This window comes from Malus domestica, chromosome 09, assembly GCF_042453785.1.
Source record: "Malus domestica chromosome 09, GDT2T_hap1".
NCBI lineage: Eukaryota > Viridiplantae > Streptophyta > Magnoliopsida > Rosales > Rosaceae > Malus > Malus domestica.
The window spans coordinates 25,284,481-25,356,569 of NC_091669.1; the positions used below are offsets into that span (position 1 = coordinate 25,284,481).

Here is a 72,089-nt window from a genome sequence, read left to right on the forward strand (position 1 = left end):
AGAGCTGACGAGCACGAAGCAATGAAGGGATGAGCCAGTTATGGACTATATCAACTGATGGCGCAATCTAAGCCTCGACTGCAAAGACAGGCTCTCGGAGATCTCTTAAATCGAGATATGCGTCCAAGGCATGCAATGGGGGTTACACTATATCCTTTAAGGCATCAAACCACTGAGTTTTGAAGAGTTAGCCACTCGTGCCCATGACATGGAGCTAAGCATTGCTCACCATGAAAAAAAAGAGCCAATCACCAACTTCAAGAATGACAAAGTGTTTGCCTCAAATGTAGATAAAATTGGGAATAAGCCCGCCAATGAAACTTTTAATGTCAACGTTGCGCCCGTCAAGACTTTCTCCGCGCCTATCAAGATCTCCTCCAAAACCAAAGAAAATGAGATAAAGATAAGTGAGCCTCATTGCACCCAAGACAGGTACAAAAGTACCTTAAGGGAATTGGAGCAGAAGGCGAACCCTTTTCCTGACTCAAACATGGATGCAATGTTAGACGACTTGCTGGAAAAGAAGGTGATTGACTTACCTAAATGCCAGCACCCTGAAGAAATCAATCGCGTGAACGATCCTAGGTACTGCAAGTACCATCCTATCGTGAGCCATCCTGTTGGCAAGTGCTTCGTCCTCAAAGAACTTATCATGAAGCTAACGTAACAAGGGCAAATCGAGCTCGACCTTGAAGACATGGCAGCAATACATACTACTACAATTGCGTTTGGATCCTTCAATCCCGTACCTTTCCAAGCGACACCTGACCATTCCTATCAATGCTCAAGTTGCACAATACCTTCTGCTAGCCATCGCCGGAGGCAAACAACCAGGATGCACTTACCGATGATGAAGAAGGGTGGACATTAGTGACCTATAAAGAAACAAGGAAACCAAAAAGCACAAGCCACAAGACCAAAGGTGGAACAAGTGAGAAAGCACCGTTGCCGCAACAGTATGAAGCACAAAAGAAACGTAAAAGCTGCTAAGCCAACGTATGCTGGGGAACCTATAGAGCAAGAGCCACGCATTCCTATCTCCTTGCACGAATACTTCCCGAATGACTTCTTCCAACAGTGCAATATCGCTGCATGTCACATGGTCGAAGTAGAAATGGAAGAACCTTCAAAAGGCAAATCCATCGCCATCGAGGGAGAAATTGCCCTCACACCCAAAGAAGGCCTACCGATACACTTTAGAATCGAGGAAGCACCACAATTGCCAAAGAAGATGCAAAGAGCACTAATAGCGGCCTTGGCGAGTCCTAATGACCAAGAAGTGCAAGAAAGCAAGGACGAAGGCATGAAACTTCAACCACATGAGTATGCCACTTGTTATGCTACCCAGGATGCAATCAACTTCATTGACGAAGACTTACTGCTGGGATCAAAGCCTCACAACTGTCCTCTCTTCGTCTCTGGGTATGTAAGGGAGCACAAAGTCAATCGCATGCTTGTGGATGGTGGATCGTCCATAAACATCATGCCAAAGTCAACAATAACCACAATTGGCATCAACGTAGATGAATTGTCCCTAAGCCGTCTGCTAATCCAGGGTTTTAACCAGGGAAGACAAAGGGCGATGGGCATAATCCGAGTGGAAATGACCATTGGTGAACTCAAGTCAAGCACAATATTCCACGTGATTGATGCAAGAACCTCCTACAGCTTGCTCCTAGGAAGGCCTTGGATCCACGAGAATGGAATAGTGCCATCCACCATCCACCAATGCTTAAAATTCTATCGAGAAAGAGTGAAGGTAATCTATGGCAACACCAAACCATTCACCGAAGCCGAATCACATTTCGCAGACGCCAAGTTCTACATGGATGAAAACATGGTGCCCAAAGCTCTTCCAAAAGAGATCAAATCCACGGGCAAAGCAACACCTAAAAAGCAGGAGTGGCAAGCCATGCCCAAGAAGCAAGAAGGAGAAGCTATGACGTCTTCAAACAAGAACGATGATGAGCTTGCTAAACCTGCAATAACCAAAGGGAGCAGGACGCCTTCAAATGGACCAAACACACCCGTCTTCCGATACATCCCAATGTCAAGAAGAAAGAATGGTCAATCTCCATTCAAAACTGGAGCAAGCAAAGCTGATGCATAGCGGCACAGGGATAATGTATAGTTGCTCAAGATGAACGTAGTTTTGCCTCTAACACGGCTAGGCGACGCTAAGGTTGCAAGATTGCCACAAGGCTTCGTAAAAGCTCTACCAAAGGGGGTGGAACCAAGCTTTGTCCCAACCAAGAGGATCGAAAAAGGTTTTGATCCAAACGCCTACAAACTCATGTCGAAAACTGGGTACGACTTCGCTTCTTCTTCGAATCCTGGAAAGAAGGTTTCAAACACTATCAACAATAAAGAGCGTGACCTCACCGAGACTCAAAAGAAGTTGAAGAAGCATGGTTACGGAGCTAACAACAACAAAGCTGGACTTGGCTTCCCACCAAATGCACCTGTGAAGATTTCAGGCGAAGCGAAAAATGCTAGCACTCAACACATCAGCGTGAGCATTGAACAAGATCAAAATAAGCCTAAATCCACCCCTCGAACGTCAGTCTTCGATAGGATGAATCGTTCAAGACCCAGAACGTCAGCACTTGATCGCATTGGCGGTCAAAACCGAACCTCCATCTTCAAGAGGCTTAACAGGCTAACATCCCAAAGCTCTATTTTTCAAAGGTTGTCAAAACCTAAGAAGCAAACCAACATGGCTAGCTCTCCTCCTCGTTGGTCATCTTTGGAAAGACTTGAAGAAACTAAGAAGCCTTCTAGAAAGAGGAAGACAACGCCAAAGGAAGAAAAGCTCGATAGTCTAGCAGGAAAAAATTATGTTCAAAGCTTGATTCCTTCAAGGATGAAGCGCCAAGCAACTTTGGAGGTTGACACAAAAGGACCACTGAAGGTAAGGAGGCATACCATCATCAACACTGGCCAATCTTCACGCCAACAAACCCAAAAGGACGACATTGAAGAGAAGGCCCAAGAAGATAAAGAAAACAAAATCCCGGAAGAAGACGTCCTTTCCGGCTCTATCAACTCAAAATCTTCACCTCAATTACTAAGGGCATGCTCCAAAACCATGGCAGTCAAGCTGAGTAAAGTTGAAAGATGGACTCATGTCACTCCGAAGAAACTGCACAAGAAGCATATGTCTTTTCCACAAGTGCACCAATCGGAAATGAGGCAAAACAGCTTTTGCCAACCTCCAAAGCAATGTGAAAGTGTTGAAGATAAGGAAATTTTGGCACAAAAATCGTTCATGCGCGATCTCTTCTTCCTCGAAGACTTATTTAAATACTCGACCAAGGCTCCTTGCTATGAAGATTGCGAGGAACGCCTCTCCAAGATCACTTCAAAGAAATTGGACAAGCAGCAACCATCTTGTTCACAAGTTCATCAGTCGGAAAGAGGGCAAAGCAGTTCTTGTCAACCTCCAGAACAATGTGGAAATGTTGGAGATAATGAAATTTCGACACAAAGATCGTCCATCCCCATCACAAAGTGTGATTTCTTTCCAGAATACTTCTTCAATTACTCAGTTAAGGCTCCTTACTATGAGGATTGTGAAGAATGCCTCTCCCAAGTCGCTTGACAAATCCACAACAATCAAGCTCCTTGTTCACACGAGCCTAAACTGCACGGCACAAAGCTCCCCGTCCTCATGAGCCTAAAAGGCGACACCAAATGCTCCTTGTTCGCACGCGCCTAAACTGCACGAACCAACGCTCCTGGCCCGCAAGAGCAAAAAAAAACTGTGTAGAGCAAAATCATCATTAAAATAAAAAAATAAAAAAATCCATCATTCATTTGAACTACGTCATGACTTGATCCTTCCTCAACCGAAGGTACATAGGCAACTTGAAACTTCAAAAACTTCAAGTATAGTCACATCATCAACAAAACACAAACACTTTGAAGAATAAAAAGCAAATTCAAAATATGAATACTTTATTTCTTTAAAGGAATGATTTGGTTACAAAGCCGTATTACAAAGGTGATACACTGGAACAAGCTCCAAGCAGCAGCGATAAAGAGCCCATGGCAAGCAGCAAGGTCAATGTGCATGCCAACGTCACCACCGAGGAAAGTTGTGACCAAAAAGCACTACTCGCTACAGTCTTTTGCACAACCCCACAAGGTAAAGGTGATGCACTAGAACAGGCTCCAAACAGCAGCGGCAAAGAGCCCATGGCAAGCAGCAAGGTCAATATGCACGGCAACGTCCCCACCGAGGAAAGTTGTGACCAAAAGGCCCTACACAACACAAACTCGCTGCAGTCTTTTGCACAACCCCACAAGGTAAAGGTGACACGCCGAAACAAGCTCAAAGCAGCACGGAAAATAGGGCAGCTACAAGACGGTCCTTTAAATCACGTTACAGTAGCAAAGAAACCAAAATTCCACGCAATCGCACTACGTAAACCCGCAGCGATTACGCAAGCAGTTTCTTACACCGCACGGCGACGTCACCACCATAGGAAAACTGTGACCAAAAGGCATTACACAGCGAAGCCCCGCTGCATTTTCTTGCATAGCACCACACGGCAGCGCACCACCAAGGGAAAACTGTGATCAAAAGGCACTACACAGCGAAACCTCGTTGTAGTCTCTTGCACAAACCCTAGGCAGCAGAAAGCATAGATATGCCCACGTCCTGTTCACTCCGAATACCACATCTCTGAAAGCTTCATGAGGGTTCCAGCATCATGCTCTGCCTTCTCCAAAATTAAAGATTCCTAGCATCACATCAAAATAAAAAAATAAATGCTCCATTAAAGAAAGTCAATTTTACACCAAAATAAAAAAATAAAAAAAATTGTTTCGTAGAAAAACATAAGTAAACAATAAAAATAATAAATAAATAATAAAACATAAAAAAAAAAGAAAAAATCAGGCCTGTCTCCATTTCTCCTCGGCCTACAGCGTGACCCAGCAGCTCATGCTCTCCCCTAACTCTGCCCTTTCTCCTCCTGACCCGAGCCTGTCATTAGCAAACCCAAGAATATGGGCCCATCATCTTCCTTACTCGGCTCCAAGCCTTCTTTCTCCGTCTCTCTTAGACGCATAACAGTGGCGTCGCTCACTCCAGGACCAACTACTCTCGCACCTCCCGCGGTAGCACCGTCAGCCGCAATACTTAATCTTCCTCCACCATAGTCGCTGTACCTCTCTCAGCTTGCCTCCGAGAAGCCAAAGAGTTGGGTCGCTTATGGTTTTCCCTAGTCAACACTCTACGTAGTGGTTGCGGTTGTGGACAGAGCTCGAGCCATGGAAGCCCAAACACTCAGTCGCTGTTGGCCATCTGGGATCTGTTGCAAGCAGCAAGCAAGCCATCTTCCTTCCTGGTCATGTGCGTTTCCTCTCTAACATCTCTCTTCACAAACAACGACAGCAGCAGCAGTTGCACAGAAGTCCACAATCATCATCATATGCAGTTGAAGTTGATTTCGAGAGTTTTGGTTGACTCTTTAAACCGATGCTGTTTTCGAACAACTTCATAGGTAGCCTCTTCACTACTCTGTCAAAACATTTGTCTCTGACCAACAAGATAGCAGCTTGCTTTAGATTATGTACGCCATGGAAGCTGTGTTGGAAGTATGCCCACAAAGCCACTCATTTGATGTAATAGCTTTTGGAATACTTATTGTATTTAACTATTATATGTTTAATAAAGGGCAAAGCTTATTGTTAATCACTATTTATTGTATCATGTGTTTAAGCAATAAGAGAATCCAAGGAATGTATTTGATCTAAGAGATAAGTAATTTAAGTAAGTTAGATTAACGAGACTTTTCTCTTATGTTCATTCCTAAAACGTTCCTAGCCTTAGGATTGCCGATTGGGCATTAACAATCCGCTAAGGTTAGTATGTGTTATGTCAACTCAAGCGTGAGTATGACTAGTCTCAAGTTATTTAGTGTTGGGCACTAAGACAAACACATAGGTGCTCGAAAAAGTAATCGAGTACACTGAACAACGATCAAAAGAGAGTTCGAACATACATGTCATGTAAGAACTTGTTAGTTGCAATATGCAAAGTAGTCCTTTGACCTGAGACATCATAGATGTCTAATGGTTAGGTCCTTGATCTTTGATCATGTCAAAGGCATTCCATCGAGAGTGTCCACGGCATTGTTGGGGTCAAGCTATCTAGTCATGTAGGCATATGAATGCACAACAAGGGATCTCTAACCTTCCATGGTGGAAGGAGAATACTCTAAGATATCATTCGGGAGTCTTTGGCCAAAGCATACAACTATGACTTAGGAAGTATGTTCCAAATCATATTCAATTGAATCATATAAAGAAGTATCACATTGGATAGTAGACATGAAACAATCACTCAAACAATGTGATTAAGAGTATTGTATTAGAAAATGACCGTATTGCATTGTAATTGTAACTGGATAGGTTCTCCAACCACTTCTACTTAGCTTGGGTAGCCATGACATACTACTAGGTGTTACTCATGGTTTGTGGAAGCCCTAAGGATTAGCAAACACTAATCTTCAACAAAGGGAGAATTGAAATGTTGTTTCAATTCACAATCGATCGTTAAGAGTAACAATCGCCCACTGCCTCGCTAATTAGAACCTAATGGATCGTACACCGAGTAAGGATGAAAGTGAAGAAATATAAATGAGATGGATAAGCAATTAAATGGTTTAATTGAGAATGATCAAGATTAATTAATTAGTTAATTAATTTTACGAAAGGTTCGTATTGGGCTTTTGAGTTAGTTTTGGGCTTCGGGGTCCAAAAGGGTTTGGTCCACTAGGCCCATTATGTTTAAGTTGTATGATAACTAAAACAAAATATGGGCAAATAGCCTAATCACTTAAGATGGCCGGCCATATCAAGGGTAGTGGGAAGTTTTGCTTAATTGCAAGTTTGCCACTCACCTAAGAAAAGAGATATAAAAGCATCTTGAGACAAAGATGAGAAACACTTTCTCTCTTTTTCTTTAAAGGAGGCCGGCCAGTTAGAGAAGATATAGCTAGCAATCTTTTCTTCTCTAAGTCATCCATTTCATCTTCACACCTCATCCTTGGTGTGGAGACTTAGAGACACCAAATCTTTGGTGTTTTTGGAGAAACTTTCCTCACATCCCCAAAAAGCAAAGGAGCATCAAAAGGAAGAAAATCACAAGGAAGATCCAAGGAGCTAGGAGGTAACTTGAAGGCCCTCCACTTGGGTGAATCCCTTGTGTAAACAAGGTTGAGCTTCAGGGGTAATGAAACTCTAAATCCTTCCTTCTCTTTAATGTTGTTGAAGAGTCTCATGGTTCACCATTCACTAGGCTTTGAAAGTCATGGGTTTTTTTTTTAATGCATGCCTACTTTAATATGTTAATAGTTTGCCTATTTGTTCAAATATTCTCACATGTTCTTAGCTAGGACAAAAAATTTTCCTTCAAGTGGTATCAAGAGCCTAGGTCTAGTTTATGGTGAATCCTTTTGGGTTTTGTGTTTTTCATGGTTTGTGATTTAAATGTTGTAAATGTTACAAGCTTTGTTCTTGCTTTTGAATATAAATTTTGCTTGAAAATTTAGCATCTCAAATGTTGTAGATGTAGTTCATATAAGCATGAATATTGGAACTAAAATTTGATGCCATGTATGTGGGGAGATTCGGCCAAATCCAAAGGGTGGATTTTTGGGTTCATGTTTGTCTTGTTAAAAGAGTTTTAAAGTGACTTTTGGAACCCCTAAGTACCCTAGGATATTAACCCTCTTTTGTGTAGTGAAAATTTGAGTTTTATTGAGTGAAAACACTCATGGAGCTCTTATGAGTTTTCATGTGTGTTCTTCAATGTTCTTGATGTTCTTACCAAGAACAAAAAGTTTTGGTGTTTTGATTCAATATGTTTGTTGCTTTGAATAAAGTTTTGGTTTATTATTGATAGATGATGGATGATTGGTGATGGATGATTTATGCTTTTATTGTTTGACAAAACATTTTTCTTACAACCCATCCAAATCAACTTTTCCTCACCTACCTATCCACTTGCACAAAACACTTTCAAATTTTGAATTTTTCACCAAAAACCTTTCCCCCCCCCTCCTTTTTCACTACCAAAACCGGCCACCCCTTAGTGGGGGTACTTTTGGGGCTTTCATGCAATTACATAAAGTTTTGATACTTTTGTGTATTTGCACTTTTACCCAATTTGTGTATTTGCACTTTTACCCAAAAGTTTGCGTTTTTACGTTAAGGCCCAAAAACGCTAAAGGACAAATTGTTTTGCTCCTTTAATGAAGTTTTTATTATTGTTGAAATTTTTTGGGTTCTAGTTGTAATTACATGAAGTTGTGGACTCTTGTGTTTTTACAAAGTGACCTCAAAAGTTTATGTTTTAAATTTATGGCCCAATAGTTGTGGTCATTGTTTTTCGGCCCAAAAGATTATGAGAACAAAATGGTTTTGTCTCTTGAATGAGAATTGGATTTTCATTTCATTTAGTCCCATTTAAATCAATTCTATGAATCCGAAAACCATGTTTAAGTTGCTTTCTTAGTTAATTTGATTGATTAAGAAAAGGGTGATTATGAACCAAAGGCCTCGATAATTGAGCTATGTGATCGACCACTTTACATTATGAATGCTTGGGTTAAGTAGTTTAGATTTGAATGTAATTTGATTAGTTCAAATTTGTTGTAAATGGACATAAGTCCATCTAATGTGTTGTAAAAGGGCATAAGCCCTTCTCTTTATTTCAAGTATTCCTATTTGTTCATTTGTATGCAAATTGGAATAGTTGGGTCCAACGCCCAATAGGAAATAACGGTTTAATTAGATTAAACGCGTAACTAAAATCAACAACTACCTACCTTAGACCCAAGGTCCAACACAAGGCTCGTGTTGGATCAAATCAAACGGTTCATAATCATCCTAAGACCTAATATGACTATATAGTCCATATGAGGATGCAATGCATTCGTTAGTAGTTCCATATAGTCTTGCTTGTTTCATCGAAATAGTGGGAGTATTATATACTACTAATTCATATTAACTTGGACCAATGGTTGTGATAGGCCCAAGTTCTTTTAATAAGATAAAAATAAAATTGATGTAGCCCAACACTACTCCCTCAACAAAACGAATATTAAGTTGATAAGCGAGAGATGCTCTGAACATCTCTTCGTAGGCCTTCCACCATGGTGGGCTCCAATCGTTTGTGACTCCTACACCGGCTTCACCCTATCATGGGGAAGTTCAAAGTATGTGCTTACATTCAGGAGGAGTCCATATGTACATACATGATGTGGTGAGGTCGGCAACGAGGATGGCCGACATCATATCATTGTGAGGCTATTCTTGAACCCTTACACGAACTAGCATGGTGGGAATAACTTAACTAAGTGCAATGGTGCCAACATCATATCATTGTGACGCATCATTCTCTAGAGGCCAAATTAGATAGGTAATTACAAGAGTTGTAAATGATTAAAGCATTATTCTCTCATCATTATTTTTGCTAACCAACATCGTATCATCGTGAGGTGGGCTTGGTAATGGTGAGCCTCCCATACCCCACTAAGAGTTCAACATAACTCTCGAATTCCATTGAGGGATGTGGAATTTGCCAAAAATAGTGGGCGGTACTATTTGATTTAAGACCCAATCAAGTAGTTTTTTAAAATCAACAATCTAATACGATTTATGTTATGTTATGTAGTTAACAACATGCCTAAAATTACACCCACCATTATACTTGACAAAAGGGGCCTTAGGGGCCAACGTTTCCTTGCTTGGTATCGCCACATTGAGAATGTCTCAAAGGTGAAAGACATATTGTATGTGCTTAAGCAATCCCCTCCTCATGTCCCTCCTACGAAACTAGCTTCAAATGAGGAGTATCAAAATTATGATAGACACTATGAGGATAACTTACAAGCCAAATGCTTAATCCTCACTTCACTTAGTGAGGAGCTTATGAAGCTACATAAGCACATGGACATTCTTGTGCCATGGTTGAAAGTTTGCATAAGATGCATGACATTGGGACTAGTAATGTACGATTCTCAAATGTTTGTAGTCTATTGAATGCCAAAATGGAAAAGAGGACATCGGTTCATAAACATGGACAAAAGATGGAAAGGATCTTTCAAGATCTTGGGAGTTTAGGAACTTCCATCGATGGGAAAATGGCCCAAGACTTTTTCCTTGCGTCTCTCTCGGATGATTTCAGTAAGTTTATTGTAAACTATAAAGTGAATAGATTCGATTATACTTTTACTGAGATGATTGACATGTGCTGTAAGTTTGAACAAGGTTTCAAAAAGGACAGTGGGAGTGAGAATGCAATCACAAGGAAAAGGTTACATAAGAAGAAGGCAACAAAATCCAAAGGAACATGCTTTCATTGTGGAAAGGATGAACGTTGGAAGAAGAAATACAGGGTGCGCATTGCGAGCCTTATGACACGAACTTTAGAAGGGACTATTTCTGTCATAAAGAGTGCTTTTACAGTGAGCTCCAATTCCTGGATATTTGATTCAGGCGCTAGTCAACATATCTGCAATTCGTTGCAGGGACTAACAGGGAGCAAGACACTGCGCAATGGGGAGATGATTATGCGAGTTGGGACCGGCACTAAGATCTCTGCAAAAGAAATAGGCACCTACATGCTTAAACTACCATCTGGGGAAGTCCTGGAACTTAAAAATTGTTTATATTTTCCTTCATGTATAAAGAATTTGATTTCTATCTCTAAGCTTTTACGAGATGGGCACTTAATATTGTTTGACAAAATGAGTTGCACTTTATACTTGAACGGTCGTATTATCTCTCATGGTAATATGATAGAGGGACTTTTTCACCTAGAAACAAGTAGTGGGATGCACTGTATTGAAAGCGGGAATACCTCAAAACCCAAAAGGGCTAGAGAAGAAGTTAACCAAGAAAAGATGTGGCATCTTAAACTTGGACATGTGAACCTTGATAAGATTCACAAGATGTCGAAAGACGGATATTTCCGCCCATTAGGTAATGACCAAATGGGTACTTGTGAATGTTGCTTAAAAGGGAAGATGACCAAATCTCCATTCATTGGGAAAGGAGAGTGTGCCACTGAAATTCTAGGGTTAATCCACACTGACGTATGTGGACCTATGTCTACTACGTCGAGAGGAGGCTTCTCCTACTATATCACATTCACCGACGATCACTCTCGGTTTGGTTATGTGTATCTTATGAAGTACAAGTCAGAATCCTTTGAAAGGTTCAAAGAATTCAAGAATGAAGTTGAGAAGCAGATTAGGAAACAGATAAAGATCCTAAGATCAGATCAAGGGGAAGAGTATATAAGTAGCGAGTTCCTAGATTATCTCAAAGAGTGTGGAATAATATCACAGTGGACTCCACTGGGAACTCCACAACTTAATGGAGTTTTTGAAAGGAGAAATTGAACCTTGATGAACATGGTTCGTTCTATGATGAGTTCTGCCGATCTACCAGTAACATTCTGGGGATACGCTCTATATATAGCAGCTTACTTGCTTAATAGAGTACCTTCCAAGTCAGCTTCACAGACGCCTTATGAGATATGGCATGGAAGAAAGCCAAGTCTTAATCACATTAAGATTTGGGGTTGTGAAGCATATGTCAAGAAGCTTGAAGCTACTAAGCTTGAAGCGAGATCAGTTAGGTGCTATTTTGTGGGATATCCTAGAGAAACTATGGGATATGAGTTCTACTATCCTGACGATCAAAAACTCTTTGTCGCCAGAACTACTAAGTTTCTAGAGGACGAATTTGTTCTCAAAGGAACTATAAGTAAAACGATGGAAATTAATGAGATTAATGATGAACCACAAACAAGCACTCGACAAGTTGACAACCCTGTTCCTGAACCCCTAGCTCCACGTAGATCTGAAAGGGTTAGCAAGCCACCTAAGAGGTATGGCTTAGATAATGACTTTGGGAAATTGCACCTTCTAGGTGACAATGACACAAAGGAGGACTCTAGCGACTGCACTGAAGCAATGTCCGACATTGACTCAAAGAGATGGCAAGAGGCCATGAAATCTGAGATGGATTCCATGTATCAAAATCAGGTATGGACTTTTGTAGGCCCTCCAGAAGGTATAGTACCTGTTGGAAACAAATAGGCCTTCAAGAGGAAGCTAGGCGTTGATGGGAACGTGGAGACTTATAAGGCTAAACTAGTAGCCAAGGGTTATAGGCAACGAAAAGGGATTGACTATGAAGAAACCTTCTCTCCTGTAGCCATGATTAAGTCCATTCGGATTTTGCTTGCTATAGCTACGTACCATGATTATGAGATATGGCAAATGGACGTGAAGACGGCCTTTCTGAACGACTACCTAGAGGAAGAGCTCTATATGACTCAACCCGAAGGTTTTGTGTCCAAGTCTGAAAGGACTAAGGTATGCAAGCTTCAAATTAAGCAAGCCTCCAGGAGCTGGAACATTCATTTTGATACTAAAATCAAATCGTTCGGTTTTTCTCAAAACGAAGACGATAGTTGTGTTTATCAAAAGGTCGTTGGGGATGCAGTTGTATTCCTAGTGTTATATGTAAATGACATATTACTATTCGGGAATGACACTGTAGTACTTTCTTCTGTAAAAGTGTGGTTGTCCAAAACCTTCCACATGAAAGATTTGGGAGATGCATCTTATGTACTTGGGATAAAACTCTATCGTGATAGATCCAGAAAATTAATTGGATTATCCCAATCTATGTACATAGATAAGGTGCTAAGTAGGTTCCAGATGGAATAATCTAAGAAAGGTTTTCTTCCTGTAAGACATGGAATTCATCTTTCTAAGTCCATGGGACTTAAGACTCCTGAAGAGATACGGCAGATGAGTGCTATTCCTTATGCTTCAATCATAGGAAGTCTCATGTATGCCATGATATGCACAAGGCCTGATATCGCATATGCTATGAACATTACTAGTCGATATCAATCTAACTCAGGATCAGAACACTGGGCAGTTGTCAAGACGATCCTTAAGTACTGAAGAAGGACTAAGGGCATGTTCCTCGTTTATGGAGGAGCAACAGAGTTGCGAGTGGAAGCCTATACAGACGCAGATTTCCAATCTGACGTTGATGATAGAAGTTCCAACTCCGGATATGTATTCACTCTAAATGGTGGGGCTGTTAGCTGGAAAAGCAAGAAACAAGATGTAATTGCTGATTCCACGACGGAAGCAGAATATGTCGCTGCAGCTGAAGCCGGCAAAAAAACGTTCTGGATGAAGAAGTTCATTACTGAACTTGGAGTGGTTCCAACCATTACATCACCAGTAACTTTGTACTGTGATAATAGTGGGGCAATAGCTCAAGACAAAGAACCTAGGGCTCATCAAAAGAACAAGCATTTTGACAGGCGCTTAATATTATTAGAAGATATGCTGCCAAGGGGAAAGTCAACATCCTCAAGGTTTCCTCAGCCGATAACGTAGCAGATCCATTAACAAAGCCAATGTCTCAAATCCAAGTTGACCGCCATATGGAAAAGATGGGTATTAGATACATGGGAAGGTGGCTTTAAGTGCAAGTGGGAGATTGCTGGAAGTATGCCCACAAAGCCACTCATTCGATGTAATAGCTTTTGGAATACTTATTGTATTAAACTATTATATGTTTAATAAAGGGCAAAGCTTATTGTTAATCACTATTTATTGTATCATGTGTTTAAGCAATAAGGGAATCCAACGAATGTATTTGATCTAAGAGATAAGTGATTTAAGTAAGTTAGATTAACGAGACTTTTCTCTTATGTTCATTCCTAAAACGTTCCTAGCCATAGGATTGCCAATTGCGCATTGACAATCCGCTAAGGTTAGTATGTGTTATGTCAACTCAAGCGTGAGTATGACTAGTCTCAAGTCATTTAGTGTTGGACACTAAGACAAACATATAGGTGCTCAAAATAGTAATCGAGTACACTAAACAACGATCAAAAGAGAGTTCGAACATACATGTCATGTAAGAACTCGTTAGTTGCAATATGAAAAGTAGTCCTTTAACCTGAGACATCATAGATGTCTAATGGTTAGGTCCTTGATCTTTGATCATGTCAAAGGCATTCCATCGAGAGTGTCCACGGCATTGTTGGGGTCAAGCTATCTAGTCATGTAGGCATATGAATGCACAACAAGGGATCTCTAACCTTCCATGGTGGAAGGAGAATACTCTAAGATATCATTCGGGAGTCTTTGGCCAAAGCATACGAATATGACTTAGGAAGTATGTTCCAAATCATATTCAATTGAATCATATAAAGAAGTATCACATTGGATAGTAGACATGAAACAAACTATCACTCAAACAATGTGATTAAGAGTATTATATTAGAGAAGGACCGTATTGCATTGTAATTGTAACTGGATAGGTTCTCCAACCACTTCTACTTAGCTTGGGTAGCCATGACATACTGCTAGGTGTCACTCATGGTTTGTGGAAGCCCTAAAGATTAGCAAACACTAATCTTCAACAAAGGGAGAATTGAAATGTTGTTTCAATTAACAATCGATCGTTAAGAGTAACAATCGCCCACTACCTCGCTAATTGGAACCTAATTGATCGTACACCTAGTAAGGATGAAAGTGAAGAAATATAAATGGTTTAATTGAGAATGATCAAGATTAATTAATTAATTAATTAATTTTACGAAAGGTTCGTATTGGGCTTTTAAGTTAGTTTTGGGCTTTGGGGTCCAAAAGGGTTTGGTCCACTAGGCCAATATGGGCAAATAGCCCAATCACTTAAGATGGCCGGCCATAGCAAGGGTAGTGGGAAGTTTTTCTTAAATGCAAGTTTGCCACTCACCTAAGAAAAGAGATATAAAAGCATCTTTATAGCTTTTACCTCATTAGGGTTTTCTTGAGACAAAGATGAGAAACACTTTCTCTCTTTTTCTCTAAAGGAGGCCGGCCACTTAAAGAGGATATAGCTAGCAATCTTTTCTTCTCTAAGTCATCCATTTCATCTTCACACCTCATCCTTGGTGTGAAGACTTAGAGACACCAAATCTTTGGTGTTCTTGGAGAAACTTTCCTCACATCCCCAAGGAGCAAAGGAGCATCAAAAGGAAGAAAATCACAAGGAAGATCCAAGGAGCTAGGAGGTGACTTGAAGGCCCTCCACTTGGGTGAATCCCTTGTGGAAACAAGGATGAGCTTCAAGGGTAATGAATCTCTAAATCCTTCCTTCTCTTTAATGTTGTTGAAGAGTCTCATGGTTCACCATTCACTAGGCTTTGAAAGTCATGGGTTTTAGAATTGTTTTTTAATGCATGCCTACTTTAATATGTTAATAGTTTGCCTATGTGTTCAAATACTCTCACATGTTCTTAGCGAGGAAAAAAATTTTCCTTCAAGCTGCACAGGTACAAGCTCCAGTACACTCCGACCAAGACTGTGTCAACTGGTCAACTGGGTGAAGGCAGTTGTGTCCCACAGATGGCTAATGCAATGAAGAATTTGGAAGCTCTCAAGAGCCTTGTGACCTAAGCTAATCATCTCTAGTGGTAAAATTGTGTCGTCGTCACTGGTTCTTCATGCCTGTCAGTCGACCACTCTGCCTCCTCTTCGCCTTTCATCCCATGCAGCACAAATATATATATATATATATATATATTAAAAAAAATTAAAAAAAAAAAAAAACCTTATTAGTGCAATGACTATGCGATGACTGTATGAATAATGGTCTCCAAGCAAATGAATGAAGGGCAGTGCACATCAGAGGGGAATAAAAAACAAAGCATTAAAATCACTGATGGTGCGATAGTACAGTGACGGTAACAGTACGAAGGGTATGCGGCTGATAGTGTAGTGGGCTAACGGCGACAACAATCCGTTCAAAGACAAAGCACGATGCTGCGATACATAGTGATTCAGCTTTTGCAGAAAGGAAAGTAGGAGCTGCACTTTTCCACTCTCCCAAGCAAAGAAAAGAAGTGATTGACAGGCACCATCCAAAGGAAATGATAATAAGCAAGAAAGACATGTCATGGTGCAAGCTACTGTTAGCAAGTCAAGAAAGAAAAAGGATAAGGGTGGTGGAGACAAAATGATTGAAAGGAAGAAAGTAGGGGGAGGATGACAAATTTTCGTCTAAAAAAAAGGGTGATGGAATAGTGCACGGCACCATCTTGGAAAAGGGTGATTAAAAAAATAATAAATAAATAAATAAAACAAAGAACATGGTGGAATCTTGGTGCATCTGCACCATGCAAAAAAATAAAGGGAAGTAACACATCTTAGTGAGATACATGTTTTGTTTGTATTTAACACAACATACCGAATAAAATAAAGCAGGTCCATTGATATCTCTAAGAAATTACAAGTGCGTTAAAAAAAAAAAAAAAAAAAAAAAAAAGGGAAAAGAAAAGCAAAAGAAAAAAAAAGAGGGAGCCTTCACAAATGTCACTTATGTGAAGCCTTAGTACTCGGCGGAACCCTTGAAGATGGAGGCACTGAAGATAGATTATTTGGAGCCTCAATACTTGGTCGAACTCCAAATGACGAAGGCAAAAAATGCCTCTGGAATACATCCACAAATCTCCGATGGTCACTTTGAATCCGACCTTCGGAGTCCAGCAGCTGATCAAGCTTCCTCTTCATGCTCATCGAATAACTATTTGCAAGCACATGCAACTCTCTATTCTCGCTCTTAAGCTATCTGATCTTTTGACTAAGAGTTGCCACCTCGGCTGTCAATGATTCAACTTGGCGAGTCGAACAAGTAAGCGTTGGCCCATGTTGGAAACAGAGTTCGCACACTGGACACTGAGAGCCTGGGAATCTTGAACAGCTAACTCATCGAACCGTTGTGAAAGTATCCTATTATCTCTAGGAGTGATGAGGTTCCTAGCTACAACCGTAGCCATTGTTGCATCCCTCATCACAAAGTTTTCAACTGTAAGAGTGCCATTAGAAGATAAGAAAGATGGGCGCCATATATTACCCTGACGCGGTGCACCTGTGTCACTGCTAAGACTCAAATCTAAGCAAATGTTAGACGGGTTAGCCATTTTCAAAAAGATGGTAAAAGAAAAGGGTTGGAGTGAGTAAAATCTCAGAAATACAACAAAGACAATTTTCAAGGGCGGACAATCTTCAAAGTGTGCATGTTGAAAATGATTGACACCTCTTTAAAAGGAAAGGCAACACAACCACTTGTTCAAAAAATCGAAGAGACACCACTTTTCGAATTTCAAAACCCAGATTTTCCTACATAAAGTCCGTTAACACTTTTCAGACGCAATCTCAGCTTTCAGCTATCACGTGCAACTTTGTCAGAGATCACTGACAAAGTTTAAAATGTGTGAAGTCTATTATTCCAACTACCACACTTTTGGCCAACAAGCGTGGGTGACAAGGCCACATCCACCCTACCACTTGCTATTGGAAAATCACCATATAATTCGACCTCCATCCTCTATAGCAAGGTACACATCCAAAACGCCCGACTCTTCTTCCTTGCCAAGAATACATCTGCAACTAAAACCTCTCAACATACCCCGTTTTCTTCCTCCCTAGAAACACCTCTTCAACCAAGTTACACCAGAGCAAAGGTATCTCATATCACCAGGGTTGAGAGCAAGAGTATCTCATAGCATGCTTTCTCCCTCTTCACTGCAGGGCAAGAAGAAAAAGAGCAATCAACCGGCACTTGGAATCAACCTTCCAATTTGGAACCGACTGCCTGGAATCCTTACCCTGATTGCTCACCTAGCACTACTCTCGAAGTACCCATTGTTTCAACATCGTATGTTTCCAGAGAAGATATCACATCTGCTTGGAGAACAGAAGAGGTAAGTGAAAATGATGCATCCAAGCATGTGGAGACAAGCGCAATAAATACATGTGCTGATCATCCGCTACTTCTTCAAAAGCAAAAGTATATCATATCATCAGGGTAGAAAGCAAGAGTATCTGATATCATGCAATCTCCCTGTCCTTTGCTTTGTCCTTGTTCTTACCTGCAAAGACAAGGATAAAGAAAGCAATATGTCGGAACCTCCACTTAAACTCCTGAGAAGATACCACATATGCCTAGAGAACAGAAGAGGCAAGTGAAAATGATGCATCGAAGCATGTGGAGACAAGCGTAACAAATACATGTGATGATCATCCGCTACTTCTTCAAAAGAAAAAGTATCTCATATCATCAAGGTCGAAAGTAAAGGTATCTCATATCATGCTTTTCCCCTATCCTTTCCTTTGCCTTTGCTCTTACCTGCAGAACAAGGAGAAAGGAAGCAATTAGTCATAACCTGAAATTAAAAGTCCGATCAGGAACTGATTGCCCAGAACCTTTGCCTAGTTACATACCTAGCATTGCTCTCGAGTGCTCATTTTCAACTATTGACGGGTCTCAAATTTCGTCAGCAAATACTTCAAGACAGTTGATATGATGTTGGCTCTTTACACTAAAGCTGCCAAGCATGGATGAGTGGCTGAAAAGTGATGCTCTGAAGAACCATTTAAAGGCAAACGGTTGCGCACCACTTCGGCTAGGCGAAAAAAACAAGCAGAGAAGAATGCAGCATGATGAGCTGGAACAAATCATTATGGCAAGACACCCTTCTTGACAAAACTGCATAATCCAGACGGAGAAGTCTAAGTCGAATCCAAGCCCGCCGTCGCTGCTATAATCGAAGAGCTCGAAAAGCTTCAACAGCCTTTCGTTGGTACTGTCGCTGAAGAGCAAAGTCTCGACAACCTTTGAAGATCATACTGTTAACCAAATTGCTCAAGGTTCATATGAAAATGCTGCGAACTTCCTTGATCTTTCAAAGCAAATTCTTTGCAGCATCTGACCTTATCCCCTGACCTTCTTGAATATGAATGGGAAAGATTGAACAAGGAAATAGGCCATCACCTCCATCTCGTGCCTACTTGCCAGGTGTTCCAAACCCTGAAAACTACTCAAGATCAAGCCCCAACGGCCTTTGAAGAAATCACAAGTCCGATTCAAGATCAAGTGTCCACCAACCTTGAATCAAATCCAGTTCAAGATTAAGTCTGTGGAAAGTCCTTTAGAGGAAACCAGAAAACCCTCCAACCTAGTTCAAGATCAAAGTTGTGGAAAGTCAACAAGCGCAACAAAATACGTGCCGATTCATCCATTATCAAAGCCAAAGATCATCTACCACATAAAGCTCCTTGTGGTCCAAATTTCATCCAAGATCAAGCCTCAATGGCCCTTGAAGAAATTTCAAACAAAATTCAAGAACAAGCCTCAACGGCACTTGAAGAAACTCCCAGCCCAATTCAAGATTAAGCCTCAATGGCCCTTGGATCGACATCTACATTAAGGGACTTCAAAACACATCTTCTACATGTGACAAACACATGTATACAACGCGCCTTGAAGTGGGGGCATTTGTAGACATTGAAATTTTGGTGAAATAAGTATTGACAATTGTATTAAAATTACAACCCCCATTCATTTCACTTACATCATACACTCACTTCACATACATCATACACTCACCTCACCTACAACACACACTCATCCCACCTACAACATCCACTTATTTCACCAAACAAATGGATGGTGGTGATTCATTCTCAAAGCTTATAAATAGGCTTCTCCATCAAGCAATAGGGAGAATTTGAAGGATTATTTTGTGAGAACATGTTCATTTGAATAACATCATATAGCATGCAATTAACTATTAAAGGCGGAATCATGCTTGCATGCATTCAAAAACAAAACATCAACCATGAAATTCAAAGCCTAGTAGATTGGTGAACCAAGACTCAACTCAAAATCAAAGTGAGTTGAAATTTACCTTTGTAGATTCCTCTTTGCATAAGCAAAGGCTAATCACCCAAAGAGAGGGCCTTCATTCCTTGCATCTAAAATCTATGGATTTGGATGGATGAAAAGGTTTCTCCAAGTTCCCAAAATTGAGAACCTCTAAGTCTCCACACCAAGGAGAGATTGGAGAAGAAATGAGTGACCTTGGAGTAATAGTATGGCTAGATACCCCCTCCAAGGGGCCGGCCTCTTTAGAGAGAAAAGGAGAGACAAGTTCTCACCAATTTTCTCCAAAAGAAACCCTAATGAATTTTGGCTATAAAGTCATATTTATACCTTTATTCATTTGAGTGGCCAACTTGTAATTAAAGCAAGTTCACTACCCTTCCTCTAAATGGCCGGCCATGGGGTTTTGTTTGGGCTTTTAGGCCTTTGTGAATTAAGTTGTCATACAACTTAAGTCAATGGACTTGACGTTCGAAGCCCATTGGGCCTTGAGGCCCAAAACTATCCCGAGGTCTTTAACGAACTTATTCGTTTGATTAATTAACATATTAATTAATCCTTGCCATAAATAATTAAACCATTTAATTATTCTTACTCATCTCCATTGTTTCTTCAATCTCCACCTTACACGGTGTACGATCCATTAGGTTCCTTTTAGCGATGCAGTGGGCGATTAAAACCATTTTACATCGATTGTGAATTGAAACTTACTTTCAATTCTCCCTTTAGTGATTACACACGTTTAGGGCTTCCACAAACCATGAGTGACACCTAGGAGCATATCATGGTTACCCAAGCTAATCAAAAGAGGTGGAGAACCTATTCAGTTTAGGATTACAAATGCAATACGGTCTTTCTCTAATCTAATACTCTTGACCACATTGTTTGGTTTGATAGTTTATTTATTCATGTCTACTATCCAATGTGATTCGTGTGCTTATATGATTACCTTGAATGTGATTTGGAACGCTTTCCTAAATCTCATTCATACTCTTGCCAGAGGTTCTAAATCATATCATAGAGTATTCTCCCTCAAACGATTTGAAGGTTAGAGATCCCTTGTTGCGCATTCACTTGTCTCCATGACTAAGTGGCTTAACCCTAACGATGTCGTGGACACCCCGATGGGGTGACTTTGACATAATCAAAGATCAAGGACTTAACCACAAGACAACTGTGATGCCTCAGGTCAAAGGACTACTTTGCATTATCCCAACCATGAGTTCTCATGTGACATGAATATGAGAACTCTTCGTTGATCGTGTTCAGTGAACTCATTCTCTATTGAGCACCTACGTACTTGTCTTGATGTCACACACACCAATGACTCGAGACTAGTCACTCTCCCTGAGAGAAGACACAGCACGTACTGATCTTAACGGACTGTCAATGCCCAATTGGCAATCCTATGATCAGGAACGTTTAGGATGTGTCTACGAAAGAATGGTCTCATGAATCTAACTTCTTTAGATTGCATTCTCCCAATCACATATTCCTTGGACTTATCGTTTAAGCATATAACATTTATATGAGACGGCTTAAAACAATAATCTTTGCCCTTGATATTAAACTAGATTAGTTTAACATGTGAAATGTCCGTAAAGTATCATCATATGATTGGTTTTAGGGCACATTTCCAACAATCTCCCACTTGCACTAGAGCCAATCAGCTTGGTCATCAGTGATGATACCTCTTCTGTAGTCATTTCATAAATGGCTGAGTAGTAGGCCTAGACAATGGATATCTATATGTTATCCATAGAAGCAACCTTGAGAATAACGACGTCACCATTATACATGATTCTCAATCATGTGGTTCAGTCTCTCATATGAGTTCGGACCTTGATGAGACCTTGATTCCCTGGCTTGAGCTATCGCCCCATTAGTGTCATACACTTTCTGGTTGGAACCGAATAAAGAGTTCATAAATAAACTTTCCCATCCAAACAACATTGTTGTAAACTTCTATATGGCAATATATTTTGCATTCATAATGGAACACACTAAAGTCATTACTTTAATGTTTCCATCCAAATATCTCTTTAGTCATAATAAAGAGATATTTGTTTATCTCTTCATTCATAAAGAAGAAACATCCAATGATGGATTAGATTCACAATCTAATACATTTACGCTTCCATTACGTTACTCTAATTCTTCCTCATTCTTTGAGGAATCTATCCTTTAGTATTTCTTAAATACTTAAGGATTCACTTGACAGTTGCCATGGTTCTGATCCTGGGCTTGCACTGATATCGTCTTGTACCGTTCTAGATACAACTCATATCAATGTCTTTCATACAATATGAAATACATAAATCACCTTTCCGCTTACGCATAAAGGATTATATTTACGCATTTATTTCTTTGGGAGTCAAAGGGTACGTTCCCTTTGAGAAGAGCAACATCTTAGTCTCACTAAAGTTGTCCTCTTGATTGAAGTTTATCATCATATGAGAAACTTCCTAGCATCTCTTGTCTATTATTAGGGATTGATATAATCAAATTATATCCTAAAATCTATCATTATAGATTTCCATCCCATGTCATCCCATGTATATAGACTATGTCTCCCATATACATTATATCTTCATATAATGTTTTAAAGTCATAACTTTAACGAAGAAGTATTCTTTTCATTTCCAAAATTAATATATCATATATATTTAAATTTTAGGAACATGATTAACTCCCATATACATTCTATCTTCATATAATGTATTAAAGTCATAACTTTAACGAAGAAGTATTCATTTCATTTCCAAAATTAATATATCATATATATTTTAAATTTTAGGAACATGATTTAACTCCCACTAATCTTTTGTAAACCTAGTAAACAAAAGATTCATTTACATCTTTATGAGAAATCAAACGATTTAATCCTTTTTCTCATAAGATGCTTATAGCTCCCACTAGCTTGCTAAGATTCATGATGGATGGATCTCTACAACTTACATGTCTTGTGATTTATAATTTTAGACATATATTATCAAGACTATCTTAACAATGGTTTCGGAAACCCATATTATGTCCAAATATTGAATCACCATTTAGTTGTAGCTAGCAATCTTCGAATTAATCGAAACCAAGACTATCTCAAAGATGGTTTCTTCAAAGTCAACCATTCTCTTTGATTGTAGTCGCCTTAAGCTACCAATTAGCTTATGAAGGTTTCATTATTTCGGGTCAAATGGTATTTTACCATTTCCTTGAGTATATATCATATATACATTCAATGTAGTCATAAGGATTTTCATTCTTATTTCTTTCGAATTAAGAGGTGCAACTCTATGACATAGTCATAAAGTTCAAACCATTCAACTGAGACGGTTTATAAATCCTTCTAGACTACCTTGGAGCTTGTGGTATAGGAACTAGGTTGTTATATTTGTTGATTATTATCTTGTCTCTCAAAGAACCCATTCTTTGAGTTCTATCTCTCATTCATTTGCGTTTAGGCAAATCATATTGTAGGATTACAATGAACTACCCAACAAAACAACATTTGTTAGTTGGTTTATAGAAGCGATATCCAAAAGTTAATTTAAGAATATCCCACAAGAATGTAATCAAACAAATATTGCTTATAAGCACACAACCCCAAATCTTAACATGCTTAAGATTTGTCTTTCTTTCCAACTACATCTTATGGAGTCATGAAAATTTTGGAAGATCTTCTAATTGACAATCATATTGTTTTAGAAGTATATATCCTATATATGGGTAATAGATAACATCTAACGAACTAAATCTTATTCAAGTTCGTTCTTCTCCTAATGGAGAAATTCATTATCTTATGATGCTTCTTTCCTTGATATCTTTCAAGGAAACTCATCTAAAGTGTTACTTTTCCTTGGATCAAATCTAAGGAGGTAAATACTTTAGACGTCTTACTCATCAACTTACATTTCTTGAATTCTTTGAAACCTTTTGCAAAGTATTCGGACTTGTGTTTATTCAAAATAAACTATAGTCCAACCGAGAGTGATCTTCGGTGAATGTCATACAACATGAGTAGTATTATGTTGTGGACAAGTGCCACTAACATCTAAGTGAATTAACCTCAACAACTTTGTGATTCTTTCTTCTTTCCAAAAGAATAAAGATTCAAACATTTCGCCTCTATACAACTTTAACAAGAAGGTATTGGATCCGGATCTAATGATCCAAAGCATCCATCTTTCACCAACTCGTAACTTATGGTTTTAGAGGTATCACAACTTAGTTAGGATTAGTCACTACCTTGCAACCCTTTTGGGTTTTAAGCATCATTATATTCTAAACAGTTAACACTACCATATCATCTCTACTATAGAGACAATCAATTAGATTACTATAATCCAATCATTCATTAATAAAGAACAATGTTTTGTCAAACAAAACATTCATCCATCTCTACTATAGTGACGGAATTAAATTCCTTAAAATTGGAATGTAAAGACAATCTTTGGTTTTTCCAATTTCTTTGGTGGTTCATATGAGGAAGTAAGTACTATCTGCTTTCACAGAGATCTATATTTTATTCACATTCTGAATGTGAAGCACCTTTTCTTCTCTCATATATCTTCTACTTCTTATTAGTCACACTTTTACAACGATTGTAAAATAAAGTTGCTAATATGGAATCATGCATTCAAGTAGAAGAACCAACTGTTTTGAACTATTCAAGAACATTTTACAACACCTTCGAAAGGTGTGTTCTTGACACTTGCAAGACATTTCTTGCAAATACCCCTTCCAATGTCCATCCTTTCATAAAGAAAGTTTGTTCCCTTGGAGTTATCTTTATCTTCTTTATTTGACTTTCACCTTTGACTACATTAGTCATGGTCCCTAAACTCCCACTATCTCTCTTGAAACTTATTTCAATTGTGTTATACACATCAAACATTTTGGAGAGCATGTGTTTATTGTTCACTACATAGTTTACAATAAACTTAGTGAACCATTAGGATAGGGATATAAAGGTGAAGTCATATCCTAGTTTCCGTCTCGTTAAGTGGTTTAACACTTCAACACTCAATGATTCAAAATCATCATAAGTCCATGTTGATGGACTATTTTTGTCAACCAACCATTATGTTCTAAACATAATTACAAACTTTCAAGAGTTGTTCAAGGCAACTCTCATTTCTTCATACAACAATTTGTAAGTGAAGAATCATGGCACATTAAGTGTCCATGCCCTTGTGCTTTCTTCTAAAGTTCCTTGTTCATGTAACAAAGAAACAAGCACTAATGTTTGTATTGATTAAGGGTTGTTCAAAGCAACTCTTATTTCTTCATACAACAATTTGTAATTGAAGAATTATGACATTAAAAGTGTTGTCCTCTTTATGATAGACCTTTTCTAACATATTCTTCTAATGATACATTATCAATAGGAAGATTGTGAGGATGAGACTACTTAGGTACATATACAATCCATTTAAGACAATCTTTGGGATTGTTGTACCAAGTCCGGAAACTAAAGCATTCGGCTTTTCTTTGTCAAGTTTTGGATAGCGTTTGCAAATATATTGCTAAACAAATACATAACGAATATAAATTGATTGATTTTAAGCCATTTGATCCGGGTCTTTAAATCAAATAGCACCACCCACTATTTTTGGCAAATTCCATATCCCTCATTGGAATTCGAGAGTTTTGGAGGAAACTCTTAGTAGGGTATGGGAGACTCACTACTACCAAGCCCACCTCAGAAGAAAATCATATTGGCTAGCGTTAATAATAATGAGAGAGTACGCTTACTCATTTGCATCTCTTGCAAGTACCCATCTAGTTTGGCCTCTAGAGAATGATGCCTCAGAAGAATATCATATTGGCACATTGCACTTAGTTAAGTCATTCCCACCATGCTAGTTCAAGTAGGGGTTCAAGAATGGCCTCAGAAGAATATCATATTGACCACACTCGTTGCCTACCTTTCACTTCATCATATGTGTATAGGCTTCTCCTGAATGTAAGCACATACTTTGCAACCCCAGAACTGGACGAATACGGTGTATGAGTCACAAACGATTGAAGCCCACCACGGTGGAAGGCCACGAAAGAGTGTTCAAAGCACTCTCACGCTTATCAACTTAATAATGGTTTGGTTGAGGGTTTTAGGTCTCATCACATATAAATATTCATTTTAATCTTTATTAAAACAATTTTGGTCCTATTACAACTATTGGTCCATTGGATTGTTTTAGTTGTATATAATACTCCCACTATGCTTATAAAACGGTTTTTAAAGCAAGAGTATATGATACTACTAACATAAACTTTGCATTCATTGATGGACTATATAGTTGCCTTAGGGCCTTAGGATGACTATGAACCTTTGTTTAGATTCAACACGAGCCTAGTGTTGAATCTCGGTCTAGGGATGGTGATTGATTTTAGTTACGCGTTTAATCACATTAAGGCGTGTTGTCTTAGGGGCGTTGGACCCAACTACTTCATTTTCATGCATATCAAATAAAGCAAGAAAGAAGTACTTCAAAGTAAAGGTGAGCTTATGCTCATTACAACATTTGCATAAAACAAATTATCTTAAAGTAAAGAAGGGCTTATGCCCTTTTACAACATTTGATCAAATCAAATTACAACCAAAATCTAATCTACACATTCCCAAGGTTCAAACAAATTTGAAACGGCCTTTCACATAGCTCAATTATATCAGGCTTAGGTTCATAATCATCTTTTAATTAATTAACACTTTAACTAATTAAATTGAATGCAACATTTTCATTTGGTTTTTGTATCCATAAAATTGATTTAAATGGAGCTAAATGAAATGAAAATCCAATTCTCATTTAAAGAGACAAAACAATTTTGTTCTCAACCTAATTTGGGCCAAAATGCAATTACCACAACCTTTGGGCAATATTGCAAAAACATAAACTTTTGGGGTCACTTTGTAAGAACACAAAAGTCCACTACTTCAGGTAATTACACTAGAACCCAAAATTTAAACAATGCAAAAACTTCATTAAAGGAGCAAAACAATTTGTCCTTTAGCGTTTTTGGACCTAAACGTAAAAACGTAAACTTTTGGGCCAAAGTGCAAATACACAAAAGTATCAAAACTTTATGTAATTGCATAAAAGCCCCAAAAGTACTCCCACTTGAGGGAGGGCCGGTTTTGGAGAAGGATTAGAGTGATGTGTGTGTTGATTTGTGAGTTTTGACATAAAGCAATCAAGTGGTGCAAGTGGTGTGTGTGAAAGGGAATTAATCCTTTCACACCCATCATAATATCTCTTACATCTCTTACACCATTTAAACAAATATCTAATGCAATTAAACATTTGAAAAACATAAAACATAAACTTTATGAAATAAATCAAAACTTTGAATCAAAACACAAAACTTTTTGTTCTTGGCAAAAATGTCAAGAACAATAAAGAACATTCATGAAAAACTCAAAAATTTCCATGAACATTTTTCACCCAAAAACATTCCAAAACCATTCAAACTTTAGGGAATAACATACAACCAAACTAGGGTACATAGGGGTTCCAAAAGTCACTTGAAAACACTTTTAACAAGTCAAACAAGAACCCAAAAATCCACCCTTTGGATTTGGCCGAAAATTCCCAAAATCATGGCACCAAATTTTAGCTCCAATATTCATGCTCATATGAACTACATCTACAACATTTGAGATGGCAAATTTTCTAACAAAATTTACATTCAAAGAAAAAAGAATAAAGCTTGTAACATATTACAACTTTTAAATCACAAACTATGAACTACAAAACCCAAAAGGATTCACCAACTACTAGACCTAGGCTCTGATACCACTTGAAGGATTATTTTGTGAGAACATGTTCATTTGAATAACATCATATAGCATGCAATTAACTATTAAAGGCGGAATCATGCTTGCATGCATTCAAAAACAAAACATCAACCATGAAATTCAAAGCCTAGTAGATTGGTGAACCAAGACTCAACTCAAAATCAAAGTGAGTTGAAATTTACCTTTGTAGATTCCTCTTTGCATAAGCAAAGGCTAATCACCCAAAGAGAGGGCCTTCATTCCTTGCATCTAAAATCTATGGATTTGGATGGATGAAAAGGTTTCTCCAAGTTCCCAAAATTGAGAACCTCTAAGTCTCCACACCAAGGAGAGATTGGAGAAGAAATGAGTGACCTTGGAGTAATAGTATGGCTAGATACCCCCTCCAAGGGGCCGGCCTCTTTAGAGAGAAAAGGAGAGACAAGTTCTCACCAATTTTCTCCAAAGGAAACCCTAATGAATTTTGGCTATAAAGTCATATTTATACCTTTATTCATTTGAGTGGCAAACTTATAATTAAAGCAAGTTCACTACCCTTCCTCTAAATGGCCGGCCATGGGGTTTTGTTTGGGCTTTTAGGCCTTTGTGAATTAAGTTGTCATACAACTTAAGTCAATGGACTTGACGTTCGAAGCCCATTGGGCCTTGAGGCCCAAAACTATCCCGAGGTCTTTAACGAACTTATTCGTTTGATTAATTAACATATTAATTAATCCTTGCCATAAATAATTAAACCATTTAATTATTCTTACTCATCTCCATTGTTTCTTCAATCTCCACCTTACACGGCACGTACTGATCTTAACGGACTGTCAATGCCCAATTAGCAATCCTATGATCAGGAACGTTTAGGATGTGTCTACGAAAGAATGGTCTCATGAATCTAACTTCTTTAGATTGCATTCTCCCAATCACATATTCCTTGGACTTATCGTTTAAGCATATAACATTTATATGAGACGGCTTAAAACAATAATATTTGCCCTTGATATTAAACTAGACTAGTTTAACATGTGAAATGTCCGTAAAGTATCATCAGATGATTGGTTTTAGGGCACATTTCCAACAGAATTCACACACATTTTCTCTACTCTCAAATTGGAAGAGAATTCATGCCACACCAAAGCCTTAAAGCCTCAAAACTCTAAAGCTCTCAAGCAAATCCCGAAGAATCAAGAAAGCCCTCTTTGTTCTTTGTCAAAATCCTCCTTCAAGATCAAGCCCCAACGGCCCTTGAAGAAAGTGTTCATCATTCATCAATCGTTCATCCAGGATCAAGCCCCGACAGCCCTTTGGATCAACAACATCAAATCTACCCATTACAAAGATAGAATCAGAGGCTAAATTTGTAAAAGAGATTGTAACCCCTAAATCATTAATACAAATATTATTTTGTACACGTATTCTTGTCTCGTTCATCGCAGGAATTTTTGTGTTTACAAAGACATCACGAACCATCGTCGCCTATGACCAATTATCAAATCACATCTCAGAGTTCATACCGATAAAATACACCATTTACATAAAACACATCCCTACGTAATTCTATTTGGGAGATCTACATCACAGATTTCTGATCCGTTGCTTTCAAAGATCCATATTATACCTCTAGGACAACATCCTAAAGTCCCATTACGATCCAACGGTCAAATCTCCGCCAATTGCCAAAACTAAGTGACGGTTAACCTTTTATTTTATGAACTTACAAATCAAATTCGGGAAGATCCGTAAGTCCAATTTCCAATTCGTAATTTTCTAATATCTTCAAATATTACGTAATATAATGTTTTAAAGTTCGGTGACGATCCAACGGTTGGATTATCGGTTGCTATACTAATCATGTGGTGGACCTTAATGGAACTAAGTTCAAATGATGGAATTTCATCAATCAGATTTCATAAATGCAACCAAGGTATTCAAATTTAGTCTAGGAAGGTCAGGGGACACCTCAGCCCACGCACTGCCACACGCGGCGCCGCAGGTGGCGGTTGACCGCCCCGACTCGCTGGAAAATTCAACTATTTCTAAAAATTCTCAAACTTCACAGAAATGAAGATCTCAATGAGTAGAGCAACTTTCATACCTGCCATGAAGTCCAAAAGTGGATGGAAGGTGGTCAACTTTGTCCACAAGGCCGGTTGATGCCTAAAGCTTCTCGGCGTCGATTCATCGTCCACGGTGGTCCAACGAGATAAAGGTTGGTTGGGATTTTCTCCTGGGATGATGGGCTACAAAGCCCAAGTGGTGGCATCGGCCATCGCCTTGCCGATTCGCCAGAATATTGAAAAGAGTAGCCGGAGCACCGTTGATTTTTTGTCGACTTTTGTGGTCTCAAACCGACACATACCATGGTTAATCAAGGTTGTTCTTGGATGGGTTTTGTAGAGGGGAATGAGAGCTTCAAGATGGCGTGGTGGCATCGAAAAACTCCATCGGAGTTGGCCAAAATCGGCCTTGGAAGATGGGTGGTCGCAATGGGTGTGGGTGCGGTTTTGGGGGAGCTGGGAGCTTCTCTCTCTCTCCTCTCCTCAATTTCTGATTGGTCCCCCCTTTCTTTTTCTCATTGGTCCCTCATTTTCTTTCTTAAATCTAATTGGTTACCACTCCCACAGGGTGGGAGTTTGAATTAATTTATAACTAAACTTTAAATTACCAATTTCGAACGTCCATAACTATACCATTATAATCCGGACTCGTAAATGGCTTTCGCCTAGGCGTTCATAGTGACGAGTATTACTTAAATACGCTAAAAGAATAGGCTATACGTTTCTCTAAACGAAGGTTAACGGAAGTCAAAGTGCTTGCCTCTAGGGCATTTTCATTAATTCACGCTCTTAAAATTTATAGGAACGTAACATTTGGGATGGGATGTCACACTAGTAGCGCGTTATATGTGTTTATTTGCTTAAGTTCCATAGGATGTCAAACAATGCAAATGCACTCAATAAAAAAAACTGTGTACCTTGACTCCCAATAAGCTTTTGATCTTTTGAGTACTGAATATTATGGTCCAAGCAGCAGATTAAATGTGTCTATTTGCTTAAGTTCCAATTAGTGTGAAACGCACGCTCGTTTGTTTTTTATTAATGAGGAAAACAATTCAAATGCACTCAAAATAGAAAAACTGTATAATTTTGACACTCAATAAACTATTGATCTTTTGAGTACACATTCTTATGATCCTATGGTGTCAAATGCTTAGTTTTTTTTAATTACTGCGGAAAACAGTCCAAATGCACTCAAAATTGAAAAACTGTATACTTTTGGCACCCAATAAGTTTTTGATCTTTTGAGTGCACATTCCCATGATCCAAGTAGAGCATTATATGTGTTTATTTCCTTGAGTACCAGTGGTTGTCAAACACATGCTCGTTTGTCTTTATTAATGCTAGAATGATCCAAATGCACTCAAAATAAAAAAAATTGGTTACTTCTGACACCCAATCAGCTTTTGATTTTTTGAGCACTCATTCTTATGGTCCTAGTAGCACATTATATGTGTTTATTTGCTTACTTTCCAAAGGGTGTGAAACACATGCTTATTTGTTTCCATTAATGCCGAAAATAGTCTAAATGTACTCAAAATAGAAAAACTATGTACTTTTCAGAAGAATTAAGCGTTTGATCTTTTGAGTGGTCATTGCTATGGTCCTAGTAGCGTATTATATGTGTTCATTCTCTTAAGCTCCATTTGGTGTCAAACGCATGCTTATTTGTTCTTATTAATGCGGAAAATAATCCAAATGCACTCAAAAAAGAAAAAAATGTATGCTTTTGACACCCAATAAGCTTTTGAACTTTTGAGTACACGTTCCTACAATACTATATGCATTTATTTGCTTATGTTCCTTTGGTTGTCAGATGCATGATCATTTGATTTTATTGATGAGAAAAACGGTCCAAATGCACTCAATATGCTTTTGATCTTTTGAGTGCACAATCTTGTGGTCCTAGAAGTGCTTTATATTTGTTTCTTTGCTTAAGTTCCAATTGGTGTCAAACACACACTCATTTTATTTTTATTAATCTAGAAAACAGTCCAAATGCACTCAAAATAGGAAAACTGTGTGCTTGTAACACCAAATAATCTTATAATCTTTTGAGTACACATTCGTATGGTTCTAGTAACACATTATATGTGACATGCTCGGATCCCGATGTCTGGGGGACAGCGAGATGGCCACATGTTGGCAAACACCCGATGGTGACGCAAGCCATTTAATGAATGCAAATGTCGAGAACATGTGAAACATACATATAAATTTCGCATGAACTACACAATGTAATATTCATATTCAAACCTTAGCAAAATAATATAATAATATTCAGCTGTCTATAAAATGATAATGATAATGCATGACATGTTCAGAGCATGCATCTAATTTAGAATACAAGCGGAAGGTGTGACCAAAAGTGCTATTACAAGTGATGTCAACGGCAGAGAGGATGGCACGATATCACTGGTAGGGGAATGCCTCGTAGCTCATATCGTATGCCTTATTCCTATGTCCTAAGGGAGCGCAAAACAAACATGAGTGGACCAAGTTGATATATAAGTAGTACTAACATAGTTATTCAACAACGTACTAACCCCAAAGTTTATGAAAACTCATATAGCATAATAAGTAATAGGTTTTTCGAAAACCCTAGCATGCCATAAAATCATAAAACATATATCATATAGTGTGCGTACTAGTGGTATCATATATCAGTATCTTAAGGTCGAAGCCACCAACCTACACCCGGCCAAAGCCAAGCCATTATAAGTATCTCCCGGCTGAAGCCACCAACCTACGCCTGGCCGAAGCTATATATAAGTATCTCCTGGCCGAAGCCATTAACCTACGCCCGGCCGAAGCCATATATAAGTATCATCGCCCATAGGCAAAACAATGACCACTAGATAAGCACAAAAATCATTGAACATATGATTTCCAAACATAATACATATATCTCACTGGGGCTCAGTAGCTCAAACATCATATCTTAAAAAATCTTCATAGTATATATTCATCAATCATATATACTACAAAGAATGTAAAATTGATAAAGCATGAATGTCATAAAGCATAAATCCAATTTACTTATAAACGTTTCATAAAACGTAATCAATAAATCATGCTTTTCATGTATGCATTTCTAATAGTAAAATATGCATTTTAGAAGGGGTCCACTCACAAATACTCCGTCGTCGAAGAGCTATGCGAAATTGGAATGACTGAAACGCCGCTAATAAACGCACCTAAGCACATAAAGGGTCCAATTAATAAAACTCTACCATAATGATTGAATTTTGGAAAACAGACGTCATAAACGGATTCGGGACATTGAAAAATATAAGGGGACTTCAGGTACCCCCATGCGCCGAGATAGGTTGCCCGAAAGTTGGCAAGAAAAGTCGCCAGCTGAGCACAGTACCTCCAGTGGAGGCGCGTGTGCTCCATGCGTCGGCCAAGGCAGTGTTGGAAATGTGCCCTAAAGCCAATCATATGATGATGCTTTACGGATATCTCACATGTTAAACTAATCTAGTTTAATATAAAGAACAAAGATTATTGTTTAAAGTCGTCTTATATAAATGTTATATGCTTAAATGATAAGTCCAAGGAATATGTAATTGGGAGAATGTGATCTACAGAAGTTAGATTCATGAAACGTTTTCTTTTTCCCTTTTTTTTTTATTTTTTTTTTATTTTGCAATTCCAACCCATGTTACCTTGGTACACTCCACTTTCTTAGTTTAAAGTTCAAACATTTTGTTTGTCTTCATTACTTTGGTATTCCTCAAGCTATAGGGAATGGCTATTATAGGGGGAAATGGGTAGAGTTTAGTGTGGGTGATGAAAGATATGGTTGTGTTTGGCTTCAAAATGGGTAATGTCTCACACAACAAAGGTAGTGAATTAGGCCATTTACTAGTTAAAACATGCACAGCCTAACATCGTCTCAATGAGTTCATTCATGGTTGATAATAAGCACAAGTATCCACAAAAGAGAATAACTCTTAGTATAGTATTCAATAAAAAATGAATAATGAGATCATCTGATATGAATTTGAAAGAAAAGGATATGGGTAGAAACAATTTAATCTCTTTGAAAGAAGCAAATATGCACAAAATTGCTCAAAAGGCAGTCTTCACTATCCCTCTTCTAAGGCTTGAACTAGTAACTTTTCACAAGTATTGTTAGAAATGAGAGCAATGGTATTATATAGCAGATACAACAACTTTCAAAGCATAGCCAAAGTTATGATTACAAGACTAAGTTAAACATGTACATTCCCACCATTATTTAATTGCAAATAGCTCTAATCATGACTCAAAAACTAAAAATTCAATACCACACACTTTGTGGCCGCTCTAAATCATTAGGCTGCTTGAATGGATTGAAAGACATACAATTGAAAACAAAATAAATTAAGTTAGTAAGCAAAACTAAAAGGAATTACAAAGTTGTTTAAGTGCAGTCCCCGACAACGGCGCCATTTTGTTTAAGTTCCTTTCGAGTGCAAATATAAGGATAGCATAGCGGCACAAGTAAGGGTGTCAAACTACAAGGACTGAGAAACGACTTAGTAAAACCTTTGACTCTTACAAATTAGCATTAGTTAGAGACTCCTATGACTTAAAATGGGGGGGTTCGAGTAATTTTGGAAACGAAATAAAGACAAAAAGAAAAGTGAAAAATTAGAACTATCTAAAAACAAACCTAAGACATGGAATAGGTTAGAAACATTTTTAGGACATAAATCTGACTTCAAATAAACAAGGGCCTTCCCCTAAACATTCCTAAATCAGTGATATGATCTTTTAACTTATCCTTTTCAAATGCACAACAAAGATGTTCACATATCTAGCATGGCATATAAATAGATTGTATGAATCCTCTCTTACTTTGCATGTTAGATGCATGGCATATACATAAAACTTATATTTGTAGGTGCAACCTAGCATGGCATATACTCAGATTTAGCACCTAGAAACTCATTAAGAACAAAGAGGATTATGAACATCACATGAACCCTAGAACATGACATTTATCCTAGAGCTTCATGGAATCAATTTACCTAATTAGTTCTGAACCTAACCACATGTTTCTAATGAATGAAAGAAGATATGGCAGTCATCCTTATCATTCTCAACAGAAAACTGATTCTAGCTTGCAAATGAAATTGATGAACTAAAATTGCTTTAGAACATTAATTCAATCATACCTAGGGCTTCAAAGCAGCCCTAAGTATCCATAAAAACAAAATACATAAAAAGTCAGGAAAGTTAGAACCTAGAAACTGCTCAAGGTTGAACACTCATGCTCTCTCTCTCCAGATTCTCTTTCTCCTTCTGATTCTGTGTTTTTTCTATTTTTTTTTTTCTCCTATTAAAAGGCTTAGGACATATCTAACATTTGACACATTTACATCCTTGAATTGACTCTCATTTATAGCTCATAACAACCAGGTTTTCGTATAGGAGTAACTGAAAACTAGCAGTTATCAGAATTTGTAACTGAACAGCTCTTCTTTATTTTGTCATAACTTCTTGTCGAAACCTCCAAATCACAAGTTGTCAAGACCATCCGAAAGAAGACTTCCAAGGATTTCCAACCATATATGGCCCATTTTCTAATTCAGTCTGAGCACTTCGGAGCAAAGCTCGTAAGTTGGCCGTTCTGCAATGGCCTTTTCTGGCGGATCTTGGGCCACTTGTTACAATATTCAAATAAGATGATTTCTTCAAGCCTTACTTTCATCCTAAAATACAATACAAACAACAAAATACCTTGTGATGCATAGAGATTTTAAGTCAAAAACCTATGTAAAAGCGGGCATAAAAGTATAACTTTATGCACTCAACAGTGGTTATAGAAAGGAAATTATAACTCATTCCCTAAAAAAGGGTTTTCTAGAGAGAAAAGAGAAAAACACAAAAGCTCTCTCTTCTCTTAGGAGGCCAGCCGTCCTAGGAAGAATGGACTAGCATCCATCTCTTCCTAGTCACTCATCTCTTCCTCAATACTCTCCTTGGTGTGGAAACTTAGAGGTTCCCTTTCTTGGGAACTTGGAGAATCCACTTCTTCATCCATATCCAAGAAGTCATGGAGCCAAGAAGCAAAGTTCCTCCATCCACATTCATGGAGCCAAGGAGCAAGGAGACTAAGGAAACAAGGCCTTCACATGGGTGAATATCCTTTGCTAAGTAAAGAGGTGTTTCAAAGGTATAAAAGTTTCTCAACTCCTTTTCTTTAAGATTTGAGTTGAGTCTTGGTTCACCACAACTACTAGGTGATGTGGTAGAAACTAACACACAAATTAAACTTTATAAATTATGCAATCGTAGTACGAGTAAGTAGGGATCGTTTTATTCAGGGGATTATAAGGGATGCTAATCAACACAAATTAAACTTAGAAAACTGAAAACTAAGTTAAACTAACAACAAAACAATGACTGGGGGGATTTTGGACGAATTTGATTAAAACAAAAGTAAATGGCAGCAAGTAAATTAAATTGTAAATGAAATATGGATGAAAGGATAGCTAAAGGATTCTTCTCCACACATGAATCATATGCATACAAATCAATTTCCAGTTATTCTTCCTATAAACCATGAATAACAATGCCCCAAATTAACTGTGAATAGCACTAATTAACTCTCAAAATTTCCTAAGTTCATTGAATTGGACTTAGTGACGCAACCAAATTATTCTTCTCAAGTTCCTTAACCATGAAAAGCATGATAGAGATACGTCTCAAAGATCATTAAGTTCTGTAAAAATCATAAGCATTGACAAAACATTCGTAACTATGAAAAGCATGATACCACTGCCAAGAATTTACTTAACTCAATCATGACTATTGACTTTTACTACTTACAAATATAAGTTCATAATGATTAGGTTAAATTCCCTTATATTCTAGCATCAAATCCCTGCATGCAAACTAAGTATGCATCCTTAATAAACATACAAGAATAAGTTATCTATAAAGCAGATAAGTAAATTGTATTTATGTTTTATGAAACAATAACTGGATATAATCAATTTATATGAAACATATGATCATGGCTTCAAATTCACCACTAGCTAAAAAGAAACTTAGTTACACATGTTCATCATAACTGAAAAGCAATCTAAAATAAACATTGAAACTTAAAACAAAGAGAGAAAGAACTCTGAAAATTTTAGCTACTTCAATGGATGAATGGTAAGTGTGGCACCCCTTTCAATGTTGCAAAACACTTCAGATATATATATATAGGGCACGTCTAGGGTTTTCTTTAGAGTGAATGAAAAGAGAGGAAAAATAGGTAATTAGAATTGTCTAATTCGTCCAGAATAAAAAGGGCAAGTAAACTTGGCTAAAAGGTAAGTTTTTGGGGTAAAAGAGGCTGGAAGATATTCCAAAGTGATCCCAGCAACTTAGCATTTATTTTGCACTTTTTTTTGTCTTATTTGGCACCTCCAAATTAGGCTAGATATCCCAATTCCTTTCCCATTCTATTCTTGGTCTTCTAACAAGCCAAATTCATGTTTGATTCTTTATTTGGACTTCATAAAAGTCACTAAACTTCTGTCCAACTATGATTCCTCTTTCTTGTGGAATTCCTTGCCTTCCAAGCCTTAACTTTAATTTCTCCATATTTTAGCACATGTTTAACACCTTTTAAACACCAAAATGTCTAGCTCATATGCTATCCACGCTTGCTATCCAATCCAAGTCCAAAACTGCTCCAAATTGCCCCATTTGACAATTTATTGTCCTTTTTACCAACTGGACCTACAATAATATGAAAATAACTTAAATTACTATAATAAATGGAAATTAACTAAGTAAATGCAAAGAAATAAGATAACAAAGTCGTATAAAGATGCTCCTATCACTAGGTCTTGAATTTCATGGGTAAAGTTTTGATTTTGAGTGCATACAAACATAATTCTGCCTTTAATTGTTAATTGCATGCATAGATGTTGTTCAAATGAACTTGTTTTCACAAATTATTCCTTTAAAGGATTCTTGGAAAATGTTGGAATAGGAGATTACCCTTGGTGGTATTATTCTCTTCTACTTTTACTGTACTTTACTTGTGTTTTGACATCATGTGTAAATTGGGTTCAATCCCGCTCACATGCTAACTCTTCCATTTAGGCACTTTAGGTTTAAACTTATTTACATTTTCCACCTCACTACACTTTATGACTTCGTCACCCTCTGGTTGTTTGTCAGCACAGCTCGATTCGGAGTCCAGTGGACATCTCGAGTTGGGATGTATCACGAACCGTGCAAGTGAAAGACCTAATTGAGAAATGCTCGCATGCAGTCACACTAAGTGAAACTAGTTTGGTTTTCACCACTCATTTAGTAGCACATGTATACCATTATTAAATTTAATTAATTATTTATATTTACGGTTTGGTTCTAGGTGGTTCTACTAACATGAAAATCGGAACCGAAACTGGTATGAATGGTTCGGTCTGGTTCTTGAACCTGTGTTGACTATTTTTTGTCAACACAATTTTTTACTATTTATTTTGTTACGATTCGATTCGGTTTTGCAGTTCCACGATTTTTATGCCCACCCCTAGTGTATCACATGGTAGTAACATGACTTAAATTGGCTGAAAATTGAATAGATAAGCTTCAAATCTAATACTAGGGATGTAATTGACATATTTTTATAATTCAATAACTGATTTTTCTGAAAGAAATAGTTTAGGAACTTAATTTTTACTCATGTGATAATTCAAAGACTAAATTAGTAGTTCACCTTAAGTCTTAATTTGGACATTAAACTTTTGGTGTTGTGTTAATGAATCGTGCACAATATTGTCAAGTCTTTCAATGCCAACCGTACGATTAAATAAACGGTTGAGATAGGATGCAAACCAACCCTGTTTCAGCAAAATAAGAAAACCCCTCATTTGGATCTTCAAAACTTCGACTCTGCATTCACCAAACCCCCTCTCATTTTTTTCGCGGACTCACCAAAACTCGAGCTAAACCGCGGGATATCGACCGGGTCAGACTCCCTATCGAATTGGGGATTTTTTTTTGCAGTTATGTAAAAAATTAGCTCAAGTCGATAATGTTGTGGCTAAATATTGCATTAATTGATTCATGGCTCATTTGAGTGTGGTTTTAAATTGACTGAAAAAAGGCAGTTGCATTTATTAAGGATTTATTCGAAAAATACTTTCACCAAAAGTGCTTTCAGTTATTTTGAAAGCATTTTCAGATGGGCAGTAACTTTTGTTTTCGTCAATTTAATACGATTGAATGTTTGCTTGTATATAATTATGCTTTTTGGTATTAGGATTATTGGGTAATTTGTTGTGTTTTTGTTGTTGGTTGTTTGTGTGTGTGTTTTTTTCTTTGCTTTCTTCAATTTAATACTATTCAATAATTGCTGTAGAATTTTGTTCGACTGCAGGAACTTGAACCATGGAAGAAGAAGATGATTATTCTGAGTATGTTCCAGTGGCGAAGCGACGAGCAATGGAGGCTCAGAAGATTCTTCAGCGCAAGGGGAAGTCATCCGGACTTGACGAAGAGTTGGAGAAATCAAAGCTTGCTGAAGCAAAACCTAGCCTTCTTGTAAAAGCATCACAGTTGAAGCGTGACGCTCCTGAGATTACTCCAACTGAGGAGATTTTGCAACAAGAGAAGGAAATGATCGAGCACTTATCAGATCGCAAAACCCTCATGTCAGTTCGTGAATTGGCAAAGGGAATCACTTACACGGAGCCTTTACTGACAGGTTGGAAGCCCCCATTGAATATAAGGCAGATGTCGAGCCAGCAATGTGATTTTATTAGAAAGCAGTGGCACATCATAGTTAGCGGTGATGATATTCCACCACCCATTAAGAATTTTAAGGATATGAGATTTCCTGAACCAATTCTGAAGATGTTGAAAACCAAGGGGATTGTTCAGCCAACCCCCATTCAGGTGCAAGGTCTTCCGGTGATTTTAGCAGGGAGAGACATGATTGGTATTGCGTTTACAGGTTCAGGAAAGACATTGGTTTTTGTGTTGCCATTGATTATGATAGCATTGCAGGAGGAGATTATGATGCCAATTAATCAAGGTGAAGGGCCTTTTGGATTAATTATTTGCCCATCAAGGGAGCTTGCAAGGCAGACTTATGAAGTGGTGGAAGAGTTTCTGCTTCCTATGAGAGAGGCTGGATATCCAGAAATAAGGCCTTTGCTTTGTATTGGTGGAGTGGATATGCGGTCGCAGTTGGAAATTGTGAAAAAAGGTGTCCATATAGTTGTTGCTACTCCTGGGAGGTTGAAGGATATGCTGGCAAAGAAAAAAATGAACCTCGATAGTTGCAGGTAAGGAATGCCATTATAAAACCTCTTACAAAGTCATTATCTTGAGGTTTTCCTTCTGCAATTCTATAAATGTTATGTATAGCTACTAGAATAATGATATTGAACAAACACTGCTTCTCGTGGGGCACATAACTGAATCCCTAATGATTTGATCTAATTTTAAATTTTTTGTAGTCCTTACCATGAAGCTCATACATTTATGCAATTGAATTATGAGGAGTTTATTTTTCGAGTGATTACCCAATGAAATTAACAATGCTTATGTTATTGGTTGTGGTCCATTAACAAGTGTTTGTGCATTTTCTTGCTTCTGCCTACACATTTATGCTTCAAACTTTTGATACAGTTGTGTTATTTGGCTTTTTTTACTTATTGAGGCATCCTAATTCCTAGGTTTAAATTAAGATTCTGGCTGTGAGCCCAATGTACACAATTTTTTTTTTGGAGAAACTTTTACTGAGCTTCGTAGACTTACGCTACTTTTACTTGCAGATATTTAACTTTGGACGAGGCTGATAGATTGGTAGATTTGGGCTTTGAGGATGACATAAGAGAAGTTTTTGACCACTTTAAAGCTCAACGACAAACACTCCTATTTTCAGCCACCATGCCCGCAAAAATTCAGAACTTTGCTAGAAGTGCTTTGGTAAAGCCTGTAACGGTAAATGTGGGAAGAGCTGGAGCAGCAAATCTTGATGTGATTCAAGAGGTTGAGTATGTGAAGCAAGAGGCCAAGATCGTTTACCTTCTTGAATGTCTACAAAAGACCCCACCTCCTGTTCTAATATTTTGTGAAAACAAAGCTGATGTGGACGATATTCATGAGTATCTTCTGTTAAAAGGAGTGGAAGCAGTGGCCATACATGGAGGGAAGGATCAGGAAGAGAGAGAGTATGCCATTTCTTCTTTTAAGGCAGGGAAGAAAGATGTTTTGGTTGCCACTGATGTTGCCTCAAAGGGTTTGGATTTTCCTGACATTCAACATGTCATTAATTATGACATGCCACCAGAAATTGAAAACTACGTCCACAGGATTGGACGAACAGGAAGATGTGGCAAGACTGGAATAGCAACAACTTTTATAAACAAGAATCAAACAGAAACGACACTTCTTGATTTGAAACACCTCCTGCAAGAGGCAAAACAAAGGATTCCACCCGTTTTGGCTGAGCTTAATGATCCAATGGAAGATGTGGATGCAATTACAAATGCAAGTGGGGTCAAGGGTTGTGCTTACTGTGGCGGTCTTGGTCATCGTATCAAAGATTGCCCCAAACTAGAGCAACAGAAAAGCATGGCAATTGCCAGCTCTAGGAGGGATTATTTTGGATCCGGTGGTTACAGAGGGGAAATATAAGATTTATGTATACCTCCTTCACCGTTCACTTTACAAGCTGATACAGGTCAAACTTTGATCCATTGTACTCTTTTTTGTTTATTTATGCATATAAGTACTTGAGCCTTTCCCTAGACATGAGGGGGAACTTTAATTTGTTAGTGCAAGGCATTTTTTCTGGATTATCTCATATGTCAGATGTACATATTTATATCTGATATTGGAAAGCATATCTATGAACACATTTGTGCATTTCTGTGAGCCTCTTTGATAGAAGAGTAAATGTTTAATATGCAGCTGTTAGAACAATTTAAATATAGATTATTATCTGTTTAATTATGATATAACAGTGAATATCTAGCCAAGAAAAGAACAGAATGGTTGTCTATAATAATAGAAAGGACATGCGAACACGGTGGTTACAAATACCTTCTGGGATTACATATTGATGGAATCATCCATCTAGTTTATAGACGCATCTAAGATTTCTGTTGACAAGAGATGGATGTATATCTTGGCGTAAAATATCTGACAAACTAGCTCCTATTCTTTCCTCCTGTTTATCCGTCAAATGCATCGAAATCAGTCAGCCAAACACTTCAGCATATGAGTTCTGAGAAATAATGAAACTTTGTTACAAACTTACAGTTAAAACCAAGAACTTATATTATGTTATCAGGATATAGCATAATTTACCTGTGAAGGGTAGATACTTGTGTTTCCATCGATAGACTCAATCTGAACCTGCTGACATTTCTCCTTCATCAACTTGTTTCTTTCTTCTGCAATATCCAAAATTTCGTGCTTCATAGTTTCAGTTTCTTCTTCAAGAACCGTCAGTCGGTCACCGAGTCGATTCTCTTTCCTTTCCCTATCCTTTGGTGCACAAACGTAGAACCATTGTCAATTCCTTCCTCACTCTTGCACGCTTGATTCTTGTAAGCTCCTTCGGTGTAATAATTTCCATTGTAGAAATTACTTGAGGTATTGTGCAGGCAATATGAATCTCAGTATAATGCTTTCCTTGGAATTATTAGAATTTGACAATAATATTAGGGCATGCGATTTCTGACCACATTCTCCATAGGGCTCTCTTATCTCTTCCTTCTCCGAGATCGGGTTATGGAAGGGAGAAGAAAGAACCGAGAAGAAAGTGATGGGGAGGAGTTGGTTAAAGAAGATGCTTTTGCTTCACTTGTAAGAAAAGATGGTGGTGTTTGGAGTGTTTTATGACCTATCGATGCGTACGTGAGAATTGCAATACTGAAAGAGAGAGGGAGGAAGTTGCAAAGCAGTTGCAGAGTGTCCTTTTTCTCTAAATTTGCCCTCCATTCTTATTGGGAGGAAATGTCAGCAAAATCCAAGCGTAAGTTCTAAGCAGAGGCTACCCTTTGGTTTTTTTATGCTCAATTTTCTAGTGAAGTATCAACATTCGATTTTGAAATCAAATCAATTTATGTTTGAGGGTCTCATCGTCATTGCTCGTTAAACGTGCAAATGTGGTACCTTTTTCTACGCTACATAGAAGCCACACTATGTACCATTACGATCGATCCATCTGGGGCAACTGGTTGTCGTTTTGAGATTGCAAAGCATTGATTAAGGAGAAGTGAAAACTCCATGACGACAATGTTTCCACTCTATGTTTTATTGAATTTCGAAACAGGGAATAAGAAGTCGACTGACTTTCATCTAATTTGTGGCGCAGGGAAAGTCTACCCTCCACTTCAAACTTCACCTTCAATTGGTACAACAAGAGGAAAATCGAACCATGAGAAAACCACTAAGTCGATTGGCACTGATAAGTGAATTTTATATTATATATTTAACCCTGTTCTTAGTATATTTTGGTTCATATTTTGGAAGAATTTTGATACTTGGAATTGTATTTCTAATATAGGACTTTCGACTTCCTCTGGAGCAAAACGTGGTCAAATTGACGAATTTTGGAGTAATTCCAATGGGAGACGTTCGTGAGTCACTTGGGTTGATTGTATCAAAATATCAGATTTTTCCATCAAGCGGTTATTTTCTGGCAATAAAATAAAGGAGCAATGTGCATTGCTGGAATAGTGACATTTTGGGCTTGAATTGCGTTTTCGGAGCCCAAGATGACCTCGGATGGGTTCGTGGCCTTCTGCAGATGTGTTCAAAACGTCTTGATTTTCAAAACAAGCTATCATGGGCCGGATTTGGAGGATATCTGAGACTAAAACGTGGCTGTACAGTTACCTGGCAGATTCTCCTAGTTTAATTAGGACTTTATTTTCTAAGACATTTTATTATTATTTAATTTCGTAGTTGGAATAAGAGACTTATGTTTTAGGGTTTGTGCGATGGATTAGCAAATATATTGCTTGGCCGTCTATAGTTTTTCTCTACGCTTATTATTACGCAACTTCAGAGACAAAGAACTTTGCTAGGGTTCTTGGAGATTTTATACTTTAAGGTGTTTTCATTCCTTTTTCTTCTTAATAATATTTTCTATGATTTCAATTATGAATATGCGTAACTAATTCCTTTTGCTAGGGTGAAGCCTTGAGCCTTAGCATAAATATGTAATTTTTATTTAATTGCTTATGATTGATTGCATACACACTTTGAATTATTGATCACTATTTTAAACTATCTAATTGTCTTGATAATTGGCCACCGTTAGGATGTTTAGACAAGTGATTGGATGCAATTCGGTTAGAATATCACCGGAGGATTGAGTATTGCTTCTTGTGATTGATAATTGTAATTTCATCTAAGGCGAATATTACGCTCTTAGGGGTTGCATGGTTATTCAAAAGGTTTTCATAAAACTTAATGAGTCTTGCATGTTCATATTTGATCTGAATATTACAGACGGATTGCACGTTAGATATACGTTCTTGCTTGAATATCACGAGGAGAATATATATTAGGAAAACCTAACCTTCAAAATGGCATGTGTAAATCATGAGTAATTGGTAGAAATTCGTAGGATTGCTAGGTGATGGTAGAACCCTAGTGCTATTATAAATTGGTATTTAAAACTCTTTTCTTTTGTCATATTAGTTTTTAATTAAAATTCGTTTTTAATATTGCCCACTTTCATAATCTCTTTTCTCAAGTCATTAATTCTAAGTAGTTGATTAGGAATTGTTTTTACATAAATTATTAAAATAGTCCTTAAGGAGAACGACCTTGCATGAGCATCTATACTACAACATCCTTGTATTCTTGCAAGTATTTCATGTGATTTTGACTCTATTTGCATAGAGGTGGCAAAATAGCTACCAAGAAATTACCCCCAGACTTAGCTTTTTGCTTGTCCTCAAGCAAAATAAAACTAGAAAACAAAAATAAAAACTAACAAACTAGACACTTAACTAAAACTTAGCTAAAACAAAATTCTCACTTTCAAGTTGCAATCCATAGAAAATGTTAAAAATCATAACATCTTTTCATAAGTTCCAACCAATCCCACCACAGAGTCTAAGCCATTTAGAATCAATTAGAAAAGAATTCATAAACTTCTTTTGGTGTAAGTGAACCAACATAGTTAAGGAAATTCGACCAAAACTCTTACCTCTCATCCCTTTATTCATACTTCACACACTAACTTCACACACTAACTTCACATATATTTTTTTTCTTTCTCTTCTTTTCGACTCTTTCATAATAAATATTTTTTCTACTTTTTTTTTTGTCTTTTTTTTTTTCAATAACAGTAGTGGTCGTGCAATGTCGGTTCACTTAAGCTTTCGATCCAACCCATGTAGCGAGCTTTAGGTCAATGACTCCCAAACCACTAGGGCTTTAGGGCACTAGGTGTAGAACACCCCTAAAGACTTATTAACCCGAGCTGGAAAGGCTACGAAACCAACTGACCACCTTGCCCCATGCCAAAACTCTATCGTTTAACGCGAGAATCACTGCTGATTAGGTAGGACTGGCCCGGTTACAAGGCAAAACCTCGGGTGAGACAATTATTACTTTATTCACAATAATAACTGACTTTACGTAAAACAAAAATTAAAAATAAACTTAGACAAAAAGCAAGTGTTTCAATCTCACTCCCCACAAACCATGTTAATGTGATGTGCAAATTTCAAAGTATAATTTATGAATTAGTGTCTAAACAACGATAAATAGAAAAGAATCTACTGTGAGATTAATCTTCACCCTGTCCATTTGTTCTAACGTTTAAAATAATCTATGGATATTAACTTAAAAACGAAAAAATTTAACTGACACAAAAACAAAAATCCTAAAATTTTACTTTCCCACCCCCAAACTTATTTCACACTTTGTCCTCAAGGTGTGGAAAATAAATAGAAACTAAGAAAAACAAAAAGAAAAACTAGAAAAGATAAAACAAAAGTCGAGACCAAATAAACTAAAAGAAAAAAGAAAATAGAAAAGAAACAAAGAAATTAAAATAAACAAATGATAGAACAAATAGAAAAGAAGGAAAAGAATCACCTGATTCAAAAATAGGACCTGGGGCCATGTGAAAGGCGTTGGAAACATAATAGAAAAATGATACAAAAATGCGCTAAGTGCTGGGAACGAACTTATGACCAGGAGCTTTGTGAAGACATGCGGACCAACACGAACAAGTCCACACTTGTGTCAAACATGAGCAACAGCTGCTATAGAAACAGGTTCAACAGTCTTCATTTGTCATTTTAAGAAAAAAAAAAAAAAAACCCTAGAAGCTGCTACCCTATTTCCCTTTCCTCGAGCCCAAAGCCCCAAACGACTCTCTGTCTCCCATTTTGAAAAATGTCCTTGTCGAAACAAACATGACAGGCCACATGTCACGCATCCATATGATTAATTCCATAGGATTCTAAAAGGAAGGCTCAAATGCACCCATTGCTCTCCATTCTGATTTTTTTATATTTTATTTTTAAGAAACTCCAGCCCTTTCTCACTAAAAACCCAAACGCACATCCATATCATAATTAGGTCTCCCATTTTCATCAGTCCACTATCTCTGTTTCACTCAGACCCCATATCGCTCTAAAATGAAAATTAGCTCTCCTTCTCTCTCAACCCTTGTAGCTCTCTCATTTTTCTAATCTTCTCTGCCTACAACTGAACAACATACCCCTGCCGTGTTTCAATAGCCCATCCATGGTAGAAATCGGAAAAACTAAAAGCCAAAGGTAAAATCATCCTCCAATCTTCTGGTTTCATTGTCAGATTTATTTGTTTTAGAGAAATAGAACAAGATCTAACACATGCATGTGGTTGTATCTGTTTGAGGACCCCCAATCGTTGCAAATCTGAACTAAGCGACACCACTCGCTTGTCTCTGCTAAAACCCGAAATCAACCAGCTTATGCCATGAAAATGTGAAGGTAAACACAAAAGACATCGCGGACCCGAGTCATGCGGAGGTAAAAATTCTTGTCTCCACCAGTGATGACCCCCAAATGCAAAAATGAGGCCTCATTTACCCCCAAACTTAAATACCGGCATTCGTGGAACTTTCGAATTTAAAAGCGATAGATCCCAATAGTACCCCACATTTGATGATATATGAACATTTCCACTGTGTAACTCATACATGTAATTGTTGTGTTGCAGGAATGATCCAGATTGGCAAAGACACATTTGGCTGACCAAACTATCAGCCTACAAGGAAGAATGGCCGCGTAGCAAAATAGAAAGGTATAACATCCCATCCCTGCTTGTGTATTACAGATGGGGTTGATGTTGATGTAGCTAGACGTCGCAGAAGCTTGGTGGTCAGATTACCGGTTCCTTCAGAGTTAGTGACCTGCGTGCACTTTTTTCTTCCACAGTCCGTGTTAGCCTTGCGATCGCTTCATTCATTTGAGCCAGCTACTCATCGATTAAAGTTGCTCCGATGCTCATGACTTGCATGGCTGAGCTGCTGCTTAAGTCGGCATCAGAAAGCATGGAATCGGAGTACTTCTTCGAACTTTCCTCCCTTGGTGCTCGTAGCGAGGCCAGGGTGATCACAGGCTCGTGCCTCTGGTGCTCTTGCTCTATCGGCAGAGTTGATGTAGGGGTGGAAGAAGCAGCAGAAAGAGCTCTTGCTTTGCTTCGGGTTATGATGCCCAAAGTGATACCACTTGCGGTGAGGACGCTTTGGTTTTTCGTATTGGTTGCGGGAACCGTTTGAACCTTCCTTGATGCCATTGGATTTTCGAAGGTGTGCTTTGATTTCCTTGAACGAAGAAAGAGATGAAAGGTAGAGATGGTCCCACTGGGCGTGCTAAGTTTGTAAACACGGAAATTCCTATGGTAAATAAGACAAGAACACATGTACAAAATAATATTTGTATTAATGATTTTGGGGTTACAATCTCTCTCAAATTTAATCCTCTGATTTGATCTCTGTAAGGTGTTGATTTGTGGATGGGCTGCTGATCCAAAGGGTCGTCGGGGCTTGATCTTTAGGATGAACAGTGGTATACGGATCTTCAAGGGCTTTTGGGCTTGATCTTGAAGAACAGTGGGTGAATTTATTGATGTTGTTGATCCAAAGGGTCGTCGGGGGCTTGATCTTAGGATGAACGGTGATGAACGATGAACACTTTCTTCAAAGGTCATCGGGGCTAGATCTTGAATTGGTGGAAGTTCTTCAAGGGCCGTTGGGGCTTGATCCTGAAGGAGGATTTGACGAAGAACGAAGAAAGCTTTCTTGATCCTTCGGGATTTGCTTGGGAGCTTTATAGTTTCAAAGCTTCAAGGTTTTGGTGTGATGCGAATTGGTTATGAATTGGTCTCCCAAAATGAATGCCTTGGCTTCCTATTTATAGAATTCCAAAACTTGATTTTTGGATTTAAATAATCAAATGAAATAAATCATTTTTGCCAAGTGTTGACACGTGTCATGTTTGATGACTTTTCTGATGATTCTCGATTTTTCGTTTAGTCACATGCTATGTGTAAAATTTATGTGACACGTGAACGTTGAAATTTTAATTATTGATCAACATTTATTTCATCGAAATTTCGATGTCTACAATAATATTGAAAAAATACCGTCTTTTATGGTGTATTATTGGCACTCAAAATATCTTATTGTACTCTAAATTTTTGTATTTAGAAAGAAAAAAAATTACGCTTATAAGAAGTGTAAGATGAGATTTTAAAATGCTAACAAAATCAATTTTTGAATATAGAACATTATTTCATAGCAAAAGCAATTTTAAATATAGAATATTATTACATATAAATATTAGGTGACAAAAATTTTGGAGGCCCCTTCAAATTTGAGGCCTTGTGCGACTGCACTTTTTGCACCACCTCAACGCCCCCTCTGCTACCCACCTACCTTTGTTTTTCACCCTTTCAGAACTTAGTGGCAGTGCTTATGTGCAACAATGATTACTGATAAACGTTCACCTACACTTGTGCTAATGTAGGTTCCTTTAATTGTTAAAATGTGTCAATCTTTAGAGCAACTCCAACCTCGCATGTAGGCTGGGGGATAGGGGAGAAGAAAGGGCCCGAGGGCCTGTCAATCAGCTCCAGCCTTGAAGAGCCCGAGCTCGTGGAGAAGGCTCGAGCAGAAGGCCTGTCAATTTGTGACAGCCCGTGAGCCCGAGCTCTTCACCCATTTTTTATTTTTTTCTGTCAGGCGCGTGCACCCCACTCGCGCGTGGGGGCGCGTCGCCCGACAGCTTTTCAGAAAAGCAGCCCACTTGCAGCAGCTGTCTCAGTTACTGTTGGGAAGCCACGTGACTTCCCACAGTCCGTTCGATCTCAACGGCTCCTTCATTTGGACCGTTGGATCTCAACGGTAAACAAAATAAAACAAATCTTATTTAATATCAACCGTTCGATCTGAAATCAATGGTCGATATTAATATGCTTTATAAATAAAGAAAAAATAGTTTTAAAATTAAGAAAAGTTACCGTTGTGACACGTGGCACAATCTGGAGTGTTGGAATTCAAATTTTTTTAAATCCAACGGCAGAGATTAATTATTTGAAAGAAAAAAAATTTAAAATGGAAAAAATCCGAAAAAATTGTAAAAAATCTGAAAAAAAAATTTGTAAAAAATTGTTTTTACTTTTCTATACATACCACATCTTCTCCATCTACCTTACACCACAATTTCATATTTTCTCAACCACTTTCATATTTTCTCAACCACTTTCAATCAAATTCCTATCTTTCTCTCAAAGTTTCAATCCATTTTTTTTTCCACAAAATGACTACTGATGCAGGTACGAATTGGTTGCTTCTTGAAGATGTTGCGTTGTGCACTAGCTGGGTTGAAGTTACTTATAATTCCCTTACGGGTAATGAGATGCAGTTGCGAGAAATGTGGAGTTTAATTCATACCAAATTTCTTGAGCAAATGAGTGGTAAAAGAACCAAAGAATCGATGTCCAGTCGTTGGAAAATACTTAGCCATTCCTTTAGTACGTGGAGAGATGCCTTGACATAAGCTAGTAGTAATGTTCGAAGTGGGGCAAATTATGCGGATGAGATAAGAATATATTATAATTATTTGTTTGTATTATTATTTTGTTACCTAATTTGATTATAATTATTTGTTTGTATTATTTATTTGTTACCTAATTTCATTATTATTATTATTTGTTTGCATTATTTATTTGTGACCTAATTTCATTATTATTATTTGTTTGTATTATTTATTTGTTACCTAATAATTTCATTATTATTATTTATTTGTATTATTTATTTGTTACCTAATTTCATTATTATTATTATTTGTTTGCATTATTTATTTGTGACCTAATTTCATTATTATTATTTGTTTGCATTATTTATTTGTGACCTAATTTCATTATTATTATTTGTTTGTATTATTTATTTGTGACCTAATTTCATTATTATTATTTGTTTGTATTATTTATTTGTTACCTAATAATTTCATTATTACTATTTGTTTGTATTATTTATTTGTTACCTAATAATTTCAATATTATTATTTGTAGCAACTTCAAGCACAAGCATGGTATGCTGCCAAAATCAAATCAAGAAACAAATCATTCACCCGGTGGGAATGTTGGAATATTGTTAAAGATTGTCATAAATTCAAAGTTGTGCCTGTTGGTCCAGAAGTATGCATGAACAGCATCCCTCTACACAGCATCTTTGTACACAGCACCCCTCCACACTCTACACCCGATCATGGCGCCCATGTTGATGAAGAAGATGGAGAAGAAGTGCCTGAAACGCCCATTCCTGAACAAGCGTCGGGGTCGACCCGTTATCCAATTAGGCCTCAAGGTAAGAAGGCTTCAAAGAGGAAAGGGAGTGCTTCCAAGAATGATTATGGAAAGTACATGCAAGAACTTGCTCGTCAAGGTGAATTGACGTTGGCGCGGGAATTGACGAAATATGAGGCTGAAAAGGCTAGAGATGAGGTAAAAGCTGTAGCTATTCAACAAGCATTTCAAGCTGAACAGAGGGAAAGAGAGCTACTTAGGCAAGAAAGGGAGTTGCTTAGAGAATAAAGAATTGCACAATGAGATCGTGACATTATAAACACGCGTTTAGAAGGGATGTTTCCAAATTCTAAATATTTTTGGCAGTCGGAGAAAGCGGATGTGGTGCAAAGGAGGCGTGCAAGAGAAGCGATATCAAGACAAGATGGTCCTAGCACAACAAGACAAGATGATCCTAGCACCACAGATTGGTTAAGTGGTGAGGAATAGGGTACTTTTGTAATCGGAGCCCATAGTTTTCCAATCACTTTGGGTTGTAATTTATTATTTATGTTGTTTCCATTTTATTGAAGTTAGTACTTTATTTAAAGTGAGAGTACATGTATTTAATTTCGTAATATATTTATGCTAATAATAGAATCTTTATTCATCAAATTGTTCACGTATAATGAAATTATAAAACACACCAAATAAAACTAAAAAACTCACCAATTGGAATTACATAAACACACCAAATAAAATTATATAAACATACGAAATAATAAAAAACTCACTACAAAAAACACACCAAATAAAATTACATAAACATACCAAATAATTCACACCAAATAAAATTATATAAACATACGAAATAATAAAAAACTCACTACAAAAAACACACCAAATAAAATTACATAAACACATCAAATACAAACAAACATACTAAATAAACTTAAGTATCTTCAGCTTGTTTCAATGCCCACTGGTGCTCTGTCAAGTCAATTTGCCGATCATTGTGCATAGATGACCTTTGAAGTGCAGTATATCGTTGAATGACCCTTTCATTGTAACGTCCATCCCTTTCTAATGGCTCGTGTTGCACGGGTTCTTCGATGGCATCATGCGCACAATATATCCGTATTCTTGAATTGTTCATCGTGTCTGGCTCTGGCTCATATTCATGAGATAGAGATGTTGAGAAAATTGGTGTGAGATTTGTGAGGATGGATGGTGGATTATATGGACGATTCAAAAAGGATTGGATTGTAGATAAGGCCACATGGCATGCCGTCATTCGTTAAAAATTTGATCGAAATCTATCCTCAAAGATTCTAAAAAGATAATGACACGTGGCACGATCCTATTGGATAAAAATCTTATCGAAATCGATATCCAATAATTATCTTTTCGGATAATGACACGTGATGTAATTTTGAACGAGTTAAAATCTGATCGAAATCTATCGTCAAAGATTCTCAAAAGATAACGACACGTGGCACGATGACATTGGATAAAAATCTTATCGAAATCCATCGCTAAATAATTGTTTTTTTTATAAAATGACACGTGGCGCAACGAGAACGATTTAAAAAATCTTATCCGAAATTACAAATAATTTTATTTTGTATTATTTAAACAAACAAAAAAAACTAATATTTTATTGCCTATTGCCAGGGGGGAGGGCTCCAAGGGTGAAGATGCAAATGGCAATTACTGTTCATTAATGACAGTTATTATTCATTAAAGGCAGTTACTGTCCAAAATGGTGGATTCAATAGTGGATTGCCAGGGAGGAAGGCTTTATGGGTGGAGTTGCTCTTAGAGCAAGTCCACCCCTAAGGACTTTGTGCCAGCACCCATCGTATTTATCCACTCAAGTGAACAGTAATAGACCCCAGTGAACAGTAATAGACCAAAACATCTCCATCCCTAACAAAAAATTGCCTAGTCCATTTTATTAAAATATTATTATTATTTATTATAAAATAATAATTTTTTAATAATTTTATATTTAATTTCTGACTTTGTAGAAATAAAAAAAATTAAAATGTTTTCAATTTCATAACCTGCACTTCCTTTCTCAATTTCTCAACTTCACTGCTGCACACTTGCACTCCTGCACATCATTTCTCAACTTCACCGCTGCACACCCCTGCACTTCCCTCCCATCTTCTAACTCTTCCCCTCCTCCTCTGCTATCATCAACAAGCTCAGACCCAACTCTTGCAAAACCAAAAGATTCAATCTTGGTGCCAGCTCTGCAGAACTTGCCGTCGACGACGATGGGGTTGGAGTCGTCTTCCCCCGTGGGGAGTCATTTGGTGGAGAAGAAATACAGTTAGGTCTTCCCCCTTGACCTGACCTGGCGCGGAAAAAATGAAGGAAAAAAAATGGTGACTGATGTCATGTTGGCGTCATACGGGCCAGTCCATTGCTCTGTCAATTTTGAGCTGGTCTGGAGACCAGCTTGGGCTGGGTGCCAGGCAAGAACACGGGGTGGAGAGGATTGGCTAAGTGTCAGCCTTGTTTTTTGGCTGAGTGTCGGGCTCTCTTCTTCCCGGTGGACTTGCTCTTATGGGATGAGAACATTCTTTACTTTGTGCTGCACTCTTATCTAGGTTTTGACGCTTATACTTTGTAATAAAAGTTCAAACCCTCTCACATTGCGTACTCGCACTTTAATTACTTTAAGTTAAATCTCAACTGTATAATGGTCTGCTTGTGGTATACAAGTTGCTTTTGGAGTTCCCATTCAAAATTTGAAGCACGAGATGCATCTGTCAGAAATTCCCCGTGAAAATGCACGGGAGCGCACCAAGTCAAAAGCACGCGGAAGATCACAACCAAAAGTGCGTCACAAAATTAAAAGAGGCGCCATGTGGCAATAAATGGCGCTCAAAGTCGTTCAACCAAACCAACTACCCCGGAGAAGAATATACATCACACAAACTCAAAACCTCACACACTCCGCCAACAAAGGAGCTCTGTACTAAAAGTCTAAATTCTAACAAAAATCCAATTTTTCACTCCACAAATCAAATTTCTTAGGAAAAAAATAGAAAATTTGTCATTATTATTGTTTCCCATATCTGCAATTCCATAATTTATTCATCAATCTTATCTTAACCAATATAAAAATCTCTGCAATTTCTGAATGTGACCCCATTAATGGTGGTTGGATAAACTTCGTCCACAACCCAAGAAACCATTTCTCCCAAAATCCTCTCTCTTTCTGTTCTTTCGCTCCCTCTTCAAAATCCCAGAACAAAAGTTTGGATCTTTGGTGTTTGCAGGAACAAAAATGTCAAAAAAACCAGCTGAAGTGTTCATTGGGTCGATTGACCAAGGCACCACCAGCACCAGATTCATAATCTACGACCGTTCGGCCCGCGCAATTGGCTCCCACCAGGTCGAGTTCACTCAGTTCTACCCGGAAGCCGGGTAAGCAAATGAATCAATCAATCGATCAAAGACTCCATTTTTTTTTCACTTTTGCTCTAGAATTGGATGGTTTTTTTTTCCGCAGGTGGGTTGAGCATGATGCGATGGAGATATTGGAGAGTGTGAGAGTTTGCATGGCGAAGGCGCTCGACAAGGCCACAGCTGATGGGCACAATGTGGACAGTGGGCTGAAGGCTATAGGGTTGACCAATCAGAGAGAGACAACTCTGGTTTGGAGCAAGTCCACTGGATGCCCTCTCTACAATGCTATTGTTTGGATGGATGTCCGTACCAGTTCTATTTGCAGGTACTCTGTTTCACTGTTTTTTCCTGTCTGCAATTGTTTAAATTTGAAATCAGGATCTGCAGATGCTCAGATTGTGATTTCTCGATTGGGTTCCTTAATTGGGTGCTTGCTGTTTTTGGACTTTGATGAATATTGATAGTGTTTTTGTTTGGCCAATGGATGAACATTGATAATTAAGATATAATCTGTACTGATTTTCTTGGATGATTTGAATGTTAGCTGGGTTTCCAATATTTTCAATTTTGGATTCCTGCTCATTTGATGAGGTTATTTATATAGGAAATTGGAGTATGGATCCCGGAGTTTGGTCCAATTGGAGCTTTGTCCCTAAACTAAAAAACCTTTAGAAGTTCCATCCACGATTAAGGATTTAAAGGCACAATAAGGTTGGAAGTTCTAGCGGAGTTACCCATAAAAACTATATTGCTCCAATTTGTGACAAGTTCAGGGACCAATGTTCGAATCTTCTCTTATTTATATTATGAATTGGGTCTGAATGTTTTTTATGCTTGATGCTTCCCATGTTTGGTTGTTTTAGAAAATTTCAATTCTCCTGCCTTTCATATCGTCATTTCAGAATTTGGAGCTGTCTTATGATTGTAAGTATTCCGGTTATTTTTCTAATAGAAAATTGGAGAAAGAATTATCCGGGGGAAGAACTCATTTTGCGGAAACATGCGGTTTGCCCATAAGCACCTATTTCAGTGCATTGAAGCTACTCTGGTTGTTGGAAAATGTGGATAATGTGAAAAAAGCTGTACAATCAGGGGATGCTCTCTTTGGAACTATAGACACTTGGTTAATCTGGAATTTAACTGGTGGTGTCAAGGGAGGGATACATGTCACTGATGTCTCAAACGCATCCCGGACTATGCTTATGAATCTCAAGACCCTTGAGTGGGATAGTACCATATTGAAAACCTTAAGAATTCCAGCTGAAATTCTTCCCAAAATTGTCAGTAACTCTGAGATTATTGGAAAAATTAACACAGGATGGCCAATTACTGGAATCCCAATCTCCGGATGTCTCGGCGATCAACATGCAGCAATGTTAGGGCAAGCTTGCAGGAGAGGAGAGGCCAAAAGCACTTATGGGACGGGCGCTTTCATACTTCTTAACACTGGTGAAGAGATAATCCAGTCAACGCATGGGCTTCTAAGCACTATGGCATTCAAACTTGGCCCTAAAGCTTCGACAAATTATGCCCTAGAGGGATCGATTGCTATTGCTGGAGCTGCAGTTCAGTGGCTTAGAGACAGTCTTGGGATCATTAAGAGCGCGAGTGAGATTGAAGATTTGGCTTTACAGGTTGAGTCCACTGGTGGGGTTTATTTTGTGCCTGCCTTTAATGGATTATTTGCTCCGTGGTGGCGTGATGATGCTCGTGGGGTTTGTATTGGTATTACAAGGTTTACAAACAAGGCTCACATTTGTCGAGCAGTGCTTGAGAGTCTGTGCTTCCAGGTCAAAGATGTGCTGGATTCAATGCACAAAGATGCAGGGGAGGAGGGAGAGGTTAAGAACGAGAAGGGAGAGTTCCTGCTCAGAGTGGATGGTGGTGCTACTGTTAATACCCTTCTAATGCAGATTCAGGTTTGGGCCTTTTTTCATATTTTTTGTTATAATTTGCAGTGTGTAGCTCAATTTCAATCAAATCCACCAATTTAGCCACATATTCTTTCCTTTTCATTTTTGTTGTTTCTGCTCATGGTTTACCAGCCTTCTCTTTGTTCCCTCTTTAGTTTTTGAATCATCCGTGGAAATATTTGTTTTTTTATCTGTCTATGATTTTAGCAACTGTGCTTTCCTTGGCGTTTTCTTTAGCTATGCTGTTTTCATGTCAAAAGAGACATTAGTTTTGTAATCCGAGAACTGATGCTGAGAACTGATGCTGAAAATATATATTTGACATTTTCTCCAGCATGTCAGATTATGGAGAAGTTTAATCTAATGATATTTTGTTTATGCTTATGTGCTCCATCTTCTAGCGTTGTGTGCCTTAACAAGAAATGGAACTGTCTATAAACGTCTGTCATATTTTTGTATTATGGTATTAATACGAGGCACGTAATCAATGCTTTCCGTTCATTCCTTTGCCAACAAACCATCCTCTGCTTTCCGTAGAGAATTATAGATATACTACTACATAATATGAAAACATGCCAAGATGACAAGTTTTGCTTTTACATAGTTAGTAAAGAGTCTTTGACTACATTTGTTTGTAGAAAGAAGTTCATACGGTTTCTTATCTTTTCTGTCAACAATTTTGCATTTGGCTGGAGTTCCGTGAGAAATATATGTTTCACCCACCAGATTAAGTTTTATAATTGTTGTATTTGTTGTTCATACTTTTTCTGCTACCAAACAGTTGCCTTATCTTTGCGTCACCCACCTTAACTACTTGAACCAAGGGCCAGTGGACACCATGTTTATTAAATAATTGTGGTTAATCTTGTGTTTTTTTATTTGTTATGAAATAAAGATCAGAAAAAAGAACCTGAGGGGCTATATGCTCTTCCGCGTCTATTGTAAAAGCTTATTCATTTTGTTAATAATTGAATTTTTTCTTCATTTTGTTGTTCTGTAGGCGGACCTGTTGGGGAGCCCAGTGGTCAGACCAGCTGACATCGAGACAACAGCTCTTGGAGCAGCCTATGCTGCTGGATTAGCCATTGGTGTTTGGAGCGAAAAGGAGATTTTCGCTAGCGAAGAGAGGACTAAGACTTCCACCATTTTCCGTCCAAAATTAGATGAAGAGTTGAGGAAGAAGAAGCTGGACTCATGTTCAAGGCTATATCAAGAACTTTTGACTTGGCTGATCTTTCGCTTTGATGTACTCTTCTCACTTCCTTTTTATCCTTAAACGTTTTCTGTCTTCCCTTCTTGCTTAATCACAACTCGAGTATCAAATCTTTGTTTGCACCGAACCAAATGCAGGAATATCTTGCCCCTGAAAATCTGCTGTTGCCAATATGGTTCGTCGGTTGATACGTTCTTCCATGTCCCTCCCAGTCGGCGCGTTCAGAATTTGATTTGCTCAAAGCCATCTGATGCTTTCTACTAGGGTGGCAATAATGCCATAGTTTGGCTTCATAGTGGTGAACCGCATTTTAGTGTTTCTTAGTTGATACAGTAATGTGACATGTACACAAATTTCAGACGCAACAAAGAAGAATATTTTCAAAGTCTCCTTTTGGAAATTGCATTTAATTTCCAGAGAATAAAAAGCAGTCATTAGTCTCAAAATTTGGAATTTTGGCAAAATACCCTTTGATTTGGGGTATTTTGTTCAGGAGAAAACGTTTGAATGTGGGCTGGAAAGGGCTGCAACCAGCTTTTACATGTGGGCTGGACTGGGTGAGAATGATGTCTTACACTCAACTTGGAAATTCTCTCCCGCACATTTTTTTACCTCGGTCAGCTGTTAAGATTTAACTAAAGAGTAAACTGTCATTTAACCCCCTAAACTATCACGTGAGTTTCAATTTCCCCCCTGAACTATTTTTTCAGCCAATTGACCCCCTAAACTATATTAAAGTGGCCAATTAACCCCCTACCGTTAAATATCTTTAACTCCATCCAATTTTCTGTTAGAAAGAGTCATGTGCTTGGCACATGACCACCTTTTTACATTTTATGTCTAAATCTTTACAAAGAAAACATATAAAATAAATATTAAAAAAAAAAAACATACAAACCCTAAACTTAATCATTCAAAATAATAGAAAAGGTAAGGCTTTTTATATTAACACCCCACAAAATGTTGAATGCACCCCATATTAAAATTTAATATTAAATGACTTATTTACTCCACTATGCAATGACAATTTTGACATTATTAGGTTTAAAAAAAAATTTATAAATACATCCCAAATCACTTTTAGCATATTATTTATCTTCTCAACTATCAAAACCCTCTCATCCTCCATTGTTGAACAAAATCATAACCAATGAAACTACAAACATGTTGATTGAGAAAAATTGTTTTTGATGAATGAAACATGAAATCGATGTTTCTGAAGCTTCACATGAGGTAAGACTTCATATTTTTCATTGTTTTAGTGATTTCGATGACATCGATAATTATTTAATCTTGCGTTTGCTGCATTATTTTTCAATATGAACCCTCAAAGATGAATATGAATATGAATATGAATATATAAGTTTAAATAATGCAGCAAACGCAAGATTAAATAATTATCGATGTCATCGAAATCACTAAAACAATGAAAAATGTGAAGTCTTACCTCATGTGAAGCTTCAGAAACATCGATTTCGTGTTTCATTCGTCAAAAACAATTTTTCTCAATCAACATGTTTGTAGTTTCATTGATTAGGGTTTTGTTCAACAATGGAGGATGAGAGGGTTTTGATAGTTGAGAAGATAAATAATACGCTAAAAGTGATTTGGGGTGTATTTATAATTTTTTTTTAAACCTAATAAGGTCAAAATTGTCATTGCATAGTAGAGTAAATAAGTCATTTAATATTAAATTTTAATATGGGTGCATTCAACATTTTATAGGGTGTTAATATAAAAAGCCTTACTTTTTCTATTATTTTGAATGATTAAGTTTAGGGTTTGTATGTTTTTTTTTTTAATATTTGTTTTATATGTTTTCTTTGTAAAGATTTAGACATAAAATGTAAAAAGGTGGTCATGTGCCAAGCACATGACACTTTCTAACAGAAAATTGGATGGAGTTAAAGATACTTAACGGTAGGGGGTTAATTGGCCACTTTAACATAGTTTAGGGGGTCAATTGGCTGAAAAAATAGTTCAAGGGGGAAATTGAAACTCACGTGATAGTTTAGGGGGTTAAATGACAGTTTACTCTTTAACTAAATGAGCCTTTTTCTAAAATAACGGGTAGGTGAGCCTTGCTCACCATAAACTGGCGACGTGAGACATTGAAACTTAAGGAAAAATGCTGGATAATAATCAACCAGAAATAAAACATTATCTTTCATTCACCCCTTGTCGTTTACTGCCTGAATACTCCTCTCAAATGAAACACCATTTTGAGGAACAAGATATGATAATGGTAATGACTTAGAGTCTAAGAAATTATTTATACATAGAGATTTATGTTCTATGTACATAAAACATCTTGAAACACTTTATCTTCTAGAGAATTTAGTGTAAACACTCATTCAATTCTACTATTTTTGTGGGAATTAGGAGGGATAAGTTTTCTTTGTGATTTATGTATCTTCTACTTTCATTTTGACAAAATATGCAAGTTGTCACCCGTATTTTCATTCAACATCCATTGAATTTAGCGAGTTGTTCAAGTCAAGCCAATTTTAAACACTAGATGAGGCCTTGAATAATACATTTCATAATAATAATCACTTTAATCAAGTGGGTTGCTTGGCAAGACTAGCATTCAATTACCTTTAAGTTAGTTCTCAACCCACTCATCATTTGTTAGTCAACTTTGCAATGATTTGAATGTCAAGCCCATTAACTCAATTACCTCTACATACACATGGTTCAAATATTAAATTGTTCGCCTGGCAATTATCTACCATGCTTTCCGGGAATCCAAACAGATGACATATATTATGATAAGTGACTTTCTTACTTTGTAAAAGGAGAATGTAGGTATATCGTGAAGGAAATATTTGTGAAAATAAGTTCATTTGAGCAATATCTACAACATGAAATTAACAATTAAAGGCGGAATCATGCTTGTATGCACTCAAAAACAGAATTTTACCCATGAAATTCAAGGCCTAGTGAGTGTGGTGAACCAAGACTCAATTCAAGAACAAAGTGAGTTGAGAAATATTATACCTTTGTTGATTCCTCTTTGCATAAGTAAAGGCTAATCACCCAAGAGATAGGGCCTTCATTCCTTACTTCTTAGCTCCATGAATTTCTTGGATGAGGATGGTAGAATGGATTCTCCAAGTTCCCAAAATAGAAAACCTCTAAGTCTCCACACCAAGGAGAGCATTGATGAAGAGATGAGTGACCTAGAGGAAGTAAGATTGCTAGCTAATTTCCTCTAGGGTGGCCGGCCTCTTAGAGAGAAAATGAGAGCATTGTGTTCTCATCTTTTCTCCAAAAGAAACCCTAATGATGAAATGTTATAAAGTTGTTTATATAGTCCCTTCAATTAAGTGACAAAAGAACCAAAACCCTTCATCCTCTAATTTGGCCGGCCTTAAGGGTTTATTGGGCTTTCAAACCCTTTGTGTATTCAAGTTGTCGTACAACTTGAGTTAATGGGCTTGACATTCAAATCTTATTGGGCCTTGTGGCCCAAAACTAACCCGAGGTCTATAACAAACTTATTCGTTTGATTAATTAACATATTAATTAATCCTTGCCATAAATAATTAAACCATTTAATTAACCTTACTCATATCCGTTATTTCTTCAATCTCTACCTTACATGGTGTATGATCCATTAGGTTCCTTTTAGCGAGGTAGTGGGCAATTAGAACTCTTCAAATCGATTGTGAATTGAAACTTACTTTCAATTCTCCCTTTAATGATTACACACCTTTAGGGCTTCTACAAACCATGAGTGACACCTAGCAGTATGTCATGGCTACCCAAGCTAATCAGAAGAGGTGGATAACCTAGTCAGTTTAGGATTACAATGCAATATTGTCTTTCTCTAATACAATACTCTTGACCACATTGTTTGGTTTGATAGTTTATTCATATCTACTATCCAATGTGATTCTCTTACTTATATGATTACCTTGAATGTGATTCGGAACGACTTCCTAAATCTCATTCATACTTTGGCCAGAGATTCTTAATCATATCATAGACTATTCTCTCTCAAACGGTTTGAAGGTTAGAGATCCCTTACTACGCATTCACTTGCCTCCATGGCTATGTGGCTTAAACCTAACTATGCCGTGGACACCTTCTAATGGAGTGACTTTGACATAGTCAAAGATCAAGGACCTAACCACAAGATAACTATGATGCCTCAGGTCAAAGGATTACTTTGCATTATCCCAAGCATAAGTTCTCATGTGACATGTGTTTATACCATATTTAGGGCCTCGTATTTAGACCTCGTATAAATACTCGAGGGACTTAAATGTAATTATGTAATAAAGGAAGGGGCAAATATGTAATTAGGGGAGGAGCCCTTATTCTATAAAAGGGCCTCCTCACCCTCACAAAAAAAAGGCCTCCTCACATCCCCTAAGCTCTCTCTCCCTCTTCAACAGAGAAATACAATACAATCAGTGTGGACGTAGCCCAAACATTAGGGTGAACCACGATACATCTTGTGTCATTTACATTACTTGCAGATTCACGGTCGGATTTACGTTGTACCAATACCATCCGGTTTTGTGCATCAACATTTGGCACCGTCTGTGGGAAACGATACAAAAAACTATGTTGGTTCTCTTTCATTTTTTCATCAAATTTCACCACTGTGAATCTGCAAAATCTGCAAAAACCTATAAACAGAAAAGATCCAAATTCCAACACCTGTGCTCTTCCATCCGTCTATGTTCTTGTAAAAGCAACATCCAAATTACAAAAAAACAACATCCAAAAGCTCCTGGAAAAACACCTCCACTTCTCCCTTAACCTTCACACGTGTCCAAAAGCTCCTGGAGAAAGATTAGGGGAAGTAGCAGGCTTTTTTCGAGCTCTTCAATGGCTGTCGACGAGAACGTGGAGAGCCGCGGCAGCCAAGCGGTGCTGTCATCGCAGGCACAGCCATGCAGATTCAGGCAGAAGCTAGAGACCCACAACGAGGTGCTCCAACGAATCCAAGCGTCTGCTTCGTTGACCCAAAACAAACCGAGTCCGCTTCTTTCCCATCGCCGGGACCCGCGGTTCATTGCGGCCAGTCGTCGACCTTAGCTCAAGCTCTCTGTTAACCAGGTCGATCTCACCGGAGCTCGGGAAGCTCACTGGTCTTGAAGTGTTGAGAGCAGGAGGGAACCAGTCCCATCGCATGGAAGCAGCTGCCCCAAAGTCTCATCCGCCGGAGTTCGCCATCTCCATCAAGATCTCCGTCAAGTTTGCCATCTTCTGTCTCAGATTCTGTTGCAGGAACCCGCGATGTCCACTCTCTCTGCTCCTCCTGCTCGCCTGAATTTTTTTGGCGCAGTCTCACACGAATTTTAAGATCTGAGGAAGTTGCTGGCATTTCTTCTCCGCTGGCCTTCCCATTTCCTGCCCACTCCTTCTCGCCGGACCATCCTACCTACCGCCGCGTCTTCGTCCTGCGCGACGACCTCGCCGTCGAATCCTCCCACTCCTTGTTCTTCAAGTCCCTCCAGTCTCAAGGCTTCGAGCTCGATTTCATGCTTGCCGATGATCCCCAGAAACGGCCTCCACGGCTACGACGCCTTGATCCTCTTTTCTCCTTCCGTCGATTTGGTCATGGTTTGATCGTATTTTCCGAACTCACCGTCGCACTTGCAGACCAAAGAAACAGAAAAAATGAAACTCTACCTCTCACGGTGGTGAGGACAACTATAAATGCCGACAAAGTTTTCAGCAATGGTTTCCACTGGTTTCCCTCACGGTGATGAAGCTTTGTTACAACTACAAGGAGTTACTTGCAATGGTTTCCATCACCTTCAAACTGAAAGCAGAGCTTTCTTGCAATGGTGGGCTCATGAAATACCGACAGAGCATCAACTTGGCAGCACCGAAAAAGCATCAACGGCATCAACTTTGCTTGTTAGACATTATCCCACTATCTGCCAGCCCACAATCCCACTATCCAAACCACAGAAGATAAGTCTTCTTTTACTACAAGATGCTGGCCACACTTTCTTAAAGCAAGATTGTTTTAAATTTTTTTATTATTATACCTATTCTTCAAATATTAGTGTGGAAGTGGGCCTCCCGTGGAAACCAATGGTGAAACTCGAAGAAGCCAGGTTTTCAGCCTGCCTTTCCCCTGCCCATGATAATGGATGTACTGGACGAGACAATCATTCGAGATGGGCAATTTTTGGATTCCCGTGACCCTTCTACTCTCTGCATTCCTATCTCTAACTCGTTTATCGTGCGGGTATGGGTACAACAAAGGTGCCAGCTTTGGCTTATTCCCATGCCTGACCCAAAAAACCAGTGGATGGGTTCATTACTCAGGATTCCACTTATTCTGCCTTACCATAAAGGAAGAGGAAAAAGAAAGAGGGTAGCACTGTTAGAAAAGTGGAGGTGTGATGATGGGTCATCTGTGATGTATCTTTAAAAGCACAAAGAGAGTGGACAACACAAAAGAAGAGAAAGTGGAGAAAGCGAGGATATGCATGCATACGCGGGCACCGCAGACATTATTTTTATTTTTGTTGGTATATGTACTGTTGTCACCATTTGTATCTTCGGTATCATACCCAGTACAAAAAAAAAAAAAAAAAAAAAAAACGGCAAAGCCCAAAATTAATGGGCTGGCGTGTCGTGGAGGGCGAAGGCCCATAAGCCCAAAATAGCACCAACCAGGTGACCAAAAGTATGCCCAGTACTCCAAAAATTATTCGGCAACTTGCCTCTATTATCACCAACCAGGTGATCAAAAGTACGCCCAGTACTCCAAAATTATTCGGCAACCTGCCGCTATTACCACCAACCAGGTGATGAAATGTACAACCCGTACTCCAATATCATTTGGCAACTAGCCATTCATACCACCAACCAGGTGATGAAATGTACAAACCGTACTCTAAAATAATTTGGCAACTAGCCATTTATGCCACCAACCAGGTGATCAAAGGTACACCCAGTACTTCAAAATTATACATGAGCACTACTCATGTCATTCGTACATAGACATTCATGAGCATCACTCATATCAATCATACATAAACATTCATGAGCATCACTCATGTTAACATCCATGAGCATCACTCATGTCAATCAAACATTCATGAGCATCACTCATGTCAATTAAACATTCATGAGCATCACTCATGACAATCAGCTTCAAAAGGTTCATTTACAGAGCCTTAGCTTCAAAAACGTCATTTACAAAAGCGCTAGCTTCAAAAGCTTCATTTACAGAGCTCCAACTTCAAAAGCTTCATTTACAAAAGCTCTAGCTTCAAAAGCTTCATTTACAGAGCTCCAGCTTCAAAGCTTCACTTGCAAAGCTTCACCTACAAAGCTTCAGTGCATGGTCTACAAAAACCACCTCCAAACAACCGCCATTTCAGCCCATACATGGATTGAATTTGAAGTCTCCAGCCAACAGCGTCTATTGACCGAAGACTTGGGGGACTACATTATGTACCATATATTGGGCCTCAACTGGGCCTTATGAAAAATACTTGGGGGACTCTAGCCCATTATTCATGTACTGAGGAGCGAGCCCTTATTTTATAAAAGGGATTCCCTCACCATCATTAGAGAGTAACGCCGCCAGCTGAGCAACCGCCTCGCCGCCAGCATCAACTCTAGCCCATTATTTATGTATTGAGGAGCGAGCCCTTATTCTATAAAAGGAACTCCCTCACTTTCATTAGAGAGCACCCATTATTCATGTACTGAGGAACGAGCCCTTATTTTATAAAAGGGACTCCTTCACCTTCATTAGAGAGCAACACCGCCAGCTGAGCAACCGTCTCGCCGTGAGCATCATTCCGAACTCATATTTATGTATTGAGGAGCAAGCCCTTATTCTATAAAAGGGACTCCCCTCACCACCATTAGAGAGCATCAACTCTAACCCATCATCCATGTATTGAGGAGTGAGCCCTTATTCTATAAAAATGACTCCCTCACCTTCAAACGCCGCAAGTCGAGCTAACCAAGGCAACATAAGCCACGAGCCGAGCAGCCTCGCAGCGTGTGCTACTTCTAGTTGAGCGTCATTTCAGATTGAGCACTGCCTCATATCGAACATCAGTTCAAGACAGCATCTAGTTACTTCGGCCCACACATGGACTGAATTTCAAGTCTCCAGCCAAAAGACTCTCCTGACTGAAGACTTGGGGGACTACTGTTTATACCATATTTAGGGCCTTGTATTTAGACCTCGTATAAATACTCGAGGGACTTAAATGTAATTATGTAATAAAAGAAGGGGCAAATATGTAATTAGGGGATGAGCTCTTATTCTATAAAAGGGCCTTCTCACCCTCACAAAAAAAAGGCCTCCTCACATCCCCTAAGCTCTCTCTCCCTCTTCAACAGAGAAATACAATACAATCAGTGTGGACGTAGCCCAAACATTGGGGTGAACCACGATACATCTTGTGTCATTTACATTACTTGCAAATTCACGGTCGGATTTACGTTGCACCAAGACCATCCGGTTTTGTGCATCAACAACATGAGTATGAGAACTCCTTATTGATCATGTTCAGTGGACTCATTCTCTATTGAGCACCTAATGCTTGTCTTGGTATCAGTCACACCAATGACTTGAGACCAGTCACTATCCCTAAGAGAAGACATAACACGTACTGATCTTAATAGAATATCAATGCCCAAATGGCAATCCTATGACCAGGAACGTTTAGGATATGTATACGAAAGAGAATGGTCTTATGAATCTAACTTCTTTAGATCACATTCTGCTAATTACATATTCCTTTGACTTATCATTTAAGCATATAATATTTATATGAGACGGCTTCAAACAATAATCTTTGCCCTTTATATTAAACTAGATTAGTTTAACATGTGAAATGTCCGTAAAGTATCATCATATGATTGGGTTTAGGCACATTTCCAACAATCTCCCACTTGCACTAGAGCCAATCAGCTTGGTCATCGGTGATGATACCTCTTCTGAATTCATTTCATAAATGGCTTAGTAGTAGGTCTAGACAATGAATATCTATATTTTATCCACAGAAGCAACCTTGAGAATAACAACATCACCATTATACATGATTCTTAATCATGTGGTTCAATCTCTCATTTAAGTTTGGATCTTGATGAGACGTTGATTTCCTGCCTTGCGTTATCGCCACATTAGTGTTGCAGTGTCGGCACACTAAGACACTTTCTAGTTGGAACCAAAATGGAGAGTTCATAAATGAACTTTCCCATACAAACAACATTGTTGTAAGCTTCTATATGGCGATATATTTTGCATGCACGATGGAACACACTAAAGTCATTACTTTTAATGTTTCCACCCAAATATATCTTTAGTCATAATAAAGAGATATCCAATTATCTCTTCATTCAAAAATGAAGAGGCATCCAATGATGGATACGATATTAGATTCATAATCTAATACATTTACGCTTCCATTGCGTTACTCTAATTCTTCCTCATTCTTGAGGAATCTATCCTTTAGTATTTCTTAAATACTTAAGGACTCACTTGACAGTTGCCATGGTTCTGATCCTGGGCTTGCACTGCTATCAAGTTGTACCAATCTTGGCACAACTCATATCAATGTTTTTCATACAATATGAAATACGCAAATAACCTTTCTGCGTATGCACAAAGTGTTGGAAGTATGCCCACAAAGCCACTCATTTGATGTAATAGCTTTTGGAATACTTATTGTGTTAAACTATAATATGTTTAACAAAGGGCAAAATCTTATTGTTAATCACTATTTATTGTATTATGTGTTTAAGCAATAAAGGAATCCAAGGAATGTATTTAATCTAAGAGAGAAGTGATCTAAGTAAGTTAGATTAACGAGACCTTTCTCTTATGTTCATTCCTAAAACGTTCCTAGCCATTTAGTGTTGAGGGAGAATCCGCTAAGGTTAGTATGTGTTATGTTAACTCAAGCGTGAGTATGACTAGTCTCAAGTCATTTAGTGTTGGACACTGAAACAAGCACATAGGTGCTCAAAAGGTAATTGAGTACACTGAACAACAATAAAAAAGGAGTTTGAAAATACATGTCATGTAAGAACTCTTAAGTTGCAATATGCAAAGTAGTCATTTGACCTAAAGCATCATAGATGTCTAATGGTTAAATCCTTGATCTTTGATCATGTTAAAGGCATTCCATTGATTGTGTCCACGACATTGTTGAGGTCAAGCTATCTAATCATGTAGGCATATGAATGCACAACAAGGGATCTCTAACCTTCCATGGTGAAGGGAGAATACTCTAAGATATGATTCGGGAGTCTTTGGCCAAAGCATATGAATATGACTTAGGAAGTTTGTTCCAAATCATATTCAATTAAATCATGTAGAGAAGTATCACATTGGATAGTAGACATGAAACAAACTATCACTTAAACAATGTGATTAAGAGTATTGTATTAGAGAATGACCGTATTGCATTGTAATTGTAATTGGATAGGTTCTCCAACCACTTCTACTTAGCTTGAGTAGCCATGACATACTGCTAGGTGTCACTTATGGTTTGTGGAAGCCCTGAAGATTAGCAAACACTAATCTTCATCAAAAGGGAGAATTGAAATGCAGTTTCAATTCACAATCAATCGTTAAGAGTAACAATCGCCCACTGCCTTGCTAATTAGAACCTAATGGATCGTACACCGAGTAAGGATGAAAGTGAAGAAATGTATATATGAGATGGATAAGCAATTAAATAGTTTAATTGAGAATGGTCAAGATTAATTAATTAGTTAATTAATTTTACGAAAGGTTCATATTGGGCTTTTAAGTTGGTTTTGGGTTTCGGGGCCCAAAAGGGTTTTTGGTCCATAAAGCCTATTGAGTTTAGGTTGTGTGACAACTAAAACTAAATGGAAATAAACCCAAAAACAAAGTCAAAACTGGCCTAGGGTGAGTGGATGCAAAGTTGGCTTAATTGCAAGTTTGCCACTCACTTGTGGGTTGGTATAAAAGCAACTTTTAGCCATTACCTCATTAGAGTTTTCTTGAGGCAAAGAAGAGAAACCTTTTCTCTCCTTTTTCTCTATAGAAGCCGGCCTTCCTAGGGGAGTTTACTAGCATCTAACTTCCTCTACGTCATCCATTTCATATTCACATCTCATCCTTGGTGTGGAGACTTAGAGGTACCAAACCTTTGGTACTTTTGGAGTTCCTTTCCTCACATCTTCAAGGGGCAAGAAGAGCATCAAAAGGAAAGAAAATCATAAGGAAGATCTAAAGAGCTAGGAGGTGACTTGAAGGCCCTCCACTTGGGTGAATCCCTTGTGTAAACAAGGATGAGCTTCAAGGGTTATGAATCTCAAAATCCTTTCTTCTCTTTAATGTTGTTAAAGAGTCTTGTGTATCACCATTCACTAGGCTTTGAAAGTCATGGGTTTTAGAATTTTTTTTTAATGCATGCCTACTTTAAAGTGTTATTAGTTTGCATATGTGTTCAAATGTTCTCACATGTTCTTAGCTAGGACAAAAATTTTCCTTCACAAAGGATTCTATTTACGCTTTATTCTTCTTTGGGAGTCAAAATGGTATATTCCCTTTTAGAAGAGCAACTCCTAGTCTAACTGAAATTGTCCTTTCATTGAAGTTTATCATTTGAGAAACTTCCTACATCTATCGTCTATCAATAGGGATTGAGATAATCAAATTATATCTTGAAATCTATCATTATAGATTTCCATCCCATGTATATAGACTATGTCTCCCATATACATTCTATCGTTATAAAATGTTAAAGTCATAACTTTTAATGAAGAAGAATTCCTAAAATTAATATATCATATATATGTTCAAATTTAGGAATATGATTAACTCCCACTAATCTTTTGTAAACCTAGTAAACAAAAGATTCATTTACATCTTATGAGGAATCAAACGATTTGATCTTTCTCTCATAAGATGCTTATGGCTCCCACTAGCTTGCTAAGATTCATTATGGATGGATCTCTATAACTTTCACGTCTTGTGATTCCTAGTTTTAGACATATATTATCAAGACTATCTTGATAATGGTTTTGGAAACCCCTATTATGTCCAAACATTGAATCACAGTTTAGTCGTAGCTAGCAATCTTCGAATTAATAGAAACCAAGACTACATCAAAGATGGTTTCTTCCAAGTCAACCAATGTCGTTGATTGTAGTCACCTTAAGCTACCAATTAGCTATGAAGGTTTCACTATTTCGGGTCAAATGGTGCTATACCATTTCCTTGAGTATATGTCGTATATACACTCAATGTGGTCATAAGGATTTTCATTCTTATTTCTTTCAAATTAAGAGGTGTAACTCTATGACATAGTCATAAAGTTCAAACCATTCAACTGAGATGGTTTATAAATCTTTCTTGACTACCTTGGAGCTTGTGGTGTAGGAACTAGGTTGTTATATTTGTTGCTTATTATCTTGTCTCTCAAAGAACCCATTCTTTGAGTTATATCTCTCGTTCATTTGCTCTATCTTAGGCAAATCCTAGTGTAGGATTACAATGAACTACCCAACAAACAACATTTGTTAGTTGGTTTGTAGAAGTGATATCCAAAGGTTAATATAAGGATATCACACAAGATTGTTCTCAAACAAATATTGCTTATTAGCACACAACCTCAAATCTTAACACACTTAAGACTTGTCTTTCTTTCCAACTACATCCTATGGAGTCATGAAAATTTTGGAAGATCTTCTAATTGACAATCATATTGTTTTAGAAGTATATATCCTATATGTGGGTAATTGATAACATCTAACAAACTAAATCTTATTTGAGTTTGTTCTTCTCTCAATGGAGAAAACCATTATCTTATGATGCTACTTTCCTTGATATCTTTCAAGGAAACTCTTCTAAAATGTTATTTTTCCTTGGATCAAATCTAAGGAGATAAATACTTTAGATGTCTTACTCATCAACTTACATTCATGAATTCTTTGAAACCTTTTGCAAAGTATTCAGACTTGTGTTTATTCAAAATAAACGATAGTCCAACCGAAAGCGATCTTCGGTGAATGTCATACAACATGAGTAGTATTATGTTGTGGACAAGTGCCACTAGCATCTAAGTGAATTAACCTCAACAACTTTGTGATTCTTTATTCTTTCCAAAAGAATAAAGATTCAAACATTTCGCCTCTATACAAGGCATTGGATCCAGATCTAACGATCCAAAGCATTCATTTATGACCAACTTGTAATTTATGTTTTAGAGGTGTCACAACTCAGTGGGATTAGTCACTATCTTGCAATCTTTTGGGTTTTAAGAATTGTAATATTCTAAACAGTTAACACTACCACATCATCTCTACTATAGAGACAATCAATTAGATTACAACAATCCAATCATTCATTAATAAAGAATAATGTTTTGTCAAACAAAACATTTATCCATCTCTTATAGTGACGGAATTAAGTTCCTTATTTAAATTGGAATGAAAAGACAATCTTTGGTTTTCCAATTTCTTTGGTAGTTCATATGAGGAAGTAAGCACTATCTGCTTTTGCAGAGATCTATATTTAATTCACGTTCTAAATGTGAAGTACTTTCTCTTCTCTCATTAATCTTCTACTTCTTATTAGCCACACTTATACAACGATTGTAAAACATAGTTACTAATACAGAATCAAATATTCAAGTAGAAGAACCAACTGTTTTGAACTATTCAAGAACAATTTACAACACCTTCGAAAGGTGTGTTCTTGACACTTGCAAGACATTTCTTGCAAATACCCCTTCCAATGTCCATCATTTCATAAAGAAAGTTTGTTCCCTTGGAGTTATTTCACCTTCTTCATTTGACTTCTCCTTTAACTTCAACAGTCATGGTCTCTAAACTCCCATTATCTCTCTTGAAAGTTATTTCAATTGTGTTTATACACATCAAACGATTTGGAGAGTGTGCGGTTAATGTTCACTATATAGTTTACAATATACTTAGTGAACCATTAGGATAGGGACACAAAGGTGAAGTCCTTGCCTAGTTTCCGTCTCTTGAAGTGGTTTAACACTTCAACACTCAATGATTCAAAATCATCATAAGTCCATGTTGATGGACCATTTTTGTCAACCAACCATCTTGTTCTAAACAAGATTACAAACATTCAAGAGTTGTTCAAGGCAACTCTCATTTCTTCATACAACAATTTGTAAGTGAAGAATCATGGCACATAAAATGTCCATGCCCTTTTGCTTACTTCTCAAGTTCTTTGTTCATTTAACAAAGAAACAAGCATTAGTGTTTGCATTAACTACAGGTTGTTCAAAGCAACTCTTATTTCTTCATACAACGATTTGTAAGAGAAGAATTATGACACTAAAAGTATATGTCTTTGTGCTAATCTTCATAAGTTCCTTTGTTCAAGCAACAAAGGAATAAGCATTGGTTCTTTGTGTTGTCCTCTTTATGATAGACTTATCTAACATGTTCTTCCAATGATACATTATCAATAGGAAGATTGCGAGGATGAGACTACTTAGGTACATATACAATCCATTCAAGACAATATATGGGATTGTGGTACCAAGTCCGGAAACTAAAGCTTTCGGCTTTTCTTTGTCAAGTTTTGGATAGCGTTTGAAAATATATCGGTAAATAAATACATAACGAATATAAATTGATTGATTTTAAGCCATTTGATTAGGGTCTTTAAATCAAACAGCACCACTCACTATTTTTGGCAAATTCCATATCCCTCATCGGAATTCGAGAGTTTTGGAGGAAACTCGTAGTAGGATATGGGAGGCTCACTATTACCAAGTTCACCTCACAATGATATGATGTTGGCTAGCAACAATAATAATGAGAGAGTACGCTTACTCATTTACATCTCATGTAAGTACCCATCTTATTTGGCCTCTAGAGAATGATGCCTCACAATGATATGATGTTGGCTCCATTGCACTTAGTTAAGTCATTCCCACCATGCAAGTTCGGGTAGGGGTTCAATAACAACCTCACAAGGATATGGCCTCTAGAGAATGAAGCATTACAATGATATGATGTTGGCTCCATTGCACTTAGTTAAGTCATTCCCACCATGCAAGTTCAAGTAGGGGTTCAAGAACAACCTCACAATGATATGATGTTGATCATTCTCGTTGCCTACCTTCATAACATCATGTATGCATATAGAACTCCTCCTGAGTGTAAGCACGCACTTTGTACTCCCCCATGATAGGGTGAAGTCGGTGTAC

At 37.8% G+C, this 72,089-nt stretch overlaps 1 protein-coding gene, 1 long non-coding RNA gene and 1 pseudogene across 6 annotated transcripts; 2 read left to right on the forward strand and 1 right to left on the reverse strand.

Annotated features, from left to right (window-relative positions):
- Positions 1-38,453: 38,453 nt before the first annotated feature.
- Positions 38,454-41,484, forward strand: LOC103443870 (DEAD-box ATP-dependent RNA helicase 35). 4 transcript variants are annotated; one of them, XM_008382764.4, is made up of 3 exons: positions 38,454-38,575; positions 38,987-39,896; positions 40,389-41,484. In XM_008382764.4, exons 2-3 carry the CDS (start codon positions 38,998-39,000, stop codon positions 41,251-41,253), a joined length of 1,764 nt encoding a protein of 587 aa, XP_008380986.1. In that variant the 5' UTR covers positions 38,454-38,575; positions 38,987-38,997; the 3' UTR covers positions 41,254-41,484. The 4 variants fall into 4 exon arrangements, with proteins under 4 accessions (XP_008380986.1, XP_008380987.1, XP_017190142.1 ...); XM_008382765.4 differs by having other exon boundaries at positions 38,484-38,612; XM_017334653.3 differs by lacking the exon at positions 38,454-38,575 and adding an exon at positions 38,692-38,878.
- LOC103443869 (uncharacterized) lies at positions 41,485-42,426 on the reverse strand. The gene is made up of 2 exons (XR_530566.4): positions 41,929-42,426; positions 41,485-41,845 (listed from the first exon to the last, which is right to left on the reverse strand). It is a non-coding gene; the product is annotated as an uncharacterized lncRNA (long non-coding RNA).
- A 10,830-nt stretch (positions 42,427-53,256) lies between these two features.
- Positions 53,257-57,026, forward strand: LOC103443867 (glycerol kinase-like; annotated as a pseudogene). The gene is made up of 4 exons (XR_011571000.1): positions 53,257-53,808; positions 53,894-54,115; positions 54,743-55,709; positions 56,704-57,026. The product of XR_011571000.1 is annotated as a glycerol kinase-like (transcript).
- Positions 57,027-72,089: the final 15,063 nt, after the last annotated feature.

Coding starts and splice junctions, on each gene's coding strand:
- LOC103443870 (XM_008382764.4), top strand. CDS start 38,998: ATGGAAGAAGAAGATGATTATTCTGAGTATGTTCCAGTGGCGAAGCGA. Junction 39,897..40,388: donor ATGAACCTCGATAGTTGCAG/GTAAGGAATGCC, acceptor TTTTACTTGCAG/ATATTTAACTTTGGACGAGG.